This window comes from Solea senegalensis, linkage group LG2 (genome assembly GCF_019176455.1).
Source record: "Solea senegalensis isolate Sse05_10M linkage group LG2, IFAPA_SoseM_1, whole genome shotgun sequence".
NCBI classification, from domain to species: domain Eukaryota; kingdom Metazoa; phylum Chordata; class Actinopteri; order Pleuronectiformes; family Soleidae; genus Solea; species Solea senegalensis.
In genome coordinates, this window is record NC_058022.1 from 948,580 (window position 1) to 1,019,709 (window position 71,130).

At 41.9% G+C, this 71,130-nt stretch overlaps 5 protein-coding genes across 7 annotated transcripts in view; 1 reads left to right on the forward strand and 4 right to left on the reverse strand.

The window, feature by feature from the left end:
• LOC122786910 (titin-like) overlaps positions 1-3,027 on the reverse strand; it is a 147,582-nt gene extending 144,555 nt beyond the window's left edge. The window contains exons 1-5 of the mRNA XM_044053443.1: positions 2,849-3,027; positions 1,193-1,296; positions 753-956; positions 368-655; positions 83-168 (exon numbers count right to left, since the gene is read on the reverse strand). Of these exons, the coding sequence (XP_043909378.1) occupies positions 83-168; positions 368-655; positions 753-956; positions 1,193-1,283 (669 nt within the window). The 5' untranslated portion in view covers positions 1,284-1,296; positions 2,849-3,027. The remainder of the gene's footprint in view (positions 1-82; positions 169-367; positions 656-752; positions 957-1,192; positions 1,297-2,848) is intronic.
• Positions 3,028-10,068: 7,041 nt separating this feature from the next.
• Positions 10,069-15,742, reverse strand: gtdc1 (glycosyltransferase-like domain containing 1). 3 transcript variants are annotated; one of them, XM_044019729.1, is made up of 12 exons: positions 15,691-15,742; positions 13,946-14,136; positions 13,697-13,864; positions 12,777-12,950; positions 12,478-12,525; positions 12,298-12,402; positions 11,498-11,607; positions 10,843-10,987; positions 10,682-10,752; positions 10,492-10,583; positions 10,338-10,404; positions 10,069-10,215 (listed from the first exon to the last, which is right to left on the reverse strand). In XM_044019729.1, the coding sequence occupies exons 1-12, from the start codon at positions 15,700-15,702 to the stop codon at positions 10,175-10,177; spliced, it is 1,224 nt and encodes a 407-aa protein (XP_043875664.1). In that variant the 5' UTR covers positions 15,703-15,742; the 3' UTR covers positions 10,069-10,174. The 3 variants fall into 3 exon arrangements, with proteins under 3 accessions (XP_043875664.1, XP_043875663.1, XP_043875662.1); XM_044019728.1 differs by lacking the exon at positions 15,691-15,742 and adding an exon at positions 14,498-15,684 and having other exon boundaries at positions 12,298-12,387; positions 13,946-14,131; XM_044019727.1 differs by lacking the exon at positions 15,691-15,742 and adding an exon at positions 14,498-15,684 and having other exon boundaries at positions 13,946-14,131.
• A 1,891-nt stretch (positions 15,743-17,633) lies between these two features.
• zeb2a (zinc finger E-box binding homeobox 2a) lies at positions 17,634-30,735 on the reverse strand. Its single transcript, XM_044019671.1, has 9 exons — positions 30,457-30,735; positions 30,179-30,295; positions 22,572-22,715; positions 22,225-22,419; positions 22,001-22,158; positions 21,710-21,818; positions 19,803-21,601; positions 19,364-19,541; positions 17,634-19,163 (listed from the first exon to the last, which is right to left on the reverse strand). The coding sequence occupies exons 2-9, from the start codon at positions 30,249-30,251 to the stop codon at positions 18,622-18,624; spliced, it is 3,198 nt and encodes a 1,065-aa protein (XP_043875606.1). The 5' UTR covers positions 30,252-30,295; positions 30,457-30,735; the 3' UTR covers positions 17,634-18,621.
• Positions 30,736-36,210: 5,475 nt separating this feature from the next.
• LOC122765163 (kinesin heavy chain-like) lies at positions 36,211-45,741 on the forward strand. Its single transcript, XM_044019288.1, has 26 exons — positions 36,211-36,376; positions 37,091-37,178; positions 37,393-37,466; positions 37,577-37,681; positions 38,055-38,103; positions 38,876-38,931; positions 39,800-39,887; positions 39,969-40,093; positions 40,176-40,280; positions 40,358-40,506; positions 41,120-41,268; positions 41,514-41,680; positions 41,762-41,830; positions 41,894-42,100; positions 42,172-42,318; positions 42,401-42,583; positions 42,738-42,855; positions 42,939-43,015; positions 43,075-43,184; positions 43,416-43,517; positions 43,674-43,734; positions 43,815-43,886; positions 44,434-44,538; positions 44,701-44,917; positions 45,021-45,173; positions 45,272-45,741. Exons 1-25 carry the CDS (start codon positions 36,251-36,253, stop codon positions 45,164-45,166), a joined length of 2,895 nt encoding a protein of 964 aa, XP_043875223.1. The 5' UTR covers positions 36,211-36,250; the 3' UTR covers positions 45,167-45,173; positions 45,272-45,741.
• Positions 45,742-47,451: 1,710 nt separating this feature from the next.
• Positions 47,452-58,311, reverse strand: arhgap15 (Rho GTPase activating protein 15). The gene is made up of 13 exons (XM_044019669.1): positions 58,228-58,311; positions 56,480-56,624; positions 54,926-54,997; positions 53,228-53,371; positions 53,045-53,134; positions 52,856-52,954; positions 52,633-52,762; positions 50,948-51,082; positions 50,759-50,857; positions 50,419-50,496; positions 50,004-50,138; positions 49,256-49,361; positions 47,452-47,658 (listed from the first exon to the last, which is right to left on the reverse strand). Exons 1-13 carry the CDS (start codon positions 58,239-58,241, stop codon positions 47,475-47,477), a joined length of 1,431 nt encoding a protein of 476 aa, XP_043875604.1. The 5' UTR covers positions 58,242-58,311; the 3' UTR covers positions 47,452-47,474.
• Between the last annotated feature and the right edge of the window lie 12,819 nt (positions 58,312-71,130).

Here is a 71,130-nt window from a genome sequence, read left to right on the forward strand (position 1 = left end):
GAGAAGCAGAGAGGGACAGAGGCAGTGAGACGGAGAGACACGTCCACATTTACATTTTCATTTTAAACGTCACCGTCGTTACCTTTTCCACTCGGGTCTGACGAGCCTGTGAAATCTGAGATGTTGAAATCACGGTCTTTGTTTTCTTTGCTGGAACGGCTTCTTCACCTGAACAGAGATAGACATAATCATGATGTCCAACCCTGTCCTCCAGTCAGCCAATCATCAAACCACATGTACCAAACATGTTTGTCTGCCAGTTATGAACTTTGCTGTTATCATGTTGTCTCAGTGCTAAATTGACAGATCCTGGACCTGAGCTAAAACCTTCAAACTTCTCAGATAACAATAGGATGAAGCTTCTCACCCTGAACCAGCAGTTCGGCGGTGGACGTGGCCCGTCCACTGCTGTTGGTAGCGGTCACAGAATACGTCCCAGAATCCTCTGGGAAGGCCTCAGCGATGAGCAGACTGTAGAGGTCGCCCTCCTGCAGGATCCTGAAGTCGGCTGAGCTCTGGATCTCAGCTCCTTCTCTGTAGAACTTCACCACAGGTGTGGGGATTCCTGTGACCCGCACGTCCAGCCTCACCTGGCTGCCCTGTCTCACTGTAGAACTCTGCAACCTCTGAAGGAAGCTAGGTGGCGCCGTCTCCGCTGCAGAGAAACATATTGATGAGTCTACCTGAGTCTCACCTGTGACCACGAGTCTGCCTGAGTCTCACCTGTGACAGAGAGTCTACCTGAGTCTCACCTGTAACGAGGAGTTCAGCTGTGCTTGTGGCTTGTCCAGCACCGTTGGTTGCTCTGATGGAAAATCTTCCGCTGTGTGCGGCGGTCACAGCAGGGATTTTCAGAACAGCGCAGCCATCGCTGAACGAGATGTGAACGCCGGGCAAAGCGGCGGCTGAAAGAACCTGACCATCACGGAACCAGCTCACCTCAGGAGCTGGAGAACCTGTGGACAGAGTAACCATAGAATGATAGAATGTTTCTAATGTAACATTTGTGTCGAACGTTTCTAATGTTTCTAATGTAACATTTGTGTCGAATGTTTCTAATGTTTCTAATGTAACATTTGTGTCAAATGTTTCTAATGTTTCTAATGTAACATTTGTGTCGTTTGTGTCGAAAGTTTCTAATGTAACTTTGTGTCTAATGTTTCGGTTTAAAAATGTTTTTTTAGATTCTTACCGCTGACTTGAGCCTGGAACGTGGCGGCACTGCCCTCTAGTGCCACGACGCTCTGTAGCGGCTGCGTGAATGTTGGCGCTTGTGTTGACATGATGGGCAGCCCCCTGCCAACCAAAACAAAAAAAAAGTTGTCAGAGAAATATCTCCTTTCCTTCCTGAGTTAAGGAAATACAGGAGGAACCTTCAGAAAAGGAGACATTGTTGCGTCTCTGTTCCACAAATAGATCATTGACTCATTTTACACTTTCCCAAAGCATCATGGGAACACACACACACACACAGTGACACACAGACAGTGACACACACACACACACACAGTGACACACACACACAGTGACTTTATAAATGTTTCATATCAATGACATAATTTCGTTGTCAGAATGTAACAGTTTTTAAATATTTTCACAATAAAAGTCCTGTTTCTATTATTTTAGATTAGAACAAATAAACTAAAACTTTTCAGTTTAAACTATGTTTAATTTTTGTATCTTTTTATTTTATATATATACCTTTTTAATGTCAAATCAATGTGATTTATAAAAATCACAGATGATTTTAAAGGGACATTTACAGACTTTTTAAAGAAGAAAACAAAACTTAGTGAAAACTAGTGAAAGTTAAAGGTCACACTAAGTGATGAGTCACAGCAGCTGCAGCACACACACACTGTGACACACACACACGCACTATTTAAACGTCACTGATGAAAACATGAATTACGATGTAGTTGAAACATAATTAATAATCTTTTAAACCATAATAGATACAGAGTTAATCACCATGTGTCACCATACTTTATAAATCCTTCATTACACATGATTATACAAAACTAATGACTATATTTATAAGTGAAACTCGTGAAACTTCATCAACACTGAGATGAAGTCATTTAACAGTTTTATTCACTTTCAAACAAACATTCATGTATTTACACTTTTTCACGGTTGTCATGACGATGTGTCCTGATTTTAAATCTGTTAAATGTGTCTCATCACAAATGTCTCCAACACAACACTGTTTGTGTGTGTGTAATGTTAATTCATGTTCACATACATCAGTAATCAATAAGACGTGAAGCAGCTTGTGTGACATTAAACCAGATCAGCTGACTGACCATCAATAAGTGATATTGATGTGATCAGAGTTTAACTCTGTTAGAATCAGCTGATATTTATTTACAGCAGGAATCTGAGCGACAGAAAAGGCAGTGGCCAAAAATAACCCACTGCCCCCCCCCGTGCTGCCCCGCTTCTTTGATTGACAGCCACCATGTGGCACATAACTGAGTGACCGACCCCGAGCTGATTCCCTTAAAAAGCCATCAACCCTCACCCAGCCACCCCCACCCACCCCCCCACACACACACACACATTATACAGCAGCACACGAATCTGATTCAGAACAAGGCAGTGGACCAACAAGATACTGCCCACTGCCCCCTCCCCTGTGACACAGCCAAGAAAGCACGACGCAGAGTAGTCCTGAACCCGAGGCGAGGCCTCCAAAGGAGGGCCCACACGCACAAGCACGGCTATTCTGTGACACTGCTGCTGCGTTTACTGCACTGTGTGACGGGGGGAAAACCACAACAACCAACACACACAGGTGCAGGGGACATGTAGGGACGTGTGGGGACATGACGTGGACATTACTCACTTGTCTCCACAAGAGTGCCGGGACTGTTGGGACGAAGCCCGGTGGACTCAGAACTCGCTGCGTCTCCTTATCCTGAAAAAATCCTGACACAGAAATCCAGGTGAGAACGGTCGAGCCTCGGAATATTTCCCCCCCGACGCAGAGTAGTCCTGATTCCCTCCACCCGAGGCGAGGCTGGGAATGCTCCAACTGCTCAGGAGGGCCCACACGCCACTGTGACCTTTTATACTGTGGGGGGGGGGGCTGCATCATCACCCACACTCACCTCCCTATTGGCCGATCAGCGGTCTCAGGGGGGCATGATGGGACATGGCAGCCATTTATTAAAACAGTCCAGCCTCAATGTGGACCTGGTTTTAATCAGGATCAGTCTCTGCTCATCTCACAGCTGATCACACAGACAGACAGAAAAACACACACAGAGACAAAGAATTTGACTAAAGTTAAAGACCCAGGAAGACATTTAATAACTGCTGAGCAACAGGAGGCAGAGGCTGTGCCTGTCAATCAAACACTTAACCCCACCCCCGGAACCCCCCCCCCACACACACACATTGTTTACACACCTCCTGTTACTTCACCTTCTCCTCCTCCTCCTCTTCTTCACTCATTTTATCACAGTTCAAACTCTGTGTAAGTTTGGTAACCATGACAACCACCACTGTTACCAAACCATGACTCAGCTGTTTCATTTTCATCTCACCGAAAGATGCTGACTCGTCTCTGTTAAAAACACATGTGTGGTTGCATGAGGTCGTGAAACAGAGGTCAGCAGCTGAAGTTCTCACCACGGGTCACAGCTGGTCTAGGATGAGTCTCTCCAGGGTCTTCAGTACAGAAACGAGACCAGACGTCTTCCACAGCAGATCCAGGCTCAGCCTGAGGAGGTGATGAAACCTGTTGATCTTCTCAGCGGTCTCTGAACCTGGTCTTCAGTGGAAGTATCGGGTGGGGGTGTGGTGTAGACCCAGTCCTCACTACCTTTTGCTCCTCTGCTGTTGGTTGATGTACGTACATGGACATACATGTACATACATGGACATACAGTACATGTACGTACTTTAAACGAAGATGATCCCTATGTCCAGGTGCAGGAAGACGTCATCATGATATTTGTTATGAAACAAACATCAGTGACATTAAGATATAAAATGTAATCACATGAATGATTGGTTTATAAAACAAACATGTTTCAAACTTTGCTCACAATCTTTGTCAAACACACGAACGATCAAACCATGATGAAGGTTTACTTACAGAAATCTGCTGGGTTTTCTCTGAGGAGAACAGGAAGTCCTGGCACTGTCATGTAGGAATATGCTTGTGCCATCAGGGAAGAATAATCTGGACAGAACACGACACAAAGACTCAATTTAATATTGAAATAGCTAAACCATTAGCTAGATTAGCATTAGCCACTGGTGCTGGCAAAAACACTTTTTTTCAAACGGTCAAAAACAATAATGATAATGAAGTTGATGAAGATGGTGATGATGATGAAGTTGATGAAGAAGATGATGATGGTGATGAAGATGATGACCTGCTGAAGGCCCCCCCCCTCTGGAAACCATATACATTATTCAAAAACATGCCTTTTGCGGGTTATGACGATCTGTGTTGTTATGTTGTTTGACATTAATGACTTGAGGGGACATTGCATTGACTTACATTAATTTCCTGGAGACTTACGCTAACCTTAACCACAATTATTACTGGCCTAATCCTAATCCTAACCCTAACCTCAACCTAACGTTAAAACATATCTGACATGGAAGACAAGTCCCCATAATGTGAGTGTGTGAACAGGTTTAGGTCCCCACAACATTATTAATACCTGGACACACACACACCACAAAATGTATTGGACTAATCTAAACATCTAAACAGGAAAAAATCAGGAAAATAACTTGAAATCCACATGTTTGAGTTGTATTTTCAGTTCTGCAAGAAAGAGACCTTTCAATTGGTATGATTATTTCATGCCATTTTTGAGGTTCATTAATGAGCTGGAACGATACAAATGAAAATGATGAATTACAAGATAAAGACGTGGCATAGTGGGGAAATGTTTAACATTTATTTTGTGTCATGGAAAACAGATATATGGCGAAATACTGTTTGTGAGTGACAGGATATGGTAAAAATGTGTGAACACACAGATTTTAAGTTTTATGATTTTGAAGATCACAAGCTTTATGAGTTGGAAAATGACACTGATCCAGAGATCCACTTTTACCAGAACATTGACATGAACTGTGATTATTATTCTGAAGATGAGTTTAATTCCAGTATGAAGATGGAGGGGTTTTCAGTGATTCATTTTAATAGTAGGAGTCTCTACAGTAACTTCTCCGAAATTAAGGATTACCTTCAACAGCTTCAACAAAAGTTTTGTATAATAGCTATTTCAGAGACTTGGTTGAACGATGGAAAAAAATCTAAAGGATGGATTAGAGGGTTATGAAATGTATTTGCAAAATAGGGGTAATAAAAGGGGAGGGGGTGTTGCCCTGTTCGTGATGACTGCCGTTAAATGCAAAGTTATTGGGTATATGACCATTGTTATTGACAATGTGATGGAATGTATAACTATTGAAATTGAGGTTGAAAGATCTAAAAATATATTAATTAGTTGCATTTATAGAACACCATCAATTTAATGAGAAGATTTCTGAATTATATGAAAAACATAATGATAAGACTATTCTGGTGTGTGGTGACTTCAACATTGACTTGCTGAATTCTAATGATCATATGAAAACCGAAGAGTTTGTAAATATTATGTTTAGTTTGAGTTTAACCCTAACCCTAACCCTAACCCATCCGTTAATTGTAAAACCTAGAGGAATAACCAAAGATGCTGCAACATTGATTGATAATATTTTTACAAACATAACCGATGTGAAAATAGTTAGTGGATTATTAGTGACTGATGTAAGTGATCATTTGCCTGTTTTTGTTGTGTTAGAAATGAACAAAAGGTTAAAAATGGGAACAAAACACGGACTAATAACTTAGAATAAAATCACGAGTGGCAATTATGGCACTCAAGGCAGACCTTATGAATCATGACTGGCAGGAAGTAGATGATAATAATCAATCATATGATGCATTTTTAGATACATTTTTGTTATATTATGATCACCATTGTCCATTGAAGGAGTATAGACAACATCCAAAAAAGAAGAGAAAACCATGGTTTACAGAGGGGATGGAAAAAGCTTGTAAAAAGAAAAATAGGCTTTATAGGGAATTTATCACATACAGAACAAAGGAAAAGGAGGACAAGTATAAAAAATATAAAAACAAATTGACATCTATTATGAGACTGCAGAAAAAATACTACTTTGATCATTTGCTGCAAAAACACAAAAATAACATAAAGGGTATTTGGAGAGTGCTCAATGTTTTGATAAAAAACCGTAGTAAAAATGATTTTCCAACATATTTTGTAAGTAATGACAATTCAATTATTGAAAATTGCTAATGAGTCTAATGATTTTTTTTTATTAATGTAGGCCCAAATTTAGCAAGGGAAATTAGTGATGTAGACCATAATTATGATTTTGCATACAAACAGTAACAACTCAATGTATCTTGGTGGAGTTTGTGAGAGTGACGTATTAGAAGTGGTACGGAAGTTTAAGAGTAAAAAATCCACAGATGATAATACAATTGATATGTCGCTTATAAAGGAAGTAATGGACTGTGTCCTCAAACCATTTACTATATATGTGATAAATCTTTTCAAACGGGTATTTATCCTGATATGATGAAAATGGCTAAGGTGGTCCCAATCTATAAAAATGGTGACGAACATATAATATAATAATTATAGACCATTGTCTTTGCTACCTCAGTTTTCAAAAATACTCAAAAGATTGTTTGTAAATAGAATGGATAATTTTAAGGAGTAATATGACTTACTGAGTGACCATCAATAAGGTTTTAGGAGCAAACGATCAACATTCTTAGCAGTGATAGAATTTGTAGAAAATATAGCTACGGATACAGATAAGAAAAAATATGCTGTAGGTGTTTTTGTTGATTTACGTAAAGTGTTTGATACAATTTATCATTCCTTACTACTGCAGAAATTGGAGTGTTATGGAATAAGAGGTTAGAAGAAGTTATTTAAATAATAGGTTTCAGTATGTACAGTACAAATGAATAATACAGTGTCACATTTAGTGACTTGTGGTGTACCACAGGATTCAGTATTGGGACCTAAGTTATTTATACTTTATTTGAATGATATTTTTACAGTATTTAATAAGTTGAAATTTATTTTGTTCAGGACTACACATTAAAAAAATGTTGACAACAGTAGAAAAGGAGTTGTTAAAAGAATGGTTTGATATTAATAAGTTATCCTTAAATGAAAATATAACAACATGTATGGTGTTTGGTGGTGTTAGGGTTAATTGTGAAATTAAATTATCCCTGAATGGAGTAAAAATTGAAAGAGTATATGAGACTAAATTCTTGGGAGTCATTTTAGATCATAAATTAAGTTGGAAGCCACATATAGAATACATTAAAAAGAAATGAGCTAAATCTATTGGCATTATTTTAAGTAGGGGATTAGTTGAACAATAAATGTCTGCATATAGTATACTTTTCACTTATAACGCCATATATGTCATATTGTGTTGAGGTTTGGGGAAATACATGCAGGACATATATAGACCCTATAATTAAACTCCAGAAAAGAGTTATCAGAATAATTATCAAAGCTTCCTACTGTGAAACCACTAATAAATTATTTATAAAGTCTGGTTTCGAGCAAAGAATAAAAGTCTTCCCACCTGTATTCAACATATCTTTTGAGAGAAAATAACTATAATTTAAGAGGGTTGTGTGTCTTTGAAATATGTTAAGTGAGAACTAATGTTAAATATAGATGTGTTTCCTTCTTGGGAGTTAAATTATGGAATGGACTTAGTGATGAACTGAAATTGTGTAAAACATTGTTGAGTTTCAAAAAAACATTGAAAGGTAAATTACTTAAGGATTACAATGTAAAATGACTGAAATGTGAAATGATTAAGAAGTAAGAATTTATTGTAAATTTTGTTATGTTTTTTTCTTCTGATTTGTATAACTGATATTTTGGGTTATTTTATGGATTGCACAGGACAGGCAAAAATAAGCCTTGGCTTCAGCCTATTCCTTTTTTGGTTACAGAGTTTGCTTGAAAATTTTGTTGTGAGAAAATGTTGAGTGGAAGTATGTATGGTAATATTTAACATATATAACATCATTTAAGTATTTATATTGTAACCAAAATAAAACTATATTCATTCATTTTAACTATCTATCTTTCTACCTACCTATCTAACTACCTAGCTATCTATCTATTTAACTAACTAAAAGTAAAATAATGATCATTTAAAAGTTTATTCTGTCATAAAAGTGAAAAGTTTATAATGATTTTTATGATCACAAATAATCTTTTATATAATAAATGTCACCTGCACTGTTACAGAGCGTCCAGCAGAGGGCAGAACTTCACCAAGGAAACACACAGAGAGAGACAGACAGACATATGTGGTCAGACCCTGTACTCAAACTGAATATGATTTCATAGAAACCAGTAATCTCTTTACTGAGTTCAGATTATGATGTTTCAGATGAGATTATTCAGAATAAAAGTGACTCGGGGGTAAAGTGTTATCTTCTGAGCTGAAGGTTGGAGATTTGATTCCGTTAATATACTAATAACTAATAAAAACCTGCTAATGACATGCCATTACATGGTGTGCACTTTGACCTTTGACCCTCTGAAGACATGAAGCCCTGAACTGATGATGTTCAACATGTCCTCTGTCCACTACGTTGAGTGACAGGCAGCCATTTTGTGTCACAGCAGGGACACAAGAAAAAACTGATTTTATCCACTGAACTAAAGACTTGTCAGTTTAAGGTCACATGATCACGTCTTTATCTCACTGTGAGACTGAAGTTTGTAAACCACTCACACACACTGCTGCCTCCATCACTAAGTTCAAATGTCTGATTTTGTCTCTTCAGTGTTCAGATCGATGTCAGTGACACAGAGTGACCACAAGAGGCAGCAGAGGAGCAGCAGCTAAAATCACTGACTTTCTCTATGGGGTTTGGTGTGAGAGAGTGTGTGTGTGGGAGAGTGAGCTCTGAAACACCTGAACTGTCCCTTTAATAAGATGTTGGAGACATTTTTACTTGAGAAATAAAACCTGACAAACACCTCACTGACATTCCAAAGGTCACAGCTAACATCACTTCCTGTCACATGTGTTTCCGGCCAAGGAAGTAGAACCTGAGCAGAGAGTGTTTGACCTGCTCTTCCTCTCTGTGTTTGTGTTGCTCTCAGGTGTCAGTGTGTGTGTGTGTGTGGAAGGTGAGAACTGCAGGGACTCAATCACTGATGTCACTGATATGTCAACAATATGACAACGGGACAATGTTTGTCCACATTTAAGAGAGGACATGATACTGAGGACGAGCAGCTGAGTCAACACGGTCATCCTGAGACACACACACACACATTTACAGGGAGTTTTGGTGCTAATTTGATTGACAGTTGTCAGAACTCGTCCGTGCTGTTTGGATTATTTAAGATTATGTTGTAATTCCCCTTTAATCTGCTCTACTTTAAGATTGTGAGATGAAGTGTCAACGTTTGTGATGAAGGAAAGTTTCTGTGATCATCAGATTATCTGTACACACACACACACTCACAGAGACAGACAGACACACTCGCAGAGAGACACACAGACACAGTGTGTGTTTCTGCAGTTAGCATGTAGCAGCTCTCTGATAATTACAACACCTTTCATGCTGCTTGTCTCCACAGGGGACACTTTGTCTCCAGAGAGACGTCGTCTTCTGAATCTTCAGTCTTCATTCAGAAAGAGCTGCTTCTTCAATCAGTCGACATTACTTTGATGCTGCTTCAGGTTAACTTTGATTTTTCTGAAAGTAGAAAAAAAACATTTTTATTTAAACACAGACGAGTTTGTTTCAGAGAAGTGACGGAAAAATGTATCAAAGGCTGAAGACAGGTGAGACAAAGTTACACTGCAGCAGAGACAAAGTTACAGTGTTGATGTTTTAAAAAAAGACACTCAAGGGTGAGTGAGTGAGCGAGCGAGCTTCATCGTCTGCATTTACTGTGAGAGGGACAGTGACAACAGAGAGAGTTGTGGATGACCAGAGCAACAACAATCACTCATGTGTTCAATTTTGTTTTCTTTATTTCACTGTTAATCTTTTTCTTCAATCCTGTGTCTGAAGTGTCTCTGAGGACAGGACATGTCCATCTGATGTCTCTGAGGACAGTAGTTACATTTCAGTGACAGTCGTTGGTAACATTGTCAAATAATCTGCAAACACAAAGACAGAGACAGTGAACGTCAGCGCAGGCAGAGTCTTGGAGAGAGAGAGAGAGACAGATTGACATGAGCAGTTCATGGTTCATGTTGAGTTCTGGTCTATGTTCAGGGACCTGCATCAGTCAGAAGAGTCTGAAAGTGATTCTTCAACCGAGTCCAGGAGAACGAGTCAGTGTCAACCTGAGGAACACAAGTGAACACTAGTGAACACAACAGGCCACAACATCACTGATGACTATATTAGTAAATGTAAAGCTAGGTTGTTACCATGACAACGTGACTGCGGACGATGTCCGGCCTCGTGCAGAACTCCTGCAGACGTTTACACAACTGTTCAGGTGTGGAGTACAGGTACTGAGCTGCAGGAGGAGGAGAGGAAGGAGGAGAGGAAGGAGGAGAGGAAGGAGGATCAGACATGTGCAGTGTTGTAATATTTAGAAACATTGTTGTTGTTTACCTGGGAATATTTCAGGATAAACCAGAGTGTTTGGACACACGGGTAAACATCCACAGTAAACGGCTTCTAACCTGAACAAAGTGGTTTTACTGCTGTGATTCATGTGCTTTTACTTTGAAATCCAAGTACACACTTCCTGTCTGAGAGAAAAACAAACTCACATGGCGACACCGAAGAACTCGTGTTTGGCGGTGGAGACGACAACGTCGGCCTCGCACAGAACTCTCAGGTAATCGTCTTTACTTGCCTGGAAACCCCACGTCAGCACGTGGTCGGCTAGCTCACGCCGCGCCTCCACGAAGACCTCTGCAGGAGGAGAGGGGGCGGAGTCAGCTCACAGCATCAGAACCTCCTTCATCCACCTGTAGAACTTGTTACATCTAGATTAGATGCTGACAGGAAGTAGAAAGAGAGACCAACCCTAACCCCTAACCCACAGATGACACTGGCTCCCTCTACAGGTCACAATCCTCACGTGCATCACAGAGACCACTTCAGTCCAAAACCCTGGTCTACATGTGGTTCAGAGTCATTTTCAACTACACAATTAAACCCATGAAATATTTGGTTTATTTAATGTTTGTTGTTGTGATGATTTTTAGTGTGTGTGTGTGCAGGTTGTGGTCATTTATAATAAAATCATCTAAGGACCATGAAGAACATGATATTATTATTTATACTCTATTTATGACAGAGGTGAAAATAATCAGCAATATTTGACCCTTTTACTAAAACCACTATCATTATGGGATTGAATTTACAACAATATCACAGAGTGTGTTTGATCATTAAAATTGTGTGTGTGTGTGTGTGTACCTGGAACATCAGTGAATGTCTCTCCGATCACAGACACGTGGAAGTTGAGTTGTTTCTCCTTCAGTTTGAGCAGCGCCGAGAAGAAGAGCTGAGGATTCTTATCATGTTCCCTACAGACACACACACACACACAGTTGATGATTTTTGCCACTGAATCCAAGTTCAGTGTGATGTACAATCAGCTGATGACCTTTATTTCTTCACACGTTCAAAAGTCGAAAGTTCCGTGTGAACTGATCTGAAATCTGAGGGTTAAATAATCCCAGGGATTAACAACGTTTTCTTTCTTCTGAGAGGTTTCATCACAACCTGCTGTTTCTCTGTCATCAACTTCAATCATCATAAAGCTCTTAACCACACACACACTCGCACACACACATGCTGTATTGCAGCATCATCTTCACCTGAAACAGCTGTTCCATCAGCAGCAGCAATAAGACTGTGTGATTGAGTATGTGTGTGTGTGTAATCTGAGGATCCAGGTCACACACAGATTAAAGTGAAAAACAGCTTCAATCAGAGATTAACAGAAAAAATCCATCTGTGTTTTGCTCAGATTACAAGAGAAGGTGAAAAACACCAGGCTGCACTTTGTGTCCAATAATCTGATTTAAAACACGTCTCACCACTTCATTTCACCACATCATCTGACCACTTTATTTCACCACATCATCTCACCACTTCATTTCAGCACATCATCTGACCACATTATCTCACCACTTCATCCCACCACATCTGACCACTTTATTTCACCACTTCATTTCAAACTCATGACTCCATGAATTCAAAAGGTTGTTTACCATCTGTGAGGCCAAACAATGTGAAGAGGTTTCATCTGCTCTCCACAGTCCTGCTTCAGTCCCGGTCCTGGTCCAGATTCACCCTCACAACTGTCACTCATCCACATGTAAACAAACAGTGACACATGTTACAAATGTCTCCTTGTTGACACGTAGCTGTTGTTGATAAATTGTCTTTACCTGCAAGTCTGACGCTGCTGCAGCGCCAACTTATGCTTGGGCAGCAGCCTGAAACAAACAAACAAACAAACAAACAAACAAACAAACACATACACACACAAACAATAAAACAAACAAAGAAAAAACACAAAAACAAACACACAAACACAATCAAACACACAAACAATAAAACAAACAAACAATAACACGCAAACAATAAAACAAACACACACACAAACACACACACAAACAATGTTACTTTTTAATGGAACACAAAGACACATGACTGACAGCTGAGCGATGGAACCACGATCACTGACCTGCTGACCTCAGGGAACTGGACCGGGAAGTTCAGGACCACACACTTGGGCCGGATCAGCTGGTCCAGGTGTTTGGGCCGGTGGTCTGGAATCTTCTTCATGTGGAGAGAGATGGAGGACAAGAAGGACTCCATGTTGAAGCGCGAGTTAAAGACGACCACGTCCGACACCAGGCTGGACGACAAAGAGACACACCTGAAGGTCACCTGATTGATCGATGAACTAATTATTGTTTTCTGTCATAAACTCATGAACTGTTGAAGTTTGACTTTTGTTTTTCTTGATAAACTGAACTGATATTATTGCATTGTCATTTAGCAGACACTTTTATCCAAAGCGACTTATAATGGAATTGAGTACAATCAGCCAGGGGTGGAGTCGAACTTGCGACCATTGTGACCATGATGTCTTTCGCACACAGGGTACCGGTCTTCACCACTGAACCACTCTACCCCCTTGATGTGAACGGATGAATATAAATGTGTTTGTCTTGATCAGGTGATCAATCGATCGTTTGATTCTCTGGGACTTTAGTAAAGTGCTTGTGGCTGTCAGCCAATCAGAGGAGGGTAATGATCTAACGACATTAGTGCAGACTGTTATTGATGAGCGGCTCGTTACTGTCACACAGCTGATGAATGACATCATCACAATCACCAGCCGCCTGACACTCATTAAGATCAATGTGAAACATCACCGTGGCAACGTTATTACTCACAACACACTTCCACAAAATGTGTTTGTAGTGAAGAACAGACGTGGACACGTGGACACGTGGACATGGACGGTCACACACAGAAACACACACAATTATTATGACTTATTTTCATATTGAAAATACGTCTTGGCCTGGCGAGGGCGCTCTTGAGTGCATACACAACCACACACAACCAACGTGAAAAGACATGAAAGGACGTTACCATGACAACACCTGGTTGTATCCATACTGGAAGTCTCTGTCCTGCTCTTTACGGATTGGATAAACCAGCTGGTTCTCGTGGAAGTACAGGACCTTCTTTAGACGACCCAGGTCTGGTCTGAGAGCCACCAGCTCACACAGGTTCAGGACTGAGCTGCTGAACAGAACTCTGAAGACAAACATGCAGAACCTGGTGTTGGTGTTGGTGTTGGGTGATGGTGTAGCTGCAGAGCAGAGACGGGACACTCACCTGTACGTGGGACAGGTGGGGATGTTCTGGCTGAAGTACAGCGCCGAGGTTCTCGCTCTCCAGTGCCATTTCTTGGCCGGCAGCGAGAAGACGACGCAGCCGTCGATGTTTTCCTGCAGCAGGTCAATCAGCTGTTTGTGTGATCCGCCATAGAACGGCTCCACCAGCAGGACACTGGGAGAAGGACTGCTCTGTCAGAGGGACGACAATGCTGTCCACTTAATTGTCCACGAACAATAATGTTTAAGACACGCACTTAACTAATGCAATTATTAAGTTGATCAAATTAAACATAAACACACAAATGTACGACAAATATGAAAGAATAAAAGTAATGACATCCCATTTTACACTCATTATTACATTACATTACATTACATTATTACTCATTATTACTCATTATTACTAAAGTGTGATATGTTGATTAATAATTAAATATCTTTGTTTTCCAGGTGTGACAACCACTGATCGATCAATTCACAGATAAACAGAGAAAATAAAGGATTGTTCACTGTGACACTGACAGACAAGGAAGAAACAACAGTGAGTTACTGCAGAGGTCGTGACCTCCAGCGTGTCAGACCATAATCTGCCTCCATTTAACTCCACAATAGAAGCTGAAGCAGGCAGCGGCGTGTCGTCTCATATCAGCAGCAGGAAGAGGAAGCGTGTCGTCTCGTATCAGCAGCAGGAAATGAGCGAAGCTTCAACGGCACAAATACAGATGTGATTAAAGAGTGAAGCATTGTGTCGTCTTTTGTGTGAAAAGAGTCCAATTTATTTCTGAATGCGTCCAAATAATGTGAATATGAAAATGTGAACGAGTCACAGATGTTGTGATGAACTCTCTGCTGCTCTGTGACCTTTACGGGGTCCAGGTCTACGTGATTCTGAGAGTCCTCCGCAGTTCTGAGTGAGACGGCTTCTCTGTCCTCAGAGAGACGGCCTCTGTGTTCTCAGTGAGACGGCTTCTGTGTCCTCAGTGAGACGGCTTCTCTGTCCTCAGTGAGACACCTTCTCTGTCCTCAGTGAGGCAGCTTCTGTGTCTTCAGTGAGACGCTTCTGTGTCTGTCTGCCTGTCTGCGTGTCGGTCTGTGACTGCAGTGATGTGTCAGTTCATGTTAAAACACTGACTTCATACTTCAAACCGAAACATGAGGCTGTTATTGATTATTACATTATTGATTTAATTAATTATGTGGTTTTATATCTGTGATCACGTCATTGTATATATTGTTTATGTAAGTTAACATTATTGATTTGATTGATTGTGTGGTTTTATATCTGTGATGACGTCATTTTATATATTGTTTGTATAAGTTAACATTATCAATTTGATCATGTGGTTTGATATCTGTGATCACGTCATTGTATATATTGTTTGTTCCTGGCTAAATTAAAGTTATGATCATAATAAAATGATAAGGTTTAAAAAAAACAGTCACAATTATTCACTTCAATGGAAACAAAAAATGACGAAATAAACCTGAGACAAAGAGTGGAATCACGTGACTCACTCGTTCACAGGAAGTTAGTAAATGTGAAAACTAGCGGAAGCTACATGCTATCCGCTAACAACATTTTCCTCAGTAAAATCTTCTTAATCCTCCGCAGAGTCAACTGTGACACACACGCGGGACAGAAACGTCTGTCCTCGGTCCTGACGACGTCACAGAGGACACGGCAGGACAGACAGAAGACAACGAGAGAGGAAATCATTCTCAAAGCGTCTCAACAACACTCACCTCTGACTGCATGTGTGGGCGGCGGCGTGTGCGTTCTCACGTCATCACGTCAACACGTCCGGCTCTTTAGACAGGAAGTGTTTGGATCACGATTTTATTATTATTATCCATCATTATCTACCGAGGGTTTATAATTATTATAAATGTTTGTTATTTTAAGGGTTTAATAATAAAAATAATAAATAATAATATGAATTAATTTTATATTTTATCTCATGTGTGTTCTTGTTTCTGCTGTTTATTATGAACTTTACTGTTTTTACTGTGAATAATATTTTCTGTTATTTCTGTGAAAGGTGGTTCATGAATCAACTTTAATTACTTATTATTATTTTTAAATTATAATAATATAATAATAATAATAGAATAGTGCTGGATGTGTGGAATGAATGAGTGAGTGACTGAGTGAGTGAGAGAAATCAATATTAAGGAGATCTGTGACATAATCAATAAGTGAACAATAACATCTGTAGAGAAACAATAACAACTTTATTCAAATTGTATTTGGCTACATTTATTTGACCATCATCATTTCAGAGAAAATGTAACAATATCGTTTCACAGATTCCTTCATCTTTATCTTCATCATCACCAACATCATCTTCATCACATAATCACTATCAAATTCATCGTCACCACTATCTTCATCATCATGATCACCATCATCTTCATCATCATCATCACGATCACCATCATCGTCATCAACACTACCATCTTCATCATATATTTGACAAACATGAATGTTTTTGTTCTAAATGTTAAAGACATGTGTGTTTGTGTAAATAATTACAGAATGAAATAAATACAATTAGGACATAAAATAAGTCTTATAAATAAAATAGAAACAAAAAACAAACGCAATAATAATAATCAAAATTAATACTGACAAAAAATACTGTGGTGAAATAATTTTAAGACAAAAGTCAACGTCTGTGGTCATAATACTGAAGTGCTGAGTCACATGTGCCGAGTCACATGTGCTGAGGTTTGCATAATAACACTTTCTCTGGAAGCTAACATGCTAATGGCTCCACCCCTTGACAAGCCCTTTCATGTTCCCGCCCTTTCTTTTTTTAAGAATCTATTAAATGACATTTATTTTAAAAATCACACAGGTTCAAATGTTGGTTCATATGTAGAAAACTACGGAGCCCCTAAAGGGACATTTAGAATTCAAAAATGTGGTTTGTGTATTAAGATATGACGTATTTATAGTTTGGCAGCGACAGTATCGGAGGTGATCAGCCCCGCCTCAGCGGACGCTCGCTGCGTACAGTGCGTGGGGCAGAGCAGCGTTACCTCGGCCTGTCCTGATGAAATGATCCGCTGGCTCAGACATCGCAGTCATTAGATTAAGCCTCATCACATTGTTGATAAATGAACATAAATGAATTAATTTAACTTAATTTATTTTTATAGAAATATACAGTACTGTTAGATTGTGTGTTCTCATGTATTATTATTCTGTGCTTTTATTTTTGAAGTTGTATGTTCAGTGAAGTATTGTTACGGACTGTGGCTAAGACATGGTGTTGACTTTTCCCTCCTAAAATGGCAGAAGAGATAGAAAACGTAACAAGTACCATGTGGAAAATAGATATATTACAGCAGTGCAGGGTATGTATATGTATGTCCACAGGAGGATTGTGTGTGTGTGTGTGTGTGTGTGTGGGGTTCTGTGCCGGTATCTCAGCTGACATTCAAAGTACATTAAAAAATACCGGGTCAACAACAAATCTATCGATCACACCAAGGATCTAATGACAGCGATGTCAGCGGATCATTTCATCAGTACAAGCCGAGGTAACGCTGCTCTGCCCTACACACTGTACGCACTGATCACCTCCGATACCGTCGCTGCCAAACTATAAATACGTCATATCTTAATACAATACTTTCTGGTGCGCACGAGATACTTTCTTAGACTTAGACTAAGACTTTTATTTGTCATTGCACAGAAAACACAGCAGCGAAAACTGGCAACGAAATTTCGTTGCCTGGCAAGCAGATAATCTAAAACTAAAAACTAGCGGAACCAGAAAGTATCTTGTGCGCACCAGATAGGTTTAGTTTTTTTTTTTTCGATGGGCTCCGTAGAAAACAGCAGGAAGCTCAAGATCAAAACAAACAAACACAGTAAACACAATAACAGGAAGTTTCTTTTCTGTCGTGTTTCGAAGAACTTAGTAGCACCTGTACATCTTTAACCCCCCGCCCCAATGGAACAGTCCAAACACTGAATGATCTATAATTACAATAACATACAGTGACTGTCACAGTAACAATACACACTGACACGCTGCTCGTCCTCTTTGAAGGGTTCAAAACCTGAATGTGGGTTTATTGCTTTGCTCATGTTGCTCGCGTTGCTCGTGTTGCTCGTTGGGGTTAACCTTAACCTTAAATGCATTGAAACTAAAACAGTTTAGCGACCGTTTATTTGTGTTTTTTGTCAACAGGTTTCACCAAACAACAACAACATCACCGTCAAACACCTACATGTATCACTGAGCTAACTGTTAGCATCATTTCTTTTACTCTAATTCCTATGGCCTGATCACATGACTAAGGCTAGCAGCAGGTAGCGGTTAGCATCCCATTAGATCAAAACCCAGAATTTAGCATGAACTCATGCTAATGTTAGCATGAGTTCAGCATGACGCAAACTAGCATCAATCTGAGCTAGCATTAGCACAAACCATGATTACCTTTAAAAAATACAAATAAAATCCTAACTATTTGTTTTAGTGGATGAAATTAGTTTGACTTATTACAAATGTAACTCCGCCCCCATCACACTGGCCTCGCCTCTTATGGATTGATATTTTCAGTCCATCAGCAGCAGCGTGTCTTCACTGTCTTTGTCTTTCATCATGTCCTTCTGGCCCCTACTGTTGCCTTCGTCCTCGTCCTCCTCCTCCTCCTCGTCTCTTACCTTAAACTTGGCTCCGATCTATCTGTCACCTCCTCAAACATCTCACTGTCTCCTTCAGTGTCCTCCTGTCCACCTCCTCCCTCTCTGCTGTCCCTCAGGGTCGCATCAGGGTCAGAGTATCTGAATGTGACCAGTTCTTGCAGGTACGAAGTCCTCATCAGCAGCTCAGTGGTCTCCATGTCTTCTACCATCACATCTCCTCCTCCTCCTTTGTCCCGCTCCTGACACTCCTGTCGCTCCTCCGGCTCCTCCGGCTCCTGTTGCTCCTGACGCTCCTGGTGCCCCTCCCGCTCCTGACACTCCTGATGCTCCTCCCGCTTCTGACGCTCCTCCTGCTCCTGTCGCTCCTCTGCCTCCCTCTTGCAGTAGGAGTAGCGATGGTTCATGTGCTGCGAGTACGAGCCTGAGTGTGAGAAGCGTTTGCCGCACTTGTCGCACTGATACGGTTTTTCTCCAGAGTGAAGACGTGAGTGTTCGATGAGATGATGTTTGTGTTTAAAAGCCTTTTTACAGATCTGACATTGGTGAGGACGTTTACCTGCAGAGACACAAAAGAGGGATGACTGAGGGTCAGGACGCCAGATAGTATAGAATCACAAACACAGAGTGTGAAAGCTGAGACTCAAAGTAAAGAAAAGAAAGACAGGACATGAGGACATGAGAGATGAGGACAGGGACACAAAAACATCATATATATATATATATATATATATATATATATATATACAGTTTATATACCTGTGTGTTCATATTTGTGTCTGAGGAGGGAACTGGTCTTCTGGAATGTTTTGTCGCACACGTCACACGCGTACATACCACTTTCAGTCTTCTTCATCTTCTTCCTGTCTGTCAGGTCGTCCAGGCTGGACAGGAAGTCCACCTCCGTCCCCCCGGACTGTCCATCCAGCAGCTCACTCTGACACACACACACACACACACTCGTCTGTTAATCCCACACCTGTTGATCCCCACACGTTTCCAAGATCTGGAGAGAGCTTAAAGGTAAAGGCCTTTCATCCAGGAGACACACACAAAGAGGGTGTGGTCTATTAATAAATCATAAACAAAAGTGTAAACAGGAAATTACAGTTTCTATTAAAAAGACTTGTCCAGATGTTTATTTACCATCAGGACAACGGGACAATCAGGAATCAGAGTCTGAATCTGAAGCTTTTACCTGGAAACCTGGTTTCTTTTGGTACTTCCTCCACTGCTGCAGGTCAGCGAAGGTGGCGGCACCTGTGGAGTAGGTGTAGGCCATCTGGGGCAGGAAGCTCATGGGTTCCAGGCTGGGGAAGGGTCTGAGGCCCGGGACAGTGGCCTGGGCTGGAGACATTAAGGTGGGTGGAGGAAAAGCACTGTGTGGCTGTCGTGAGGTGTAGATAGGACCACCAGCGAAGGGGTTTATCCCAAAGATTGAATTGGAGCTTTCCTCCAGCTGTTGGAGAGAGGATGCTCTGCCATCAGAGCCCAGGACTTCTGTCTTGATGCTAATCAGGTCTATGGGTGCAGTCCCATGTTCAGTGCTGTACTCAAAGATACAACCGTTGGCTCTGGGTTGCTTCTCTACCATGAGCCTCTGAGTCACTGTGGATTTGGGCAGTGACAGATCCAGTGGTATTTCCCTGTGAGCGTCCTCAGACATGAGGATATTTGGGGTGTAAAAGCTGCTCTGAGAGGTTTTGGAGGATGTGGAGGAAAGGTTGAGAGGTGAAGGCGTGTCTCTCCTCAGCTGGTCCACCTGTGGGTCGAGTGCTTGTTCGTCTGTCGTCTGCCTGTTGGCTGAAAAGTGGTGACCATTGTTGAGTCGGTGCAAAGTGTCAATGCCAGCAAAACGTCCGTGTGAATCTACATCAGGAAGTGACAGATGTGATTGGCTCATGCTCTGCTTGAGGTCAGGAAGCAGCAGTGTTTTCCTGCCACCATGGTGGTTCCACTGGGAGAACCACTCCTTCACAAACTCCTGAGGAAGACCGACAGTGCTGGAAACTTTCAGCAGCTCCTCAGAGTTCAGCTCAGCGTTCATAGTGAATTGTGCCTTTGGTACGGACATGTAGTCTTTGAAGCAGTTGATGGGGCTGAGTGCCTGCTCATTGCCAGGAGGCTCAGAGGACGTGGTGCTGCCATCACCTGGTGGCAGGACAGCTTTGATCTCCTCATTCATGTTGCACAGGTAGCGCTCGTGTTGGTGCAGTGGGATGGGTCCAGGAAATGCCTGGTTGCAGTACTGGCAGGAGAAAAGCAGTCGGTGGTTCTCCTCCCTGCTCAGGTTAGCTGAGTGATTTGGTTTCTCCTTTTTGACTTCCACTGGTTTCTTTGCATCGTCAATCAGACCCTTGACCTTGCTGTCCATCTCCAGAGTGTTGCCATGGAAACCACCCAGCGCCACCTTCTGGTCATCTATCTGTGTGCCTAGCTCCTTCATGTACGCTCGCAGCCTGGAGATCTCCTCTGAATTCCAGTCCATCTTTTGCTGACACACAGTGTTGTCCACAATCTGAAGCACCTTCTGAACCTCACTCAGATTATTCCCCAGAGTTCCTGCATAGCCCAGCAGAGGGAGCTCTAGTCCTATACCGCTCAGGTCTTGAAGGGGTCTGTGGGAGGAGATGTGGATGCTCCTGCTGCAGCCATTAAGGTAGACCGCAGGTCCTCCAAACCCGTGCTGAGAGGCCATGAGCAGCTGGTACTCGCTGACGTCCATCTGTTTGGATTTGACACTAGGATGACCCTGCTGATCTGGAGGTCCAAATAATCGCTTGTGCTTTAGTTTGTGGCGGAGCTGGGTGAGGGTGGGTCTTCCTGATGATGAGGTTGGGGAGCTGGGGGAGGAGCCAGGTTTGCTGTTGTTTCCATTGTGCATACGCCTGTTGACGGCAAAAAGGCCGATACATTTCTTACTGCTGATGTGTGAACTGTATGAACCCGAGTGCGAAAAACGCTTCTTACAGTTGGAGCATTCGTATGGTTTTTCACCTGTGAAACAACAGGAAGTCAAGATCAGACACCATGGTTTTCAAAGTAAGAGTTAACCTTACCTTAAAAAATATTTCCAAACCAAATATGTGTGTGTGTGTGTCTCACCACTGTGAATACGTAGATGCTCCTTCAAGTGATGTTTGTATTTAAAAGCTTTTCCACATTCACAACATTTGAACTTCCTGTTTCCATTGTCTTCACTGTGTGATGGTACCTGTGGTGGTTAACTGAGTGACAGTTTGTTGGGTTCAACCATTCACACCAAAGTCCATAAAAAAGAAACAAAGTGTGTCTAACTGTAAGTCAAAGAATCTTCTTAGTGTATATGTATAACAACACATTTAAGTGAAGTCTTATGAGTCTGAGTCACTTAACTAAGTGGGGGGTGGGTCTTACCTGCCCTCTGGTAGGTTTCTCCAGGGTCATGTGACGCTCCAGTTGCGAACAGTTGATCTGGTTTTTGTCGTGATGATATTTGACGTGTTCCTGTAGCGAAGTCAGCCGCTTGTAGCTGCGGTCGCAGTACGGACATGTGAGCAGCTGAGCGAAATCATCTGCAGAGGTCAAAGGTCAGAGTTCAATAAGTGTGTTTATTGTGATTCTGATGATGTTTTTCTCACCGTGTTCGCTCTCGTCCTGACTGATGACGTCGGGCGCGCTCAGTCTCGTCACTTCCTCCGGGGCTTCTGGGTAAATGACGGCAGTGCCGCTGCGCTGCAGGTATTCAGCCACGGTTTCCAGGCGACTGTCGCCAAGGTCCGGTTTATGCTTGCAGAAAAACTCGTCTAGTTTGGAGACGTCGTCCATTTGCCGCACTGAGCACAGGAAACGAAAACATGAACGTAACATGTTTGACACGATGGTAACACGTTACTATCATGTGTAGAAAACACTGTTACAGCCTTGTTTCCATGGAAATAAGGTTTGTTTTTGTGTGTGTGTGTGTGTGTGTGTGTACATATCTCACCAGTGTTGTCATTGTCTCTGAGTGTCCAGCTGTTATTGCAGGATGACGCCCCCACAGTGACCACGCCCACCTCCTCCGGCACAAACATCCCATCGTCCTCCTCCGTCTCAGAACTCGTCTCGATCAACTTCTCATAGTTCAACACTACAACACACAACAGCCTTGTGTTACCATGACAACACAACGGCAACGTGTCACATGTCAGTGAACTGGAGCTGTTCTGTAGGACAAAGACCAGTTCTGACTCTGCTTACCTTAGTCCAGGTGTGAAAGAGGTTTACTAGGGACAGGGTTACCAGTTAATAACTAACACTAAACTTAACCACACACAGTGTGTTCCTGGAACACGTTTAAGGATCTGAAATCGCTGACTGTCTCTTTAAGGTCAACAACAGGAACAGAAACGCTGAGGTCAGCAGTTTTCACTCACATGTTCACCCTTAACTTTTGTGTAGGGGTGGGGCGTGTGAGGATGATGATGAAGAACATCCCCAATATTTATCACTTCACTTTCTCTAAGACTTCTCCCTCTCTTCATGGTACTCGTCATCATGTGACCCCAGTCAACACTAAGGTCTCCTTGGAGATCAGTTCAAGCTTTTAACATCACTGGGTCTTCACCAAATATGGATGATGTGGACATCATCAATAATCTATCATCAATAATCCCATAATGCTATCTGTGTGTATGTGTGTGTGTGTGTGATGTTGTAACAGGACAACAGTCACAGAGTGAACACCCCTGGGTGGGGGTAGCTCAGTGGTTAAGACCTGTACCCCGTGTGCTAAAGACATCATGGTCGCAAGTTCAACTCCACCCCTGGCAGTTTGTACTCAATTCCCTTGTAATTCGCTTTGGATAAAAGTGTCTGCTAAATGACATGACATGACATGTAATGTAACAGGTCACACTGTGTCAAACTGAAGTCAAAACAATGTAACAGGAAACAGACAACATCATCATCATCAGATGTTATCAAGCTTTAGGCTGTTACATTGATTGACCTGATCTCTCTCTCTCTCTCACACACACACACAATGTATTGATTGATGATGTTAGCTTAACTATGCACATGAATCACTGACATAGCAGCTAATCCTGTTGTGACTTCACACACACAGTTTCCACGGTCTCTCTCTTCCCTTTACTCCTGATATCTTCACTGTCAATCACACCTTGGGACCAGGTTTCCTGAGGAAACACCAAACACCTCCTCACCACCTCCAAGAGCTTTTCCCAAGTTTTCAGCTTCCATCTTTTAACCCTTGGCTCCTCCTTCACTCGTTCTGGCATCACCTTGTTCCTGTCTCACTATATTTGCCACCGCATATATGCATATATTTACATATAAAAGGACCATGCATGAAAACCGAGCGTTCTGAAAGGGGCGGGTTTAGCAGGGTTATTGAACTGCTATGATGCTTCATCCTTATGGTATTTTGACCAAGGCATGTCACAGACATGTTCATTAGGACACCAGGGAACTATTTTAATGGGGGAAATAGGGTATAATATGTTCCCTTTAATAAAACAAGATGGTGGCGCCCTGTACGGCAGCGGCTGCTTCGGCTCCCGGTAAAATAGCCAATACATCGCTTAATTCTGCTCAGCGGAACAGAACACAAACGGTATATGACCGTCAGGTCATGCTTAGTTTTTGCAAATTCAGTCTTTCCGACTACGTACATTTAGAGACGCAGATCACACTACAAAGCCTAGGTCTGCTACACCAGTCGGACCCAGCGGCTTACAAAGCAGTGGAGTCTCCCACCAGCACAGACCGCCCACGGAGACACCGGAGGCGGTGCAGGAGGAAACAGAAGCGCGGTTGTCACGGCGGACTTACAGCTAAGCTAAAAGCTAATCCGTTCTGATCGCCGCTTCCCTCCATCCTGCTCGCCAACATACGCTTGATGGAAAGCCAACTGGACTATCTGAAGCTGGACTTAACCACCAAAAGGGAAACAAGAAACTGCTGCATCCTCATTTTCACGGAGACGTGGCTAAACTCATCTGTCCCTGAAGCAGCCATTAGCCTGGACGGGCTAACAACATTCAGAGCCGACAGGAGTCACGTTCTCACAGGTAAAACCCGAGGGGGTGGAATCTCAAGATTCAAGATTCAAAGTGTTTATTGTCATATGCACAGTAAAGAAACACGTTTCCCTGTACAATGAAATTCTTACTTTGCTGTCCACTCAAAAACACCAGCATAAAGTAAAAAGTAAAAAAGAGATGCTTTTGTAAAAAAAGTATAAATATACATAAGAAAAATATAAATATTACAAAGAGACTAAAATAACATATATGCATAAAATAAGTGTAAAAATAAGAACTGTACATAAAGTGAACACAGATTTAAAGTGACATGTTTCAGGTTTTAAAGTGACTGTAACAGATTAAAGTGACAGTGTAACCAGGTGACAGGATTATTGTAGTCCCGTTCAGCTGTTGAGGTTTCTGATGGCAGTGGGGTAAAAAGAGTTCTTTAGACGGGTTGTCCTGCATTTGGCACTCCTGTACCTCCGTCCTGAGGGCAGGAGTGTAAACAGTCCATGTTGTGGGTGGGTGCTGTCTTTGATGATGGTGGCAGCTCTCCTGTGGACTCTGCGGTGGTAGATGCTGTGCAGTGAGGGCAGTGGGGACCTGGTGATCCTCTCAGCTGTCTTTACCACTCTCTGCAGGCGTTTGCGGTCCATGGCTGTAGTGCTGCCGTACCACGCGCTGATGCAGTTGGTCAGACTGCTCTCCACGACACAGCTGTAGAAGTTGCTGAGGATCTTTGTCGACATGCCAAACTTCCTCAGCCTCCTCAGAAAATACAACCGTTGCTGTGCTTTCTTGAGCAGCTGTGTTGTGTTGGTGGTCCATGTGAAGTCCTCAGTGATGTGGACCCCGAGGTACTTAAAGCTGCTCACCCGTTCCACTTCAAGATCCCGGATTAACAGTGGTTGGTGAGGTCTCCTCTCCTTCCTCATGTCCACTATCATCTCCTTCGTCTTGTCTGTGTTTAGGGTGAGGTTGTTGTCCTCGCACCAAGAAACCAGACTGTCCACCTCCGTCCTGTAGGCCGCTTCGTCCGCCGCAGTGATGCATCCTATCAGTGCAGTGTCGTCAGCAAACTTCAGGATGATGTTGTCTTTATGGGAGGCGACACAGTCATGTGTGAACAGGGTGTAGAGGATGGGGCTGAGGACACATCCTTGTGGAGTGCCAATGTTTGTGATGATGCTGGCTGATGTTTTATTGCCAATCCTGACAGTCTGGGGTCTGCCAGTCAGGAAGTCAAGGAGCCAGTCGCAGAGGGTGGGGTGAATGCCAAGGGTGGATCTGCATCTACACTAATAACAGCTGGTGTAACAACGCTACCCTGGTCTCCAGCCATTGCTCTGTGGACATTGCGTTTGTGATTGTGAGATGCAGACCCTTCTACCTGCCCAGGGAATTCACCACCGTCACCATTGTTGCTGTGTATATTATACAAGCAAGCGAAGATGAAGACTGTCCTTCCAAAATTCCATCAGCATGTGGATTTTGCTACCAGAGGGGAAAACACACTGGACTTAGTCTACACCAACATCAAGAAGGCCTTCAGAGCAGCCCCCTGCCCCCACATCGGCTCCTCAGACCATCTCTCTGTGATGCTAATTCCAGCATATCGGCCCCTGCTCACCAGAGAAAAGTCTGCTGTGAAGAAGGTGAGAGTGTGGCCTGAGGGATCTATGTCTGCACTGCAGGACTGTTTTGAGTGCACTGACTGAGACATGTTCAGAGAGGCTGCAACAGTCAATCAACATGCAGATGTGGAGGAGTATCTGTGGAGCTGCATCTGTGACTGGCTACATCCAGTGGTGCATGGAAGAGGTCACAGTAGAAAAGAGAATAGTCACACGGGCCAACCAGAAACCTTGGATGACTAAGGAGGTGCGCACAAGCCTGAGGGAGCGTAATGCTGCCTTCAAATCCGGTGAAGCGGTGGCACTCAGAACAGTGAGGGCCAATCTGAACCGGACAATCGAGGCAGCAAAACGCGCCCACAGCCAGAAAGTCCAAGGTTTCTTCCATGACCCCAGCAACTCCAGACAACTGTGGCAGGGCATCAAGACCGTCACAAACTACAAAGCCACACCCTCACCCTGCCGAGACGACATCAGCTTCCTCAATGAGCTCAACAAATTCTTCGGGAGATTTGAAGCTCTGAACAACACCCCAGTGAGGAAAGCAACCCCCCACCTCGATGAACAGGCACTCAGGCTCGAAACCACTGCTGTACGGAGAGCCCTGAGAAAAGTTAACGCACGGAAAGCATCTGGCCCTGATAACATCCCAGGACGGCTGATCAAGAAGTGCGCAGACCAGCTGGCCCGCATGCTCACAGACATCTTCAACATGTCACTGATCCAGGCTATTGTCCCCCCATGCTTTAAGTCTGCCACGATCATCCCAGTGCCCAAGAAACCTACCATCACATGCCTTCACTTTAGAAAATTTTGTATGCTTGTTATGCACCAATGACACCAGAACAAATTCCTTGTATGTGCAAATCGTACTTGGCAATAAAGCTCTTCTGATTCTGATTCTGATTCTGATTCTTAATGACTTAATGCCCTGTTGCACTAACAACGACCATCATGAGGTGCTTCGAGCGGGTGGTTAAGGACCACATCATTTCCATACTGCCTCCATCATACGACCCGCTCCAGTTTGCGTACCAACCTAACCGCTCCACTGAGGACGCCATCTCCACCTGGAGGACAAGAACACCCACGTGCGGATGCTGTTTCTCGACTTCAGCTCAGCATTCAACACGATCATCCCCCAGGACCTGGTACACAAACTGGGCCCCCTGGGCCTCAACGCCCCCCTGTGCAACTGGCTGCTGGACTTCCTCACAGACAGAACCCAGTCTGACCGTGTGGGTAACAATACCTCAAGTGTCATCTCCCTGAGCACCGGTTCCCAACAGGGCTGCGTCCTGAGTCCAGTGCTGTTCACCCTGATGACCCACGACTATCGTCCCAGGTACAACACCAACCACATCCTAAAATATGCGGAAGACACAACAGTTGTGGGCCTCATTCAGGACAACAACGAACTGGCCTACAGAGAGGAAGTGCGACATCTGGTGGACTGGTGCAGCATCTGCTGCAGAACATACTCAAGAACAGTTACTTTCCGCTGGCCATCAGACTGCTAAATTCCAAATAGCAATTTAGCAGTCGCCCCCCCCGACACTATCTGTGCAATTTTTAACTGTTTTTTTTCATTTTATATTACTATATTTATTACATAAAAACACTTAATTATTTATTTTTCATTAATCATAGTTAGGATGAAGAGTTGGATACATGTATAGACATTTACAGTAAGATAAAAGACATTTCTCATCAAAACTCATAAGTGACTAAATTGCCCCTGGTCTTGTTCCTGGTCTTGCCCCTGGTCTTGTCCCTGGTCTTGTTCCTGGTCTTGTTACTGGTCTTTTCCTTGGTCTTGCCCCTGGTCTTGTTCCTGGTCTTGCCCCTGGTCTTGTTCCTGGTCCTTCTGTCATTTTTTGAACATTTTAAACAAAATCACTTATAAACTGTAATAAACTCGAGGCTCTTTACATGGTCGTGATTATATAATTATATTATTATATTATTATAATAAGTGAACAAACACTTTTTTTTTATTTCTCCTTTATTTAACCAGATAAAAGACCCATTGAGATCAAGATCTCTTTCACAAGGGTGACCTGGCCAAGAAAGGCAGCAGCACACATCATAGTTAAATAAAAACAGGAAGGCAGCAACTACAATACAAACAACAAATACAAGAATACAACTAGACAAAACATAAAGTGCAAGAGTTGTGGTCACAGTAACAATTTAAGAACACAGGCACTGTTCAAAGGATTTCTGTTCGGAAAGCTCCCAGTGAAATAAAAGCTTGCAATTTAAGTTCAGTTTGGAGGGTATTCCAAGCAAACTGAAAGCTTTTTTTCCCATTTTTTTCCCACGTGCGGCAGACAAGTGAAAAATGTCATTGGAACGTAAGGCATAATGGCTTCTGGTTCGCTGAAGGATTAAAAGGAGGAGTGTGGGTGTGGTCATAAGTGTGGGTGTGGTCAGAAGCGATGATGCTTTATTTCACAATTGTGATTCACAAACAAACAAACATGTTTAATGTTTATAATCAGATGGTCTATGAAGAGGTTTTTAAGTCACTCTCTCACCCACTGCATCACCACTTCACCTTTTCTCCAGAATGTCCACACGCACGTTTGTCAAAGTGTCCTTGAACTCATCACCTGGTCCTAATGTGGACTGCACGAGACGTTCAGGGACAGCTGGGTAAATACCGCAGTCATTGATCTGGAATTGATTTCATACAGAGGTGGGTGTGGCCTGTATCTGAATGTGGGTGGAGTCAGTGGGTCATACACCCACACAGAGGTCATGACCCCTTTATCCATTTATTGAATGTTCCATTTTGGTCGACCTTGCCGCAGGAGAGAGAGAGTGTGTGTGCGTGTGTTTGTGCGTGCGTGTGTGTGTGTCAGTCACCTTGAAACATCACAAATACCAGAGTTTCACACCAACATCATTCCACTGCACTGATGAATCATGGGAGATGAAGAAGGAGGAGTTTCTATTGTTGGTGGAACAGAGACGAGCTTTGTGAGGACAAGAAGACCAAGACATGAGAATGAAGAAGAAGAAGAAGAAGAATATGAAGAAGACATTTTCACTCCTCCCCGCCCACACACTCAGATTCTCCTCCTCTTCCTCACTGTCTCTCCTGCTCATCTCGTCACCATGCCAAGCAGAGCATTCAGCCACAGACTCCTCCCTCCTGACCTCATCACAGACTCCTCCTTCCTGACCTCATCACAGACTCCTCCCTCCTGACCTCAGCATCACAGACTCCTCCTTCCTGACCTGCATCCTCCTCCCTCCTGACCTCAGCATCACAGACTCCTCCTTCCTGACCTCAGCATCACAGACTCCTCCCTCCTGACCTCAGCATCACAGACTCCTCCTTGCTGACCTCAGCATCACAGACTCCTCCTTGCTGACCTCAGCTTCACAGACTTCTCCTTGCTGACCTCAGCATCACAGACTCCTCCCTCCTGACCTCAGCATCACAGACTCCTCCCACATTTCAAATCCAAACTAAAAACTCAACTGTTTTTTTTAAATTGTATTTCCTTTTATTCTGTTTTTATGTTGCATTTGTGTGTAAGGTGACCTTCTGTGTATCATTATTACTATTATTATTATTATTATTGTTATCTTTCTTCTTCTTATTATTATTATTATTATTAAGAAGAAGAAGAAGAAGAAGGAGGAAGATGATGGACAGGTGTGTGATGACTGTAGGGGGCACTCTTGAGTAACACAAACTAAATAAACAATATTTAATTAAACAAATTTCAAAATTGTTGTTAAAACATTTTTTTCATGATCCCTTTAAGACAAATTCACACTTTAGACAAAAATACTTTAGTTTGCTCCAGTATCTGAAGTTTCCTGTGATCACTCTCTCACTGTCTATTAATGTGTCTCGCCCATCTGTCCTGTGTGTGTGTGTGTGTGAAAGACAGTGTGTGTGTGTGTGTTACCATTCTTCCTGCGTGGGTTGGCCTGTTTACGTCTCTTGTAATGATGTTCCTCCGCCATGATCTCCGGCTTCATTGATCAGTCAGTCTGCACGGTCTGCACGGACCTGAGACCCACTCCTGACACACACACACACACACACACAAACACACGGTAAATTCCACTTTACTGTGAACACACACATATACTCAACCACACACACACTCTTTCACACTCTCTCTCTCTCTCTCTCTCTCTCACACACACACAGTCTCTCTCTCTCTCTCTCTTTGGTAAATACCTGTGTGAGCACGCGCCAGGAGCTCTGCTCTCACCTGAGTCAGGTGAGAGCAGGTGAACGTTGCGCTCTGATTGGCTCCTGAAAGAAAACCAACACACACGTGCGCGTGCGTAACTCCACCAGAGACAACTGCTACTGCACCCGCTGCCCAGAAAAAAAAGGGCACCTGCCAAGTCCCGGTCCGGTAAGTCCCGGTATGTTCCGGTAAGTCCTGGTGTGTCCCGGTGAGTCCGGGTGAGTCCGGGTGAGTCCCGGTAAGTCCCGCAGATGCAGCAGGTCGGGCTGTGTGTGTGTGTGTGTGTGTGTTAGGCTCCTCCCTCCGGAGCCTGTCACCGTTTCTTCTCAGCAACATAAACAGGGGCGAGATCTTGTGGCAACACGCGCCACCTATCTGCACGCAGAGGGATAGTTGAGGAGAGCCCCCCTCCTCATCCTCCTCCTCATCATCATCGTCACTCTTTGTTCCGGGTGAGAGGAGGAGATCGTGCCGGTTCACCATGTGCGCGCGCTGCATAGACACGAACAAACATAGCGCCAAAGCACGTGATTGGCTGTTACACTGTGTTCACCTGAGCAGGTGATTTCACCTGAGAGCATGCGCAGGTGACCTGTCACGTGCTCACTCCAAATGTAGACCGGTCAATAATGTTTAATATTAGATTTATATTTTTATGTATTTGACATCAAATATAAATCACCTCACATTCAGGTGAATGCAATCTGTGCTGAGATTATGGATTATTTCAATGTGTGTGTGTATGTGTGAGGGGGGATTATCGGGGGAGTTTATAAGGATATTACACTCATCACAGTATCAGTGTTCCCATTAGGATTACACTGTATATACTCGTGTATATATATATATATACATATATATATACATATATATATATATGTGTATATATATATATATACATATACATATATACACATATATATGTGTGTATATATACGGTAAATATACACATATATATGTGTATATTGGGTTAGGGTTACACGTGGCCTCAGTGAGCATCAGAGTAGATCTATTTGTTCAGACTAAAAAATACTTTCTCCTCTTTCTCGCGCTGGAGAAAGAGTTTTGTGTAAACGAGGTTTGGTCATAAATTCCATCATTTGTACAGTGGACACATTATCACCACTCCTACTGGAACCTTTGTCTACTGACTCTCAAAAATCCCCTCCTCCAAGTCAATATGCTAATGTGAGCACCCGCGGACACATGTGGACGGAGTGACACCGTTAACAGACAAGCCTTTTGTCTGATTCAGGACTTTGACTGTGGCCTCAGGGATCTGAACATGACAGACACACATAGTTCTGCTAATTGTGGACAATGAGGTGAAGCCATGAATAATGATGGAACTCATGAGGGTGAGGAAACATCTGTTCTAACCCCACACACACACTCATGGATTCTTTACCCAGGAATCTTTACCTGAGTCTTTACCTGAGTCTCAACCCAAGAGTCTTCAGAGTGAGAGACAGTCTGTCCCGCTCTCTCTCTCTCTCTCTCTCTCTCGCTCTCTCTGACACACACACACACACACACTCACCTGCTCTTTTTAATAACCTTCAGATTCCTGCACAAACACAAATAGTGAGATTTAAAGTGAGACAACAAACACATCATCTGTCACACAGTCTGCTTCATTTTACACACACACAGACAAACACTCATATACACTTACTCACACACACATGCAGTGCTGTGTCAGCTCTCAGACACCATGGCAACCGTCTTTGACAGGAAGTAGATTTTCTAAGTCTTTCAAAAATATTAATAAACATCGAGCTGCTGCCAAACTTCCTGTGGCCGGGGATCAAACCCCCACCACCGCTGAGGACACCGAGACACAGAGGACATGAGGACTATCATCACTCTTAAATCCTTCTGTCCGTTTATTGACATAAACATTAACTCAATATTTATTCATGTCTTAAATGTGCTTATGTGTCCCTCACTTTACAAACTGTCCAAAAAGAACCCCAAGTTCTTGTTCAACATTCACATGTCATCAAATGTCCTCACTATGTCCTCACTGTCCACAGACACTGTGTCCTCACTGTCCACTTTGTGAGACAGTCCTTGGATGGATTCCCTTCATCTTTTTGTGTTTTTAAAATGTCCTTGTTGGACAGGGATTTTCATTTCTGATTGTCTGATGTCCAAGGAGACAAAAAGAGACAGAAGGACAGACTTGGTTCACAGTTCTCTGGATTTTCACATGTGTGTTCAGATGGTTGTAATCTCACTCTGCTGATGAGGACAGACGTCTCTAAAGACCTGTCTTTAATTAAGTTCATTCATTTTATTTAAATAAAACAAACACAAGCTCCAAATTCAATCGAATCATAAACACAAATGCTCATTTAAATGAAAATTAAACAAAAAATGTTTTTATGTTGAACAAGTCCTATTGTCTGTCCTCTGTCTTCTGTCCTCCTGGAGGTAAAAGTGTGTAAATGTCATAATTAGATTAATTTTCATTAAAACTAAAAGACATCAAGTATCAAATCAATCTAAATTAAACATTTAAAAATAATAATTAACAAAGAAACTCCAAAAAATAATAAATAAGATTAAAAAAAGATGAAAATCTATTTGAACACAAATGTGATGAAATATGTGTGTGCATGTGTGTGTGCATGTGTGTGTGCGTGACAAAAGTGAGACAGTAAAATCACAGTTAATCTGTTAAAAGGGTCAGATTAGGTGGCATACAAATATTTAGTACTGATAAGTGTTCAGAGGATTACACACACACACACACACAGACTGGATCACATACCTGGGTATTTTGCTGTAAGGCAACATAAGTAACCACTGCTCTGACATGTGACCATTTGTTGATTTTATAAAAACAAAGATTATTTGTAACATTTTAGAGCTGCTGTTGTTTTCTCTGTGTGATGTCCAATAGCAGCCATTTTTAATACTAGATTATTAATCAACCTCAAACCCAAACCAGGATATTCATCTTTTGAAAGCCTCATTCTTAATCTGTCTCCTCATTAGAAAACACAGAAACCAGTTTACTGTCCACCTGCACTTTGTTCTGAGCTCCTACCAGAGTTCGTTCTGAAGACAGATACAATCAGAATTATAGAGGATGTTGTCAGTGATCATCTCAGCTGTACGAAGGAGTATTAGGGCCAGCCAAAAAAAAAAAAAAAAAAACAAAAAAAAAAAGAAAAAAAAAAAAAAAGCCAGGCGAAAATAAATGCAAATAAAAGCGACTGACGGCTGCGCGTCTGTCTGAGCTCCACACCGACAGGATCAAGCAACTTGATCAATTGCCTTATTGTAACTTGTGATACAACATACCCTCTCTGGATCGCAAACAGGTGCAACCATTGGTACCCCTGCATCTGCCCCGTTCCAGCTATTTCATTTTGTATCAATGCGGCCACCTCCTCCAAGTTTGTATAGTTTATCTTCCTGAAGAAACCAAGTTTCCTCTTCAGCGTCCTAATACTTATCACCACACCATGTTTATGAGCCAAAAGAGAGAGAATTTTTTTATTATTATAGCCGTTTCTGAAGTAATCGATGCTTAATCGATGCATCTGTAGAGGCAGGCATGGCTATTTGGTTTTTTTATATATTTTTTTTCTTGTGCCAGATTTTTTTTGCCTGCCTTTTCCCCTTGTAGCAGCTTTAAGTCAGTACATGTGAAGGTTCCTGTGGTCAAAGATGACCTGGTTCACTGCATACTACATGAAATTGTGTTGATATATGTATATATACATGTATATGTATATATACATACATACGTACATACAGTACATGCAATGTAAGAACTCTTCATGGACACATATTTAAGTCAGGTTTGAATTTGTGTTTAAATCAGGTTTAATTTGTGTCTCTCACAGTGGACATTGAGGACACGGTGGACACTGAGGACACAGTGGACGTGTTTGGACGGTGAAACGTTGATGCTCTGCAGGCATCTGGTCAACAGCAGTGACATCGTCTTTATGTAACAAACAAACATTAAACTAACAGAGGAAACGTACAACAGTGAGTTTGTCATGTAAACAAAGCGGCGGCAGATCGACTTGTAAACACATAGTTTGTGTCCACTCAGTGAGACAGAGACACTTTTTGTCTCAGACAAAAACGCGGTGTGATGTCCACATGCTGCCAACTCTCAGGTCACTTTTCTTCATCATGACTCAGAGACAAAGCTGAGACTCTGTCGGAGCAGGTCCGGATCCTGTGGCGTCTGGACACAGGAACAGGAAACATGTTTCGCTGCTGAACTCCTGTCGCTTAGCAACAGCAGCTTCAGCTGCTGACAGCTCAGGAAGCCTCCTAGTGGCAGGAAGAGAGAAGTGTGATGGTTTGACCCTCAAAGAATGATGATGTGTTTATGAATGTGTGAATGTATGTGTATGTGTACGTGACTGCTTTTTCCCTGTGTGTATGTGTCTGCATGTGAGTGTGAGACGGGTTGCAGGTGTGCAAGTTTTGAGTGATTGACGTGTGTGAGGGAGTCTAGGTGGATCCTGGGAGCTGATTGGTCCTGCCCGGAAGGAATCTGAATAAGAGGCCTGAACATCCCAGCTGCAGTGAGCTTCCTCAAACCGCTCACAGCCAGACTGCCAGCAGACATGATGTGCTTGATTTTAATAAACCTGTAAGATGGTTTGTTTGACTTGTTGCTGGTGGTTTCTTGGGAGTTGAGAAGAGGGAGTCTCGTTATTCATGTTGTGATCAGGTTTTCCCCTAGACCTGGTCGTAACAGTGTCTATGAACGTGTGAATGTATGTGTCTATGAGCGTGTGAATGTATGTGTTTTTCAACATGTGAATGTATGAGTTTATGAACATGTGAATGTATGTGTTTATGAATTTGTGAACGTATGTTTATGAGCATGTGAATGTATGACTTTATGAATGTGTGGATGTATGTGTTTATGAACGTGTGAATTTATGTATTTAGGAACGTGTGAATGTATGTTTCTGAACATGTGAATGTGTGTTTATGAACATGTGAATGCATGTTTATGAATGTGTGAATGTATATTTATGAACATGTGAATGTATGTGTTTATGAATGTGTGACTGTATGTGTTTATGAACATGTGAATGTATGAGATTATGAACGTGTGAATGTATGTGTTTATGAACATGAGAATGTATGAGTTTATGAATGTGTGAATGTATGTGTTTATGAACATGTGAACGTATGTTTATGAACATGAGAATGCATGAGTTTATGAGCGTGTGAGTATATTATGTTTCTTTTCTGAGTCAAACGTTGCAGGATGTGTGATGTCATATCAACCTCTAGTGGCGTCATGACGTCACTGCATCGGCTGTAACTGAGAATCCATACGTTTCTGTAACATTTAAACAGATCATTAAAGATAGAACAGTTACCATGTTTCAATCACTGGCGAAGGATTAATGGATTAAAGTGATAGTTCATATGATATGAATAAAAGCCTGGTTTCACGACATCATCAAACAGTGAAACAGCAGTTTCTTTGTGTGGATGTTTATGTGTTGGAGCAGAGACTCCATTTCCCATGATTCCCTGCGGCTCTGTGGTCCAGACTGAGGGTGGGCGTGTCCCCTCATTCGGCATCCTTTCTTCTGATGGAGAGAGGATAGATTCTGGTCCACTGACGTGATTGTTTCCGCTCAGTGTCGGTGTTTTCTCTCAGTGACTGTGTTTCCACTCCGTGTCGGTGTTTCGTCTCAGTGTCGGTGTTTCCGCTCAGTGGTCGGTGTTTCGTCTGTCGGTGTTTCGTCTCAGTGTCGGTGTTTCGCCTCAGTGTCGGTGATGGACGCGGCGGCGGAGTGTAGAGTGAAGGTGATGTGTCGCTTCAGGCCGCTGAACGACGCCGAGCGAAGCCGCGGAGACAAATTCATCCCCAAATTTAACGGAGAAGACACGGTGGTGGTGGCGGTGAGTGTTTACTGACGTCTGTTACCTACGGTTCAACCTGCGGTCACACCCTGTCTGTGTGAAGTAACAACACACACACACAGCTGTTTATGCAGCTATTCTTCTCGGGACTCTACATTGACGTCCATTCATTTAAACAGACCCTAACCTTTTAAACAAAGCCCTATCACTAACCATAACCAGTGAATGACTAACCCAAACCCAAGCACTATTCACATCTTAGTCCTAAACTTAACCAGTTCCTCAAAAATGAGGTTCTGCCTCATTTTGACCAGGTTTCTCCATGAGGTCGACTGGTCCTGACAAGGTGAGAGTAACAAACATAAATGTATGTACGTACACACGTGTGTTTGTATATATGTACATACACACGTGTGTTTGTATATATGTACATACACGTGTGTGTGTATATATGTACATACACACGTGTGTGTGTGTATATATGTACATACACACGTGTGTGTGTGGTTGTATATATGTACATACATGTGGATTAGTGTTCGCACGCATATATTTATAACGTTTTTTCAGTTCTTCTGATCTTATTTTGAAAGAGGAGTGTTTTTTCCAGGACAACACAGGTCATGTGATTGATGATGAGAATATGTTCTTCCTGAAAGTGAAGCCTTTTATTTTGAAGGGAACTGCCTTGTCAATCTTGTCAATGATCAGTTGAATCAGGCTTTTATTCTGACAGTGTACTTCCTGTTACAGGGGAAACCGTATGTGTTTGACAAAGTTCTCGCTCCAAACTCTGAACAACTTCAGGTTTACGACGTCTGTGCCAAACAAATAGTCCGAGGTCAGTTCAGCCAATCACACGTCTTCACCTGACACACGCACACTCTGACACACTGACACACACACACACAGTTGATGTTTGTTGTTAATGTTGTTGTTGGGTTAGCTGATGAGACGATAGGCAGCGAAAAACGGGAGCTCCCGGCCAAATAAATGTTGTTTGTTGTCGTTGTGGTGGTTAATGTTGTTGTTGTTGTCGTTGTTGTGTGGTTCAGATGTGTTGGGTGGATATAACGGGACAATCTTTGCTTACGGTCAGACGTCATCAGGAAAAACTCACACCATGGAGGTGAGTAAATTCCTTTAGAATAATTTGAATAATGAGTAAATGTAATAAGATAAGATTTAATTACACAACAATAAAAATAATAATTATAATAATAATGTTTTTGTTTTCAGGGAAATCTGCATGACGCTCATCAGATGGGAATCATTCCTCGTATCTCTAAAGACATTTTTGACCACATCTACTCCATGGATGAAAACCTGGAGTTTCACATCAAGGTGATGATGTCACTGATGAAACATGTCATGTGTTACGTTATGTGTCATGTGTTCACTGTCATGTTTTCACTGTCATATTTTCACTGTCAAGTCCTCACAGTCATGTTTCCACAGTCATGTTTTCACTGTCATGTGTTCACAGTCATGTTTTCACTGTCATGTGTTCACTGTCATGTTTTCACTGTCAAGTCCTCACAGTCATGTTTCCACAGCCATGTTTTCACTGTCATGTGTTCACAGTCATGTTTTCACTGTCATGTGTTCACCGTCATGTGTTCACTGTCATGTGTTCACTGTCATGTGTTCACCGTCATGTTTTCACTGTTATGTTTTCACTGTCATGTGTTCACTGTCTGCTCTTGTGTCTTTACAGGTCTCTTATTTTGAAATCTATCTGGATAAAATCAGAGATCTCCTTGATGGTAAAAACATGGAACAAGTTCTTTCAAAGCACTTATACTACAGACACAGTACTGACCCTACAGACACAGTATTGATACTACTACTAGTTGTACTAGTTAGAGTACTGATTCTACAGTCAGAGTACTGTTACTATAGTTAGAGTAGTTACTACAGTTAGAGTAGTTACTACAGTTAGAGTACTGATACTACAGTCAGAGTACTGTTTCTATAGTTAGAGTATTTACTACAGTTAGAATACTGATTCTACAGTTTGAGTACTTATACTACTGTTAAGAATACTTGTACTACAGTTAGAGTACTGTTTCTACAGTTAGAGTATTGTTACTACAGTTAGAATACTGATACTACAGTTAGAGTACTGATACTACAGTTATAGTACTGTTACTACAGTTAGTGTACTGATACTACAGTTAGCATATTGTTACTACAGTTAGAGTACTGATACTACAGTTATAGTACTGTTACTACAGTTAGCATACTGATACTACAGTTATAGTACTGATACTACACTTATAGTACTGTTACTACAGTTAGCATACTGATACTACAGTTATAGTACTGATACTACAGTTATAGTACTGTTACTACAGTTAGCGCACTGATACGACAGTTAGCGTATTGTTACTACAGTTAGCGTACTGATACTACAGTTAGAGTACTGTTACTACAGTTAAGAATACTTGTACTAAAGTTAAGAATACTTGTACTACAGTTAGTGTTAATAACATGAATATTAGTATGACTGTTAAATATTTTGATTTTATGTTTCAGTGTCAAAGACAAACTTGGCCGTTCACGAGGACAAGAACCGGGTTCCCTTCGTCAAGGTATGTGATCCATAGTACAGTTAAAGTACTGAGACTACAATTAAAGTACTGAGACTACAGTAAAGTACTGATACTACAGTGAATTAGTTTGGTGCTGGTACTGTTGCTGTTGCTGGTGCTGTTGCTGGTACTAATCAAAACATGTTAGAATGTTAGTTACATTCAGTCAGGTTGGTCCCTTTTGGCAGCGCGCTCAGTCGCAGCGGCTCTGATCAACCCTCCATCTGACCTCGACATTTCATTGTGCAGTACCAGTTGTTGTATAATGACAAAAAAGATGCTTTCCTTCCTTCCTACCTTCCTAATTCTGGTGCTGGTGTAACCGGTGTAGTTTTGCGGTGTGCTTTGTGAAGAATTCGCCGTGCGATGAATATCTTTCGGAGGTAGTCTCCATTTATTTCTGAAACACAGGGAAACGTGCCCTCTATAAAATAAATGTACAGCGTGTCAAATTTAGCATGATAATCTCCATATTAGCATGATGACAATGCTTAACAATACAGAAATCACACAAGCGCACATCACGTACCTCTCCCACAACATGCAGCAGCAGAAGGGGAGAGGTGAGGGCAGACACACAGAAAAATATAAAGGTTCCACATGACAACTTAACCTGCCGTGTCAGGGTAAAATATAAAAATAAAAACTCAAAACATACATTTTGTGTAATTATAAAATGAAAAGGCAAAAAAATAAATGTCACGTATTTAATAAATTGCAGTACCTTAAAAAAAATATACTGTAGTAACTGACCCTGTTACACTGGTACTGGTGCTGGTGCTGGTACTGGTACTGGTACTGGTACTGATTCTGGTCCTGGTCCTGGTACCTATGTTGATGCTGATGTATATGTGTGTTTTATTTTTAGGGTTGCACAGAACGTTTTGTTTCTAGTCCTGATGAAGTGATGGACGTCATAGATGAAGGGAAATCAAACAGACATGTGGCTGTGACCAGTGAGTACCCGTCTGTATGTCCTCACCTTTATGTCTTGCCTGTCCTCACCGTCTGTCTGTCTGTCTGTCTGTCTCCTGCAGACATGAATGAGCACAGCTCTCGGAGTCACAGCATATTTCTGATCAACATCAAGCAGGAAAACACGGAGACCGAGACAAAACTGTCAGGAAAACTTTACCTAGTCGACCTGGCTGGCAGTGAGAAGGTCTCACCTATTACATGACCTGTCTGTCCTCACCTGTCTGTTCCCTGTCTGTATTCACCTCTCTGTCTCTCCTGTTATCCAGGTGAGTAAGACGGGAGCAGAGGGTTCTGTGTTGGACGAAGCAAAGAACATCAACAAATCTCTGTCAGCGCTGGGGAACGTCATTGCTGCTCTGAGTGAAGGAACGGTGAGTCTGTCTCCTTGTGTCTTTTCCTGCTTTTAGTAATGTCCCTCTGACCTTTGTCTCATGTCTGACATCCACAGAAGACACATGTCCCCTACAGAGACAGTAAGATGACTCGAATCCTTCAGGATTCTCTAGGAGGAAACTGCCGCACAACGATAATCATTTGCTGTTCACCATCGGTTTACAACGAGACAGAAACCAAGTCCACGCTGATGTTTGGACAGAGGTACACCTGAGGCTGTGTTCATACCGCACGCAACATGAATTTGTTGACAATCAAAGTCAACGGACAGATGTGTCAGCCGGGCGATATTGCACACATCGCACCCTTGATTCTAGTTGAAATGTTTCAACTTTTGTGAAAACTTGCAATGACGCGATGGCCAATCAGTGTTAAGATTCTCTGGATGATGTCATGTAAGACTAATGCTAATCATGGAGAAGGAAACGTATCATGTTTGTGTGTTGACACACATCTCACTTGTGTGGTAAACAATCACTAATGAAGTTGTTACGGCAGTGTCTTCTCTGCAGATGTTTCCAACAAGGATTTGCTTGATGGTGAATTGAAATTCCCGTTACTTCTGTTTAAAATATGGTGACTTGCGTCCGTCGCTCCCATAGACACAATGTTCTGCGAGGCCACACGACAAAAACCCACACACACACATCAATGATAACCTCTCAATGATAACATGTCAATGATCGTTATTAACATGTCAATGATAACACATGGTTTGGGTTAGTACAGAGTACTGCACACTGTACTGTGTACAGATGGAACAACAAACTAAACTAAAAGATATGAATTATTTCATTTTCTCGTGTGTGTGTGTCAGAGCTAAGACTATTAAGAACACAGTGTGTGTGAACCTGGAGCTCACAGCTGAAGAGTGGAAGAAGAAATATGAAATGGAGAAAGAGAAAACCCGGAGTCTGAACCTAGTGATCCAGAAACTGGAGCAGGAGCTGAAACGTTGGAGGAAAGGTACCAACAGTGTTATTGATTATTGGTCAACATTGATCAATAATATATGAACCAGTTCTTCACTCATCAATATTTACATGTTTATTGGTTATTATGGATTATTTATTCTCACTGATTACAAAAATGTAACACGGATTTCATTGATTATTAATCCTTATTATTTAGAAAGATGCCAACATGATTATGGATTGATTTTGTTTGTATTATTGATTGATTATCTGGGAGTTGTTGATTGGTTGGTTTAGGTGAGTGTGTACCTGTGGAGCAGCAGCTGAACAGCAGAAATAAGAAGAGTAACAGTGACGCAGCAGGGATGGACAGCTTGGCCCCGCCCACTGAACCTATGTCCAATGAAGAAAAGACACAATATGAGACACTCATCAACAAACTGTACCAACAGCTGGACGACAAGGTGATTTATACATGAAGATGTGTGTGTGTGTGTGTGTGTGTGTGTGGAGACAAACTGAAAATCTGCTGATTGATGTTTCAGGACGATGAGATCAACCAGCACAGTCAGACATCTGAGAAACTGAAACAGCAACTCACTGATCAGGACGAGGTAAGTAAATGTCATTCATGTAACTTCACCTGTGTCGTCATAGTAACCCTGTCACTCCTGCAGCTGTTGACATTGAGTCGCCACGACTACGAGCATCTGCAGAACGAGTTGTCGCGGCTGCAAAGGGACAACGATTCAGCCAAAGAGGAAGTGAAGGAGGTGCTGCAGGCGCTGGAGGAGCTCGCCGTCAACTACGACCACAAGAGTCAGGAGGTAGACGACAAGAATCGCTACAACCAACAGCTCAATGAGGAGCTTGCACTCAAAACTGTGAGTTCACAGAAACAACAAGGTTTGCAACACCTGCAGCTGTTTTTTTACCTGCTGTCAATTATTACCAGGTGAGTCTGGAGACGCTGCAGAGGGATTTCTCTTCTCTGCAGGGCGTCAGCTGTCATCAACGCAAGAGATCGTCAGAGATTCTCAACCTGCTGCTCAGAGACATCAGTGAAGTCGGCAGCATCCTCGGAACCAGCGAAGTCAAAGCTGTAAGATGCTACAAACCTGATCATCAGCTGATCACCTGTCTCTGCAGGAGACTGATCATCAGCTGATCACCTGTCTCTGCAGGAGACAAGTACAGTGATGGAGGACGACTTCACCACCGCTCGTCTCCACATCAGTAAAATGAAGTCTGAGGTCAAATCTGTGGTGAGTCGCTGTAAACAGCTGGAGCTGAACCTGAAGGAGAACAACTGCAGGAGAGAGGACAGCGACAAGGAGATCAGCTGTCTGCAGCTGCTCGTCTCACAGGTGAGACACACAACAGACACACAACAGACACGCACACCTGTGTGTGACAGACTACAGACACACACCTGTGAGTGACAGACAACAGACACGCACCTGTGTGAGACACACCTGTTCTATTGTATATTTTATTGTTAGTTTGTGTTGTTTTTTTCAGCTACAAGCAAAGACAACATCTCTGACCTTTGACCTGCAGCAGCTGGAACAAAAAAAACGTCAGTTGGAAGAAGGTCATGACCTTCTGATGGAGGAATTTGCCAAACTTCAGGCTCAAGGTTAGAGGTCACCATGGTTACAGAATAATACTGCTTACAGAGTGATATCATAGCTGTGTGTGTGTGTGTGTGTGTGTGTTCAGGTCAAATGCACGAGCTGACAGTGATGGATAAAGAAAAAGAACACATGGACCGATTAAAGGATGCTGATGACATGAAGGTAAACTCACAGAGGTCAGGGATCAGAGGTCAGAGGTCTAAAATCTTCTCCTTCTGCAGAGAACGTTAGAGGAGCAGATGAAGAACCACAGAGAAGTTCATCAGAAACAGCTGAGTCGACTCCGAGACGAGATCGAGCAGAAACGCAGAGACTTTGATCAGCTCAAAGAGTAACTATTGATTATTGATACAGTAACTCTGGTACTGGTATTATCTCTGTCGATTCTTTTATGGAGAAAATTATTTACATACATGTTAATGTTCTTTAAATGATTTTTAACATATAACAACACTTCTGTAAACATTCCGTTGTGTTTTTATGTTGTGTGTTTCCGTTGTGTTACTGTTGTGTTTCCGTTGTGTCTATGTTGTGTTTCCTTTGTGTTTCTGTTGTGTTACAGTGTACATCAGGCTCTACAGCTGGAGAACAGAAAGCTTCACTCAGACTTTGACAAAGTCAAATGTGAGGACGAGAAAAAAGAGCAAAAACTTCAGAAACTACAGTAAGTTTATGTTTGTTTCAATCTTTGTTGACATTGAGTTTAATTGACGTTGCTTTTAGAGTTGTTGACAGAAAGTTGTGTGTTTAACAATAGTGTTGTCACAGCCAATCAGCCACAGTTTAAAAACATGACATCATGGACGTTTATGTGACTCAGGTTCCTGAACGAGAAGAGAGAACAAGCCAAAGAAGATCTGAAGGGTTTGGAGGAGACTGTGGTAAATGTCATGATGATGAACATCTTCATCTTCTGTTTCTGTGTTTGTTTCTCACTAACACAATATTGATTTCATTTCAGGCCAAAGAACTTCAGACGCTGAGTCAACTTCGTAAACTGTTCATCGAGGACTTTGGCATGAGAATGAAAAATGTGAGAACATTAGATTTATCATCATCAGGGCAGATTACAGCAGATCAATTCAGAACCGATTAGATTTAAGTCGATTAGATGGGGTGTTTAGCAACCAGCAACAAACTAAACAAAGTATTTTACTAAATGTATGCCGGAAGTCTGAGGGTTGGAGAGGAAGTCCACCCAGAACCTCCTGTGCAGGACCAATCAGCTTCAACACACCCACAGCATTTAATCAAGCATTCACACCTGCAACCCATCTCACACACTCTCACACACACACGCACACACAGTCATGACCACTGGGGTTGTAACAAGCAACCCCAGTGTTATTCCTGATACTGTCAGGAATAAAAGAAACGGATCATTCACTAGAAAAAGAGAAGTTTATCATTTGTTAACAAACTTTCTGAAACTTTGTGAGTTATGGTAGTTATTAAAGGTTTGCAGCAGAAGAAACACTAACGTCTGGTTGTACATCATCATCATCACATTTACAGGATTACACGCCTGTGCATGCAGTTAGTTAACTAACCCTAACCCACGTTTGTTTGTGTGTATTCAGAGTTTAGAGTGCGACAGTGATGAGGCCGGTGGCAGTTTGTCTCAGAGACAGAGAATCGTCTTCTTAGAAAATAACTTGGAGCAGCTGAGTCGTGTCCACAAACAGGTGAGTAATGACATCACTGATCGTCTGTGTGTCCACCATAGAAAGATTTTAATTTTTAAGTTTTACTTGAGCTTTAGCCACTGTTTCCATCGTCTGTCTCACACACATCATTCATCCTAGTTTTAAAATAAAACATCATGTTGATACATTTGTCTCCTGCAGTTGGTGCAGGACAACGCAGACCTTCGCTGTGAGCTGCCAAAGATCGAGAAGCGACTGCGAGCAACGGCAGAGCGAGTGAAATCTCTAGAAACGGCCTTGAGGAACGCCAAGGAGGCAGCGGCAAAGGACCGCAAGCGATACCAACAGGAAGTGGAGCGCATCAAAGAAGCTCTTCATTCAAAGAACGTCCCCAGGAGAGGGCACTCTGCTCAGATAGGTGAGGAAGGTTTGTCCTGAAGGGGGCAGTAGAGGAGTTTTCTCTATTGACGTATTGTGTACTGTTTATATTTATTCTTATAATGTCACCTGTGTCCATGAAGCTAAGCCAATCAGAGCCGGGCATCAGCAGCTCTCCTCGTCTCCACCCATCAGAATGCCCATTAGAGGGGGCGGAGCTTCATCCAGCCCACGCCATCACTCCATCACTCCTCTGCAACATCGACACCATCACAGCCACAACAAGTAGGCTGCAGGTGAGTTACCATAGCAACAACAAGACAACAACAACACCACCACCACTGATGACGACCAAAAACGTTTCAATAAGTTTCATCACTTCCTTTTTTCTCAGGTCGCACATGAAGAAATGGCCTCCCTGGAACTACTATTCCACCTTAACTACCACTCCACCTTAACTACCACTCCACTATAACCATGACACCACCTTAACGCCGACTCACCTTATCTACCACTCCACTATAAATACGACTCCACCTTAGTCAGATCATCAGTTTGTTTCCTTGTGTAGTTTTTTGTGATTCCTGTTTGTCCTCGAGACGTTTTGGGTTGTTACGTTGGGTTTAGTTTTATCGCCTTTAGTTCTACCTTTTTTTTGCAGTTGTCCAGACTTTTTCCTTTTTGTAACCCTGTTTTTGTTATTTGCTTGTCACCTCTGGTGTGGGAATAAATCCCTGTTTTTTGACCATTTTTGTTTCACCTTTAACCTTTAACCCATTTCCTGCGACGCCATGACATTCACTCACGAACCCTTTCACTCACTAATCCTTTCACTTACTAACCCTTTCACTCACCGCTCAGACACCAACAAGACCACGCCTGAATCTTCTAGATTCACCACTTCATAAATGAATGGGTGAAGAACATGAGAATCAAAACCAAAATAAATAAAAAAGGAAATAAAATTTGAATTTGTGAAAAAACTAAATAAACCAAAATAATGATTTCATTAATTTTATTCAACTATTTATGTTTTTTTATTTACTTTAAATGTTTGTTTTAATTCTCACTTTTCTTTATTTTTACTACACACACACACACAAACACGGTTTGAGATACAAATGTTTTTGTTACTTTTGTTGCGTTAACAATTTAAAGCTGGGATTTTTTATGACGACAATGACTTTGATTGTTTATATATACATACGTGTGTGTATATACATATATAGTATTTATGTCTACACACTTATTTATTATATACATTATATTTGTTTCATTGACTGTTGTGTAGTATTTGTGTATTGTGTTAGGGTGTCTGTGTAACGACTGATCATCACAAATGTATGAAGTATTAAAATGTTTACAATGACACGAGTAAATACACGTTTAACATCAGCTGATCATCATGTCATTGAGAATCATGTGTTAATGCCATCATCATGTAAATGAGAATGATGAGAATCATGTGATCATCATGTAAATGAGAACAATGAGAATCATGTGATCATGTGTTAATGTGATCATCATATAAAAGAATGATGACACTCATGTGATCATGTGTTAATGTGATCATGTAAATGAGAATGATGAGAATCATGTGATCATCATGTAAATGAAATCATGTGTTCATGTGATCATGTAAATGAGAATGATGAGAATCATGTAAATGTGAATGATGAAAATCATGTGATCATGTAATTGAGAATGATGAGAATCATGTGATCAGGTGATCATCATGTAAATGAGAATGATGAGAATCATGTGATCATTATGTAAATGAGTGATGAGAATCATGTGTGCATTATATAAATACGAATGATGAGAATCATGTGACCATGTAAATGTGAATGATGAGAATCATGTGATCATGTAAATGAGAATAATGAGAATCATGTGATCATCATTTGGTAATTATTATGATTGATATTAATTGTATTTATATAACTGTTACTTTCAAAGTGATCAGGGATTTTTGTGTATGAACGTGTTAATGTATGAACGTGTTAATTGTGATGTAATAAACTTAAACATTGTCATGTTTCATGTTTGTTGATATTCATTCATTAATTTTCTACCACTTTATCTTCCACATGAGGGTCACAGGGTTCGCTGGAGCCAAGGTGGAGTCACACACTGGACAAAGGTCACCAGTCCATCAAAGGTCAAACACGCAGACACAGACACTGTAATATTTCACCAGATGTCACCAGATTTCTTTGCGGCCAGTGTTGCATTAGGGTTAGGGTTAGGGTAACCCTTTGACATTAAGGTTTTGTGTTGATGATGGGAGAGGGTTAAGGTCTGGACTCTGTGGTGAAAATCCCGAACCAATCTTTCACAATCTGAGCCCGGTGAATCCTGGCATTGTAATGTTGGAATATGCTTGTGCAATCAGGGAAGAATAATCTGCTCATTCGGTATATTCAGATGTCAGCTGACCTCATTCTTTGGGCTCAGAATGTTGCTGAACTTAAACCTGACCAATTGCAACAAGACCACAGCGGCTGGTATAGTACTCATGATGGATGCAGGTGGACCAGGCAGTGCATAAAACAATAAGATACCAGGAGCATGTTTGTTTGTTTTTCATTTATTTGTCACTTTCTGTCTGGATTGAAGATTTCTGGACTTTCCCGGAGGACCAACTCTACGACCTGGTTCTGAAAGACCATGTTGACCGCCATGTTTCCTCCGTCCAGCTCCGGCCACATCAGTGTTGGTCCAAACACGATGGCCATGCCCTGAGTGGACATCAGGTTCTTCTTGGAGAATTCTAAAACTCTGGGAAAAGTGAAAGACAAACATACACATGGTTATATAGAATATATATGATCATATATTATAAACGAAATGAGAGGGAGGAGGAAGTGAATGATGTAATTTATATGAGAATGAATCATCTTCACTCAATAAAATTCATATACATATAATAATAATAACTTTGATTTATAAAAAGTAGAAAAAAGACAAAACAGAACAAACACAAACTCCAGAGGGAGGGAGTTCCAGAGGGTTGGAGCAGCCACACTGAAAGCATGTTGCCAAAGTTTTGCCTGCAGATGCGGGGGATGGAGAGGAGACCAAGGAAGGACAGTGCACAAGGAGGAGGTCAGAGAGATAATGTGGAGCGAGTGAATGGAGAGACTTGTAGCAAAGGAGGAGAAGCTTGAAGATGATCCGGAACTTAACGGGGGGCCAGGGCAGTTGGTTCAGCGAGGGGTTGATGTGTTGCCAAGGGTTGGTCTGAGTGAGAACTCTGGCAGATGTGTTAGAGCCTATCAAGGGTTTTCTTGGGGATACCAAACAGGACAGTGTTGCAGTAGTCCAGGCGTTGTCAAGATCACACTCTCCTCCACCTTTTATTATTGTTGTGGGTTTCCTCCTCTAACCCTAACCCTAACCCAAAGTAGAAAGTCAGAAAGGTAGGAGTGGAACCAGGACAGAGCAGTAACAGTAAGTCCAAGGTGAGTGGAAAGGTGCTTGAGCAGAATGGAGTGGGAAACAGTGTAGAAGGCTGCGGTGAGATCAAGCAACCTGAGTCAGCAGCCATCATAATATCATTTGTGATCTTGACCAGGGCAGTTTCAGTACTATGGTGGGTCCTGCAGGCAGATTGGAACGTTTCAAAGAGCTCATTGGTGGACATGTGATGATGGAGCTGCACTCTTTCTAGGATCTTGCTGAGAAAGGTTAGAAATTGGCCAATAGTTATTAAGGTCGGCAGTCCAAACCTGCCCTTTTCAGGATGGTGGTGACAGAGGCAGTTTTCAGTCTGATTTGTACAGTACCGAGTTGGAAAGATGTATAAACAATGCATGAATGAAAGCCAGCTGGTGGACAGTGAGGCCAGTTTTTTTATAAAGCCTCTCCAGTCGCTGGACATTGGTTTTCATGGAACAAAGCTCAGTGGTAAATCAAGGGGGAGGACAGGTGTATGAAACAGTCCGAACTTTCAGAGGGACTAGAGATTCCAGGCTGTAGGAGGCATTTGACAGGCGACCATGTCATCAGGCGAGGAATGGAGGAATCTGAGTCCAAGTGGTCAGCAATCAAGGCCAGTACATAGCCTTAATGTTCCTGAATGTAATGGTTCGCCTAGGAACATGAGCAGGAACACTAAAGGTGATAGCATGATGGTCAATGAAAAATGAGTGGGTTCAAACCAAAAGGTGCTATCTTCTATGTTGTGAATCAGGTCCAGATGTAAATACTGGCACGTCAAAGCTGAAATGTCCATCTATGTCAAACACAAATGATTTCAGTCTATGGCAAAATAAAGGAATCGGCCTCACTGTTCTAATACTGTAGGAGGGCACTGTACCATCATATGTCACCATATACATATACCATCATATTCAATCATTATGTGTGTGTGTACCTGTTCAGGTGTGTGAAGAGCAGCTTCATAGTTTCCTGGTTGACTCTTGGCAGCTCATGGATCAGTTTCTTCAAAGCCTGAACTTTTTGTTTGGAGTCTTTGATCTCTGTTCAGAGACACAAACAGTTGTTTACATATATGTTCACATATATACATATATATGATATTAGAAATGTGTATCTATATTTGATCTTTCTAACTCTTAAGTAAATTACCTTTCTAGTTTTTAATTTTTATGAAATTTATATTCATATTTCAATTTATTTTTATCTGAACCCTCTGGGACCTTCATAGAACCCTTGGGGTCCCTAGGCCTGTTATTGATAACCATTGTTCAAACTACTACAATAGTTTCTGTCCTGTGGGCTAACAGATATCAGCTAAACCAGTTTAAAGGAGTGCCTACATTCAAATGGCCACATGATCTTCAAATATTTTGAGATTTGCTAGACATTGTTGTAAAAGCTTTGAAATGCCCCTTGGGAGACGTGTTCCAGAAACAAGTCTCTGGAAAAAACAGAAACTTGCCATGGCTGGGCACATATATAAAATTTGTCCAGCATAAATGTCAAAAGTCTCTAAAGTCCAGAATTATATATATATATTTATCTGGCTCAGTAACTCAACCCTCTGGCTCAGTAGCCCCACCTTCCGGTTTAGTAACTCCACCCTCTGGCTCAGTAGCCCCACCCCCTGGCTCTGCAACTCCACTCCCAGCTACTGTACTAAGTTCATTTTGGAAACTCACTGATCACATCCACAAACAGCTGAAAGAAGCTAAAGGGAAACAGTGGTTCTGGAAGTTCACGGAAAAACATCTTCAGAGCTCCTGTGATGACATGGACATCGTCCCACTGATGCTGGTCAAGGTCCAGCTGCTCCTCTGTTCATCAGTGTCCACAAGAGGCAATGTAGAGTCACATGGTACCAGAGGATAAAGAAAAAACACATATTACCAATTTACTTTTTTATTTCAATAATGGTTGATATTTGTAAGAAAACAAAATTTGGTTAGTTCAGATTAGTACAGTTTAATGAGCTTAGGAAAGTATCAGTTAGTTCAGTTTGGCTCAGTTAGTTTGGGATTGTTTCCAGTGAGCTTGCATTAGTTCAAATTAGTTCATTTTAGTACAGTTTAGTTCAATATGTGTTTTATATCAAACCTTGATCGATGATAAAGCGAAGTTTCTGAATAGTGGCCAAATTTCCACTGACTCTGTAAATACCGTCGACTTCCAAACCTGAAAATATACATTCAGTCTGTATTTTCAAAACTGACACAATATTTACATGTCTGTACTGCCGTCACATGTCTGTAATGATGTTACACGTCTGTACTGAAGTCACACGTCTGTACTGATGTTACATGTCTGTACTGATGTCACACTTCTGTACTGCTGTTACACGTCTGTACTGATGTTACACGTCTGTACTGATGTCACACGTCTGTACTGATGTTACACTTCTGTACTGCTGTTACACGTCTGTACTGATGTCACACACCTCGTTTATCAACTGCGTCCAAACACATTCGGATGAATTTCGGCACAATGGTTCCTTCTCGTTCACAGAGAGTTGACAGTTTGCAGCCAAACACTCGATCTGAGAAGAACATGAATTGTTAGTGTCACTGTAACCACTTAAAAGCTGCATGAGTAAAGACAAGATGGCGACTGTGTCACCATGTGGAACCTTTGATGAGGCCTTTCTCCTGCAGCGTCTTTATGGACGGACGTCGACTTATGAACTTCCTCAGTCTGTTCTTCACCCCGTTCTTGTCGGTAATGTCTGATGAACTGTGTTTCAGCTTTGAGCTGCTGAACATGTCTATGAATATAAAGATTACATTACATTACATTACGTGTCATTTAACAGACACTTTTATCCAAAGCAATTTACAATAAGTGCATTTAAACATTTGGGTACAAACAAGTGCTAGAAATAAGTAAGTGATTTAAGTAAACCAAACTATAAAGTGCTAGTCATAAGTACGATGTATAAGTGCTTTTTTCTTTCTTTTTTTTTCTCTTTGTCGTCGTCTTAGTCGAGTTAGAGTCGAAAGAAATGTGTTTTTAGACGGTGGTGGAAGATGTGGAGGCTTTCTGCTGTCCGGATGTCGACGGGGGGCTTGTTCCATCATTTAGGAGCTAGGATGCGAACAGTCGTGAGTTCAGTGAATGCCTCTGCGATCCTCTCAGTGAGGGGGCACCAAGCCGGTTTGCCGATGCAGAGCGGAGTGGGCGGGCTGGGGTGTTGGTTTTGATCATGTCCTGGGTCTAGGCTGGACCGGATCTGTTTGTAGCATGGAACGCATGCACTAGAGTCTTGAAGTGGATGCGAGCAGCTACAGGAAGCCAGTGAAGGGAGCGGAGGAGTGGTTGGTAAGTCGAAGACCAGTTGAGCTGCTGCATTCTGGATGAGCTGCAGAGGTCGTATGGCACACGCCGGGAGACCAGCTAAGAGGGAGTTGCAGTAGTCCAAGCGTGAGATGAGAGGCCATATCCTTCTGATTAGGACAGTCTGTACATATACTGTATGTAGTAGGGCATTAATGACATTGTTTCAGATAAACATCTGTCAATAAAGTCAAAGTCGTATCGACCAGTGGTTTGATGACGTCATCACATTGACACAGCAATGAGCAACTTTTATTAAAGTTCTCTGTAACATTAACAGTCAACATGTACAGTAAAAAAAAGTCAAGAAAACAAAACAAAACAAAGGTTAATACCTTGAATTTTCAGGTCATTTTAAGTGCACAACAGCAAGTGATTAAGATGTCTCCCAGAGGTTCTAGTCTGGGCCACGTCCACACCCGGAGGTGTGCTTCCCCCGATCTGTTCGTCCCAAACCCCAACAACACTCAGCGCCCCCATCGTACCACTCGACAGCATTGCCTCCACACCCCCACTGGACCCCCCACTGCACCCCCCACTGGACTCGCCCGCTGCCACACTCAGAACCTCTAATACCAGCATGGTGCGGTGATTGTGGTACAAAGAGAGATAGTATTGTGTAGACAAGCACACACACACACACACACACACACAGGGGAAAAAACACCTGACTTGTCGATTTGTGCCACTGACATCAACGAGTCGACACATCAGCTCTAGTGTGTACTGTACATAGTCTTCATTGTCTATTATGAGTGTATTCTCTTAGCATATAAGAGAATAAAATTATTATAAAATGTTTAATTTTGTGTCTGTTTAGTTTGCTTTCAGGTCCAACATTTGTTTAAGGGTAAAAAACTAACATGTAGAAGAAAAATGTTTCCTGAATGTGCACAGCACTGTATAACATGTATGTTTCATAGTTAACTAATGTCAGTGGTTTTGATGTTTTATGATGATCACAGTGATGATGTCTCTTACTGATAGAACGTCTGTGACCCAGGTTGCATGGTTTGGTATTTGTGGAGGTGGAGCCATATCCAGGCAGAGAGCGGTGTCTGTGCAGGTTCTCTGTACTGTTTGATCTCCGCAGATGAAAATCTGCTTTAGTCTGAAAAGAAACGCATTTGTATCACAACAAAGACTGGATCTTTACACTGATAAGAAAAGTTACTTTTTGCATTAAAAGGCAGTAAGTTCTTACTGAGGAGTCGATGGCCCTTTTAATGGCATCATACCATTTGTTGGCAGTCGAGAAATTGTCAACCTGAATCAGATACTCACTTCCTGTGTTTGTTGTGATCTGTTATAAAAGCGGTGGTGGTATAAATGGTGAGGAGTTAAATGTGTTCATCGTCACTTTCTCTGCGTTAACTTTAAGTTCTATTGTTACCTGGAACACATTTTTCCTGCTTGACTTTTCTGTAATCCACTCAATAACAGCTCCCCACAGCTGAACCACATCAGTCCTCCCATCTGGTTTCTGAGTGTGAACGCACACATGCATGAGCACACACACACACACACGAAGGATAAAAGGATGAGGATGAAAACATGAGCATGAAAACATACGTACCAGAGCTGTGATTTGTTGTCTGTCTTTGTAAAACAGCAGTTGGTCTGATTTCAACACTGACCACATCAAAGTCCAGTTCTTTCTCTGTTTCTTACCCCTCTCTGAGATCTTTGTCACATTCAGCTGTTCACCTCCAAAGTCCCCCTGCACGTACGCACATGCATGTACACACACACAAACACACCTTTAATTTTTCTTTAAACAAAGAATAAATAAAGATAAAACTTGAAATAATAAAAAGATTTAATGTTAGTGCCAAATTTAAAATCATAATCATAGAAACATTTACAAAGTCAGTGTTGCATCCTTCACTCCTTTTAAATTGTCAAATCACACAATTGGTGTTAATTTTTTTTATTTCTGGTTTTATTTTGGCAGTTTGTTTTCATTGTCAACATCCTGTCACATTTCCACGTGACGGATTCTGGGCCATGTTTGCTTCCCTTGTTGCTGTTTTCCTTCTCTTTCAGGTGGGCGGAGCTGTGGCCGATTGAATGATGCAGTACACCTGCACACAGCTCAGGAAGCTATTTAAGCAGACCTGCCATAAATGCTCGCTCTCTTCCTCTGGCCTGCTGACTGACATTATTTGTTCCTGTTTTGTTTACACATTATGTTTAAGTATTTGATTACTTTAATTTAATATATAATTAACATATGTTTAAATGATGTGCAGACTATGTGTGGTCTCCCTTTTTGTCACATACTTTGAGCCAGGTTGTGACACCTGTGCCTCCCTGTGCATATAAAACATTCACATGGTCTTTACCTCAGTGTCTGTGTTCTTTATGTGTTTCACTGGTATGTTTTTCATCATTTGTCATTTTTGACCTGTGAGCACAGAACCCAGTGTTTTTTTAAAGCTCCTGTGTCTCTGAACTGTGTCCTTGTTTATTATGATAAACAGTTTTCAGATCTCCAGTTATCAGATCCAAACATTGGACTTTTTCAAGCACTTAAAGACATTTGTGATCTGCTGTTATGTTGTGAACCACTTAAGCGTTACCTAAGTTCTGATCTGGAACAAACCTCTGGTAACTCAGAGGTTCTTTGAAACCAAATTTTAAGATTTTCCTTTTTGAACCCACCATTGGTGAACAATTTTATTAGTAACAGTAACAGCTCGTTACCAGGTTTCTGCAGAGTTTGATGAATAAAAAGATCTAAAACATGGCAGTGGATCTTAAGGTCCAGGACTGGAAAAACCTGATCTATTCTGTAGATCAAAGACATTACTGCATGTATTTAATTTCCTGATAAAAGCATTGTAAATGCAAGTTTGTTTTGAGGTTGATTATATTAGTCTGGAAACATTGTAATTTAAATATGTTTTGGAAACGTTCTTGTACGATGTAAAGAAATTGCTACTAAAATGTTTCTGAATGAAGAATAATGTTCAGAATACATGAAATATATGTTATTCAGAGAGGAAACGGTCGGTGCTGCTGCTTGGATTATTCAAAGTTTTGATTACTTCCATTTTACAGCCTTCTCTCTCCTTTCCCACATTTTTTCCTTTCACCTCTACCAGCTGAGCCAGATTATCCCACCCACTACAAGATAGTTAGCCACACCAATTTGAAGTATTAGACTGTAGGACTATTTTCTGTCTACCCATAGCTCTTCAAATTTATGTTTTGACAAATAAATTGATTTGAATGTGACTTGACACTTCCATATTGTGTAATGAGACATTACCTGTGTTTCAAATGCTGTAGCTCCTCCCACAATTACACTGTACTGAGACTGATTTCTGCGATGGCGAGAGATCTACAGATACAACATGGTGAATAAGAAATGTTAGAACATGTTTGTGAAGAACGGTATAACACATTTGTGGAGAATGTTAGAACACATTTGTGAAGAATGTTAGAACATGTTTGTGAAGAACATTAGAACACGTTTGTGAAGAACATTAAAACACGTTTGTGAAGAATGTTAGAACATCATTGTCCAGATTATTACTGGCTGATCCTTTCAGCTCAATACTCTCTTCTGGAAAGGGTAACCAGAACAAGTACGGCGGGTACAACTCTCTTTCTGAAGGTTTATTCCACATACACAGTTAAACAGCAGTTAGACAGCAGTCAGTTAGTAGTTAGACAGCAGTCCGTTAGAAAGACAGTTAGTAGTTAGCTACTAACTAGAGTTAGTTAGTTAGACAGTTAGTAGTTAGAAATTAGTCAGGTTGTAAAACCGACAAGTCGTACAGGTTCTGATGATAGATTGATATATGTAAAACCGACAAGTCGTACAGCTTCTGATGATAGATATTAGTGATGTGACGTTCCGTATCGAGACTTCGAAGCGTGTGCCGAGTAGGGTAGGGGGCGTTTCCGCGATGCGCGCATCGAGGCTTACTTCATTTAGGGGAGGAGCCAAAAATGATGACGTCTGAAGCCTCGCTGCCCGGCTGTACCACGTGATTGCTTCATGAAGTGGTTCAGATTTTGCGCAAGGTTTTACAGCTATATAGACCCCTCAGGCTCCATTCAAAATGTGGGTTTTTGAAGGAGAGTTGCGGTCAGTTGAGAGTTTGGATAGAGTTTGGATAGTTTGGAGAGTTTGGATAGCGTTTATATAGTTTGGAGAGTTTAGGGAGAGAGATTTAGGAGAGTGAGAAGAGTAGGATAGGTGATACAGGATGGAGCCAGTGAGGCTCATCATTGTCTTAGTTACACAAGCATAATCTGTGCCCTTTTCTTAGTTCCACAAGCACTTTCACTGTCCTCTGCCTGATTACGCCCATGCCATTTTCATGAAAAACATTGGACAACCTGCCATATTATGATATTACCATTTTGGGAAGGTTTACACACACAGAATACATTCAAAAATGTATTAAACACATATGTACAAAAACGATTTGGTCATACATTTGTTGTAATTCATACATTTCTAACAGACACAAAAATTCAATTCATCACACATTATGTGGTTCAGATACAGCTGCCTGTGATTATACACTTGGCCAGTAGGTGGTTTTGTGTGCACATGAAGCTTCAAGAAATAAACCCTTTCTCGAACCAATTGGCTCAAGTGGTTCAATGCCTCATGAGGCTTCATCTCACCATCACTAATAGATATACAAAGTCACCATCACTAATAGATAGATATACAAAAGTTAATATATGACTAAACATGGCTTTGACAATGCACCTTAAAGGCACTTTAAAGGCAACGGTGCTTTGATACCAATTACAACAATGTGTGTGTGTGTGTGTGTGTGTGGGGGATTGCTTTTTAACGTACCGGTTTTTCAGGAAGGTCAGAGTCCTGAAGGACCATGGACTTGGACTGACTCAGACGTTCTCCACAGTTCTGTGAACTCTTTGTTCTCAGCTGTACTGAGCTCAGCTGTTGTTGCTGATTCAGCTGATTCTGCAGTTTTGTGACTCTGAAGACAAATTAATTGATTTTAATTCAGTCGTTTTTCTTGATTCTGTGTGTAACTCACTCAGTCATATGACATTGTTGTCAAAACACTTACTGAGTGTGTTTGAGTGAAGAGCCTGTTTTGGGCACAAGTGTTAAGTAAACTATATATATTTTAAACATATTTAGTATATACATCAACATAGAGGTGTCCACACTTTTTTTAAACAAGGTGAAGATTCTCAGGGGCCAAACGTTCCTTCAGACCTTATTTAACATTAAACGTTACAAACAAATACTATTAAAATTTTGTTTTTTATCATCACATTTATTATTTTTGAATAACAATGTAACCAAATCTAAACCACATTGAAGTGAATAAATAAAAACACTCTGCCTTCCTTTCAAATCTGGGCCGGATTTTGTGCATGCCTGACCTGGATGGATCATGTGTTTGTTTGCTAGTGTGTTTGTTCTGTTTTTTTTCTCTGTTCTCAACTGTACAGCCAACTTGGGTTTCGTGAAAGGTGCTTTATAAATTGAAGTCATTAGTATTACTATTATTATAATAGTAAACATTAATATATAAACCATACATGATACATACATTCACCTGTTGACCATATATAGTGACATTAACAGTCATACAGTATGTACTATCCACAATGAATAGTAAATACAAACATGGACAGTTTATCTTGTGAAAAAAGTATGAAGGTGAGCTAATGAGTGTTAGCTAACACACAGAATTTTCATGCTCGAACATGTTGCATCCATGTCAAAGGACATGTTAAGTAATGTAAAGTAAACATGGCGTCTATATAAGTGAGTACAAGTCTCTCTAAATCAGTTTGAGGAGTGCCTACATTTAAATGGTCACATCTTCATGTGTTTAATGATGTTGCTTTTCAGAATCTGTAAATAACTCAAAATGCCCCTCGGCCCACTTGCACATGTGTTTTAAGCAATTATAAGCTAAAGTATGTATCTATTTGTATCCAAATATAATGAAGTTGTTTTACATAGATCAAAATTAAATATGTGCTCAGGACACAAAGACTATTACTGAACCTGTGAAACCACACACACACACACACACTTTCCTGTTTGGTTCCTGTTTGTAGCTCGAGTTGCTTCACTGTTACAAAACACTTGTTTTTCTGCTAAAGGAAGAAACATGTGAAAGTAAAAGAGTTGAGGCCTGAAAAATGAATTGTTTGTTGAGCCGAGGATTTGATATTGTTAGTCTTTTGTAACGTGACCTAACAATGTATATAGTGGGATATAAATGATGTTTTGTATTTATGTAAAAGTGAATGTATACATGATCACATGACTTAACAAACCCTAACCCAGAAACAGAAGTGAGTTTAAAATTTTTCATTAACACTTCCTCGTGAAGAAAGACTAAACTTCATCTATCTGTTCAACAAAAGAATGTTAAGTTCATTTTATGATGACATTTTCTTGTGTTCTTATCTATTACGCACCAGCGAGTGAAGGTTGACACACAAATAAGTGTAATAATGAGAAATTTTCAGATGAACATGACACTAACAAATGTCAAAATTGAAACATCAAATCTGAAATTATGATCATGGTGGAGTAATTTAATGCAATCTTACTTTGCACCCGCCATCTGTCTTCCGAGAGAATGAATGCAGAGTGGAGGCCTGACTGTTAGAGGAAGTATGATTCATCGCGTGGTTTTCTTTAGAGCAACGTCTGTCACATTGCTGCTGTTGCAACTTCATTTCCTGCTCAAGAAAGCTGTTGTTAAATGTTACTGTTACTATAGAGTTGTCTGTGTAGAGGCTTATCTGTCGAGTGTACATATCAAAGTAATATGTGTTTAAATTCATAAAAATATGTCACAGAGTCTTTCCTGCAGTGTCTTTTAATTTAGAGTAAGGGATGAAAACCATCACCCTTAACCGCAAGATAGAGAGATGGATGTGGTGGTACTGTTGGATTACACAGGGCTTAAGCTATCTGTAGGTATGTGCATTGTCACTTTGCAACAAAAGGGGCTGCAGTTATTTCACTCCAATAAGGTACTTTAAGTTGATGCATCTTAGTGTGTGTGGGGGGGATGGTTGTATTCCGGTGTTGCTGAATCTGTAGGAGGTGGTGGTGGACTGACTGCAGTGTTCGCTGCTTCAGTCTGGGGCCTTAATGTTTCCTGGTTCAGGTTCAGGAGTGAGGGAGGTTATTGTAGAGACATAATGTGCCTTGTGTTGTGTTTATATGTATTTTATTGCATGTGGCTGTTTTATAAAATATGTTCATGCCTGGTGGGAATGTTCCTGTTGTTATTGCTTTGTCCATGATGTGTGGCTGGAATTAGCTCAAACAGTTGGTTGCTGGTATGTCCGTTTTTTTAAATGAGTTTTAATTATTTTTAAGAGCAGTTTTGCTAGTCATTTCGTTACACAAATCACTGTAATAACCACATGTCGACTTTGACGTGTCACTTCTCAGCTTTCACAAACTGTGGCGTAACTACAGTAACACAAAGTGTGCTTGTGCCAGCGTGTGGTCAGCGATACGCTCAGTGTTTAAGGGTTAAAAGATGTGATTAATTCTGTTATGTGTACTTTTGTAATATTGATATCAGACACAAAACAGACACTCAGTTAAACACAAATGAAATCAACCTTACAATTGTAGAACTTTCTAGCAGGCAAAGCTATTTATCTTTCATTCTATTTATCTGTTCATTGTTGTAATTGGTATCAAAGCACCGTTGCCTTTAAAGTGCCTTTAAGGTGCATTGTCAAAGCCATGTTTTGTTATATATTGACCTTCGTATGTGCCTTTGTAAATCTATCTATCATCAAAACCTGTACGACTTGTCGGTTTTACAACCTAACTAACTTTGGTTAGTAGCTAACTACTAACTGTCTAACTGCTATTTAACTGTGTATGTGGAATAAACCTTCAGAAAGAGAGTTGTGCCCACCGTACTTGTTCTGGTTACCCTTTCCAGAAGGGAGTATTGAGCTGAAAGGATCAGCCAGCAGAAATCTGGACAACAATCTTTGACTTTGTCTCCATTGGGTGGACTATATTGTACCGTCTGAGAGACAGAAGAGTACATAAACAGCAAGTATCTAACAATATATGTTTTTTGTGCTCAATAAATATATCAACATTAAATCTTCTGTCTTTTTGTAAAATGTTACTCTGTCCTCGTCAACCTGTAAAAACAGCTCACATTTGCTATTACACATCCATACAACACCATCACAGGTAAACACTGCCACCTACTGGCTTGTAGTTTTGTCTGAAAAATTTAACTGTTGATGGTTTGGGTTAGGTTTAGGCAAAATTAAAGGCACAGTCCATCATCCCTCTCCCCAGGACCGAGAACTCCAAATCCCCACAAAAACAGGGGTTGGCTCTAGTGATAGTGCCTTGAAAATTAAAATTGGGGTCAAGAAAATATAAGACATTTTTAAAAAAAAAATGTTTTCCTTGTGTCAGGGTCAGGGTTAGGGTAAGGTCTAGAAAAATTTGAATCTTGCCATCGAGGGGTAAGGGTTGGGGTTGGGGTTGGGGTTAGAGGTTATGGAGGGTCCATTTTAGGTGCACAGGCCTACTGATCTGGTGTGTGGTGATGGTGATCCAGTCCAGCTCTGCCAGCTGGGAGACCAGGGTTCGATCCCCAGGCAGAGCCCCGGGCAGGAGGAGGGCGTCCACTAGATTAATTTTATTTTATAATTTTTGGAATAAACCTAATGATTAATTTGAGGAGTACTGGAGCCGAATCCAGGTCTCCGTCAGGTGGGTGGGAAGGTAAGTGCTGTGGGGAAGGTAAGTATAAGCAGTATAAAATTATTTTAAAAGAGGGGAAAGGGATCTGTGGAGTGGGCCAGAGGATGGCGACGTGGCAGAAATGCTGCCCTTAATGTGGGCGACCCGGGTTCAACTCCAGTCTTGGCCGCATGGGACCCCGGGGAGGACGGCATCCTAAGTACAGGGGTGAGAAAATGTTGAATAATAAAAGACATGAGCAAAATAAAAAGCTTAAAATCAATCTTAGTTGAATAAAAGATGATTAAGACTGTTTAATGTAAAATAATTGCGTGGATAAAATGATTAAGAATTTAAATACATTGTAAAATAATTCTTTAATCTAAAATACGTATAAAATAATTTTAATTTACCAGCGGCGGTTTTTTTTTTTCAAGGTAAAGGAACGTGCTGGTTTTTAAAAAAAGCATGAGTGTTAAAATAAGGTTAGGGTTAGGGTAAGGGTTAGGGTAAGGGTTAGGGTAAGGGGTAAGGGTATAGGGTAAGGGTAAGGGTTAGGGTAAGGGTTAGGGTTGGGGTTCGGGTTGGGGTTAGAGGTTATGGAGGGTCCATTTTATGTGCACAGGCCTACTGATCCGGTGTGTGGCGATGGTGATCCAGTCCAGGTCTGCCAGCCGGGAGACCAGGGTTCGATCCCCAGGCAGAGCCCCGGGCAGGAAGAGGGCGCCCACTGTGTTCATTTTATTTTGTTTTATAATTTTTGGAATAAACCTAATCATTAATTTGAGGAGTACTGGAGTCGAATCCAGGTCGCCGTCAGGTGGGTGGGAAGGTAAGTGCTGTGGGGAAGGTAAGTATAAGCAGTATAAAATTATATTAAAAGAGGGGAAAAGGATCCGTGGAGTGGTGGTGACGTGGCAATAACGTTGGCCTTCATGTGGGCGACCCGGGTTCAACTCCAGTCTCGGCCGCATGGGGCCCCGGGGAGGACGGCATCTCAAGTAGAGGGTAAACATTGAATAATAAAAAGTATGAATAAAATAAACAAGCTTAAGATCAATCTTAGTTGAATAAAAGATGATTAAGAATGTTTAATATAAAGTAAATGAGTGGATAAAATGACTAAGAATTTAAATACGCTGTAAAATAATTGTTTTAATCTAAAAAATGTATAAAATAATTTGAACTTACTTAACTTTTGTTTTGGGTTTGATGCCGTCCTGCCTGAGGGAGTGAAAGTTCTGTTAAAACAAGTATATGTTTAAAACTAGGGGGATTCCAGAGCCCCAAACGGCTGTAAAAAGTGGGTCAAGAGGGGACGACCACGTCAGGGGGAAGCAGTAAGATGTGGTCTAATCTGCATTAAGACCCCCTGGTGTGGTGGTCCCCAGCCTGTGGATCCAAATCCTTTCCGCCCTCTTTCTCTGCCCGATGGTCCAGTGGTTGTTGTTCTCCAGGCCGGAGATGATGAGATGAGTGGGGGAGTGGTGTTGGAAATGGCTGACCAGTGGAGTCTGAAGTCTGCCTTCCCCAATGTTGTACAGGTGTTGTTTTAAACGGGTGAGTATGGAATGTTGTGTTTCGCCTATGTAGTGTCTATTGCAGGTTTTGCAGGTGATGATGTAGATGACGTTTGTGGTGTTGAGAGAGAAGGTGCCCAGTGTTGGATATGCTGTACTGCTGTGTGGATTATGAATGAATTTTCTATGTTTGTAGTGGGTGGAGTGTTCTGAATGAAGTTGGGGTATGTGATCGGAGAATTTGGATTGCGTGAGTATGTTGTGTAAATTCCGGTTTCTCCTGTAAGCTGAGATGGGTCTGTGGTTATGAAAGGCTGGTTGCTGCTGTAAAATAGAAAAGTTATTTTTGATGGTCCGGTGGAGTCCTGTGGTTCTATGGGAGAAGGTGGAAATAAAAGGTATCAGTCGTGTCGGGTCAGTCAGGGTGTGGTCGGATTGTGGTGTGTGGTCAGGGGGGTTCTGTCTGGGGTCCGGGCTGCCTCCAATTCCAACCGGGTTAGGGTTAGGGTTAGGGAGGGGCTTGGGAGCCCCTGGGTTAGGGTTGGGGCTGGGGTAGGGGGAGCCCGCACTGGCCCCGAATCGAACAGAATTCGGTTGGGGGTCAGTGACAGGAGGAGGGGTAGAGAGGTTAGGATTAGGGGCTGGGTGGGGGAGGGGGTCGGGATACAAACCCCCCTCCCCCACTTCAGCCCAAGGGTCAGGGTTAGGGTTAGGGTTAGGGTGGGGGAGGGGGTTGGGATAAAGACCCCCCTCCCCCATCCCCGTCCCTGGGTTAAGGTTAGGATTAGGGTGAGGGATGGGGGGGGGATAAGGAGGGGGAAGGGGGTTAGGTTTAGGCGGAGGAGGTGGAGGCAGTCCAGAGGGTTAGGTTAGGTTAGGTAAGGTAAGGGTTAGGTTAGGTAAGGGTAAGGTAAGGGTTAGGGTTAGGGTAGGGTAGGGTTAGGGTTAGGGTAAGGGTTAGGTATAGGGATGAAAACCACCATTTTGCGGTCATTCCGCGAATAACTTTTGAACGAAGGGTGGGATCGACTCCAAACCAACGTCCGCCCCCCCATTTAGGCAGGGTGGGTTAGGTAAGGTATAGGATGAAAACTAATCATTTTATGTCATTCCGCCGAATAACTTTTGAACGAAGTGTCGGATCGCCTCCAAACCAACGCCCTACTCTTACTTAGGCACCCTCCGGAGCCCCTGGTGAAACCCCCGTGATTGTAGGACAAAAGGAAGCCGAGATATGGAAAAATGACCGAAAATTCTTCGGTCATTCTGGACTTATCTCGAGTTAGGAAGGTGCTAGAAAGTCGAGGTAGGTGTCCAAGGATGCGTCTTGAGGAGCCGCACTTGGCCAGCCTAAAACACCCCATGACCAAACGTGTAGTTTTTGAGTTATTTCCCAAAAACCGTAAAAATCTGACTTTTTCGGATTGACTTGAATTTTTGCCGTAGGGTTAGGGTTAGAAAAAAAGCATTTGGACCCCACTGTCCACAAGGGGCAGAGGAGTCAGTGCGCACACCATCCGGGACATCCCCGGCAGGGTCCACCCAGTCCCCCAGAGCCCGTCCTGTAAGAGAGAGGAGAAAGAGAGAGAGAGAGAGAGAGAGAGAGACACAAAGATCTTCTGAAGGGTCAGAGCCAGGTCAGGATTAGGGTTAGGTGTTGGGTTAGGGTTAGGTTAGGTAAGGGTTAGGTAGGTTAGGTTAGGCAAGTAAGGGTTAGGGTTAGGGGTTAGGGTAAGGGTTAGGGTAAGGGTAAGGGTTAGGGTAAGGTATAGGGATGAAAACCACCATTTTGCGGTCATTCCGCGAATAACTTTTGAACGAAGTGTCGGATCGACTCCAAACCAACGTCCGCCCCCCCATTTAGCCCTCCGGAGCCCCTGGTGAAACCCCCGTGATTGTAGGACAAAAGGAAGCCGAGATATGGAAAAATGACCGAAAATTCTTCGGTCATTCTGGACTTATCTCGAGTTAGGAAGGTGCTAGAAAGCCGAGCTAGGTGTCCAAGGATGCGTCTCGAGGAGCCGCACTTAGCCAGCCTAAAACACCCCATGACCAAACGTGTAGTTTTTGAGTTATTTCCCAAAACCCGTCAAAATCTGACTTTTTCGGATTGACTTGAATTTTTGCCGTACCCCCTAATGTGGCCACGGGCTTTCCAATGCACTAGGAGTGGAGTCTCCCAAACGTTCCCGGGCGGAGTTATGGCCGATTGAAAATCGCCATTCAATGCGAAAATTTCACCAAGTGCCAGGTCCAACATGTACCTGACAAAAACCACTCAGGAGCATGTTTCAGGCCATTTGGAGCCTATCTGAAGCCAAACCGACATTGCTAGATTTAGTGACCCAGGAATGTGCTAGACAGGGTTAGGGTTAGGGTAAGGGTTAGGGGTAAGGGTTAGTATACCCTCACTATAACCTAAACCCAATTCTAACCCTAACCCCAAAACTATGTATTAGCACCAAAAAAGAACTTCAAAGTTGTGTCCTCAAAACATTTTTTGGACCTTACAAACATATGTATACAAGTGCAGGTTTGTGCAGCTTTTCTTCTTAGGATACAAATACAGCATTAATGTCATTAATACAATCAAATCAGTGCTGGAGAGAGTTGTTTGTGCTCTATCTTAGTGGCAGATAAACAGTAAATAGGTCATGATATAGGATCGGGCCTAAACCAGAACCCTGGGGTGCACTACAAGTAAAGGGGAAAAAAAAAATAATGTACTGAATATGATATGGAAATTATTATTATTTTATTTTTCAATTATTTTACAACAGAGACAACACAACATGTGTCTAATGGTACAAATAATATAATTATCAGGTTTTTGGTCTCCACGAGAACTACTGGTCCTGACGAGGTCAGTGTATATGACAGAAAAGATGTCCTGAAGAGGAAACAAATACAAGCACACACGCACACACAGGTCTGATGTGTTTGTGTTCATCTTGCTAATATGCAAAGTGAATGTCTTGACTCTTGACACAATAAGATAAGTGTCGTTTGACAGTTTCATGTCGTCATGGGCTCAGCGATGCATTCACTAACACAGTTATTTAAAATCACTTTGAGGATCAGTGATCACGAGTGAAATAAACAAGATCAAAACAACACAAAGCTTTTTTTTTTCTCTTACGTAAGGATACAAGATAGAATGCACATATGTACGTATGTTTGTTACCAGCAGCCCCACGACCCTCAGGTGTAGGATAAAGTGGTAGACGATGAATGAATGAAGGAATGAAAGAATGAATGAATGAATGCACTCCTAAATGAAGGTACAAAATTGTCACCAGGGTTAGAACAATGGTCTCATGATGGTACAAACCACAAGGGTACAAATAAGTACCTTGTACTTTAGAGGGTACCACCCCAGTGACGAGCTGATCACATCTTATTTTCTGCAGCTTCACATACAAGATATGGACGAAAGTATTTGGCCACACCTGTTAATTACTGAATTGGGGGCCCCTTATCTCCAATGAAGGACAATCTAGATGCTTCAGAATACCAAGAAACTTTGGATAATGCTATGTTTCCAAGTTTTTAAGGAACAACAGTTTGAGGAAGGTCCTTCAGACTGTGTCCCAGTGCACAAAGCAAGGACCATGAAGACATGGTTTGACTTTGAGTTTGGTGTGGTAGAACTTGACTGGCTCATGCACAGAACCCTGACCTCAACCCCCATCGAGCACCTTTGGGATGGACTGGAGCAGGGATTGTGAGCCAGACCTTCTCGTCCAACATCGGAGCCTGACCTCATCAATGCTCAGAATACAGAATAATTGGATACAAATTCACACAGAGGTACCTCGAAATTTGGGGATAAAGTCTTCCAAGAAGTGTGGAAGCTGTTGTAGCTGCAAAAGAGGGACCAACTCCATATTAACAGTCCATGTTGGTGTAATACTTTTGTCCATATTATGTATGTCCACATGTGGCTTTTACCTCATGTGACCGCTGCAGTGAGCTCGAGACACGACTGGGAACTGCCAGGCGGGACAAGCGTGTATGTGTGTGTGTGTGTGTGTGTGTGTGAATGTGCATGTGTCAGCAGTAAGCAGGACAGTGGCACGCTCCCATTGAAAAGGAAGGGGGATGGAAGAAGGCGGGGGTTTGCTAGATGATGTTTGGCCCGGCAGCTGGGAGCTGCTCCGTGCTTTTATTCCCCGCTGACCCCTGTGACCTGGCACTCGCCCTGATGTCACACACACACACACACACATGCTGCCATGCACCTGCACACGGGCAGACGCACACAGCAATGCACCAAAATATATGGAAATTTGGAAATTTTGCTAAAACACACCAGGGACACACACACACACACACACACACACGTAGGCCAGGCCCTGTGAGGACGATCTATCATGACTTAATCAGGGAGCTGTGTGTGTGTGTGTGTGTGTGTGTGTGTGTGCGCATGAAAGACACTGTGACAGTAGAGCTATGAATTTGAAATTCCGTGACATTTCCAGGATTTGCAGTAGAGGCTCTCTGTGACTTCATGCTTATTTTCTACAGAATTAGATTTGTGTCAATATTTGTAAACACCACAAACCAAAAATTAACCACAAATTCAAAAATACACAAATTGCAAATAAAATATTGGTTTGCGAGAAATCCTCACCAAAGAACAAGAGCTTGGAGTCTCCTCTCTGAAGAGGCTAATCTGTGCATGCTTGTTTATCGCGTTTCTATAACGTCTTAGTTATAATTTTAAAACCCTGTTGCACCACTCACACAAACCCTCAAATTTAGTCATTACATTACATTACATTACATGTCATTTAGCAGACGCTTTTATCCAAAGCGACTTACAATTGAATTGAGTACAATCAGCCAGGGGTGGAATCGAACTTGCGACCATTGCGACTATGATGTCTTTTCGCACACAGGGTACCGGTCTTAACCACTGAGCCACTCCACCCCAGTTTAGTCTAGTTTGTGGCCTGTTTTTATCTGGAAGTGGCTGGATTTCAGAGCTGGTTTTAAGAACTTTCACCAAGCTACATTTGCTGAACCCACTAGCAGATTTTTCACTGTGGTTTATGCTAACCACTGTTGTCTGCTTAAGTTAGCAGTTTCTAGCTAAAAACGGTAATTTATGCGTTTTTTTGTTGTTGATAAAATACATTAACAGGCATGACTAATTCACGATGGACAAGGAAAAATCATGTGTGTTACTACTAAATTTGCGGCGCTAAAGTGTTCATTCTCTTGACTAAATTCCGACAATTCTTCACCTTTGAGAAGAAGAAGTTCTCCTGCCTAATCAGATCAATAGCTAATGTCTGAGGAGACACATGTGAGGACAGGAAGGAGGAGGAGGAGAAACTGGATAATCCACGTGTGAAAGAAAAAACATGTACGGACTAAACTCTCCAGACGTCGGTTCAGGTCTGACAGACAGAGTTCATCTGAAAATTGACTCCCTGTCTCAGATTGAGGAACTCGACTTGGACACTTCTTTGTTGACTCAAACTTGAACACTTGACAAATGGAAATAATCTCACGTAAATCTTGACTCAGGGGTTTGGTGACTGGAATACAACATCGGTCGTGTCCGGTTAAGCTCTGCTAAGTTTCCAAACGATAAATGATGGGTTTCGGTGAGTGTCTAAACTCTGTGTAACACCACAGCATCCTTGTTAACTACGCGATAAAACAACACTTATTTGCAGTGGAACATTCCTCTTTGAAACCACAGCTCCGACTGGGTTGAGGTTTGATTAGCCTGATGCAGTAAATCCAGGCAATGAGTCGCTGCTTTGTGCTGCTGCTGAATCACTCCATCTTCATTACACCCAACACGAGCCTGGGTGAACAGCAGGTGGTGTGTGTGTGTGAGAGTGTGTGTGTGTGTGTGTGCGCGTGCACACATGTTTTTATGATGCCTTCTTGCCTCCTTAGGTGACCCAAAGGGCATTGGGCCTAAGGCCAATCTTTTCAATCTGATGACCCTGTTCCATCCCCCTTTACACACACACACACACACACCATGTGGTCTGGTTTGTTTGGCCTTCCTCTTCACATGTGGGGGCTGAGAGTGAAGCATTATGTCTGTAAAGTGTGTGAGGATGATACCAGCTGGACAACTGCTTCTCCGTGCATCCAGCTCTCAGGCCCTGCAGTAATCCCTGCCTGCCTGCCTGCCACGGTGTTTACTCTCCGGGGGGGGGGGCACCGGCACACACCGATCCCACTGGATTATATTTACAGCATCACAGCACCGACAAACTCCCTTTTAACAGGAAGAAATCTCTGACAGAACCAGACTCAAAGATGTGTGGCCATCTGCCTAGACAGGTTGGGGTGAAAGGAAAAATGGGGGACAGAGGAGAAGTGAGGGGACAGAAAAAAAAGATGAGCTGAATCAAAGTAATAGTATGTGGTAAATTGAAGTAACTTTTTTAAACCAAAGGTTAGTTGATGAGGATATGACGTATTCAGTTGCTTAGACCACATTTACTTGCCGACCCCTGTTTTATTTATTTCAAAGTGGGTTACTTTTGAATTTGTTGATTCTCCGCAAACAATGGAAGGACTCACACAGGCCTCTATAGTTGTGTGTTTTATGTCAAATTAGGCCTGCAGTGTTTTTGTCACCACTTCATAACACTTTGGTGTTTAATAAATTAAAATTTGATGAAATAAATCAGGCCTAGGCTAACTTTATTTTAAACCTGATCTGGCCAAGTGAAGTCCCACAGAGACAAAGCAAGACTCTAAAGACTCTGGGAAATGGAACAGGCTAGAAAAATCTGTGTCATTGATTGATTGATGACCACACGGTCGCTTAAAGTCAATGTGGTGAAGAGATAAGTTGACAATTGCAGCCGTAAATAACGCAATTCCTGGCATATTAGATGTAGTTTATGCTAACTATTGACATCAGCTAACGAACGCAACTGTTGTGGCTTTAGTTAGCATTTTCTATCCGTGTAGCATATTATCATTTAAATGTGTTTGCTTTTCTTTACAGTTATGGCAAATTTACGGTTTGACAAAAAAACAAAACAAATAGATTCACCAAATGTGTCCCCGGGACGACGCAAAGAGGAATGGAGGGGAACTGCTAAAAGCAGCAACAGCTAACAGGAAGTTAGCAAACACTTAGCCAGATGACACATGGCACGGCTCACAGCAATCTGAGGAGATTATTTAGCAGCGCAGAGAGTAAGATGCACATATGCCACATTCCAGCTGAACCTGAACTTGGAAATGTGATATATATGTGAACTGAAAGGTGACGTCGTTACAATGTCTCGGCTGTAGTATGCAAATAAGTAATGGCCTCATTAGAAAATGGTAAATCTCTGTAGCATGGTGTGTAGGTGTTTCACATTAAAACATTTAATTACTGGTTTTTGACACATTTAGGCATTTTTCAAGACTCAAGACTCGTGACATCATTATCCATAAGAATATAGTTTATTGTTTTAACTACTGATGTAAGACAGCTGGGTGTAAGGATTCGCTCTGACATCGAGTGGAATTTCATCACATTTTTCCCACTGGGGGGTCTGAAAAGTCTAATGGCATTTCTACTCCTTTTCTTTCTCCTTTCTTCAAAAAAAAGAATCAATAGTATTGATTGTTTTTGAAGACTTGCAAGTCTATAATCTTAAATAAACTCAAATTAAATGGGAATATGGAGGCAGAAACACAGCAACAGATTAAGGTAAGAAGGTTTTCCCTGTAGAACGCTGTACGAAGCAAAGATAGAGGCCAGGTTATTTTGTAATAACATCATTTTAAATGCATTCGTGCACCGATCAAACAACAGTTAAAAAATGTTGTTTTCCTTCCGTGTTTCTGAGGCAGAAATGCCACACAAGTCAGATTAGATTACCCAGATTTACCTCATGTAAACAGCAGTTGCACAAAACAACAAAACAGCAGCGCGATGCTTGGCTGTGGCGCAGGACGGTGGCGGCGGGGACCGGGACACCTGTTCATCCTGCGATTAGAAGCAGATGGTCTACATGGCTCCTGCTCCCCGAGAGAAAAAACCTGTCAGCTGAGCCCCAATTAAAGAGTCAGTGCAAGTCAGAGGAGAGCGGGGGGAGGGCAGGGGAGGGCAGGGTGACAGAGAAGAAAATCCCTAATCAAGTGACTGCAATGTTGTCAAGGAATTGTCTGACAGCATTGTTTTTGTAATAGTTGTACATAATCAGTTAGCCAACAACAAAACAAAAGTCATGATCAAACCTTCAAGAAATTACTACTTCTTTTAAAGGGCAAAACTGTCAAAAATATAATCTGAGTTCTAAAATCATCCATATGTGACTCAGATTAGGGATTTGATGGTATTCTGAAAAAGTTCAGTATCTCTGTATCTCATTTTTTGGATGTTTATGTAAGATGGTAATAACCATAAGCAGGTAAAGTTCTGTACAGATCCTGAAAGGTCTTGTGGATCCAGTGGATCAAAATGTAAATATTTAATTGTAAAACACAGATGACAAAGTGGAAACCCAAGAATTGAATTGTCTAACTTCAGAAGTTAAGAAGCCTCTCAGACACTGACTGAACTCATACAGCCACAGTTTCAAACTATCACCTGCAGGTGTTACGTCATCTGCTCTGTATTGTGTCACAGCACTAAATCAAGATCCTGCTCCGAAGGTGAATTGTGTCATTATTTGTTCAGACTGGTGTTTCTGCCTAAAGGGAGCAAGTTCTCAGAAGGTTTGATGAGACAGGAACACAAGGAAAGACAAACCTCAGGGGAAGAAGTGAACGTGTGTGCGTTTGATTGTGGGGCGAGGAGACGGCAGGTGATGGAGTTCAGACAGGAAACGCTCTTCTAAGGCTACGGTCACACAAATGTTTGTTTTCGAGCTCAACTTCAAAAGGCCCTTTTTCCTTTGTTAATTATCTGATCAAACCTTTGATTCTCAAGCCCCAACAAATTCCCAACAAATGGTGATTTAACATTTGCAAAGTTTATTTTGGTAGATGCTGAAAGTTTAGGCATTTGAGATGGAAGCATTCTCAACCTCTGTTTCCATATTAAAGGGTTTTTAATAGTTTTTTGAAGAAAAAAAACAAGTTTAGCCATGTTACAAAAGTCTCACATACTGAATTCTACATCTGCTGAATTTTTACGATATCTTAGAAACATGGTCACTGCACTTTTTGTCCTAATTAATTGAACTTTTCTAATTGGAAACTGAAAACTGGGAAATGTTTTGGGGGGGCACGGAGAATCACACGTGTTGTAAAACAATGATTAGCAAAGAA

Bases quoted from the DNA above. Each gene is read 5' to 3' on its own strand.
- arhgap15 (XM_044019669.1), bottom strand. The intron at 54,998-56,479 runs GTACGTTAAAAA...TTGTATCTGTAG, and splicing joins CTGACCTTCCTGAAAAACCG to ATCTCTCGCCATCGCAGAAA. The intron at 50,497-50,758 runs GTGTGTGACATC...GTATATTTTCAG, and splicing joins GGACGCAGTTGATAAACGAG to GTTTGGAAGTCGACGGTATT.
- LOC122765163 (XM_044019288.1), top strand. From the start codon at position 36,251: ATGGACGCGGCGGCGGAGTGTAGAGTGAAGGTGATGTGTCGCTTCAGG. The intron at 38,104-38,875 runs GTAAAAACATGG...TTTATGTTTCAG, and splicing joins AATCAGAGATCTCCTTGATG to TGTCAAAGACAAACTTGGCC. The intron at 40,507-41,119 runs GTACACCTGAGG...TGTGTGTGTCAG, and splicing joins ACGCTGATGTTTGGACAGAG to AGCTAAGACTATTAAGAACA.
- zeb2a (XM_044019671.1), bottom strand. From the start codon at position 30,251: ATGAAGCCGGAGATCATGGCGGAGGAACATCATTACAAGAGACGTAAA. The intron at 22,420-22,571 runs GTGAGATATGTA...TCCTGTGCTCAG, and splicing joins CAGAGACAATGACAACACTG to TGCGGCAAATGGACGACGTC. The intron at 21,819-22,000 runs GTAAGACCCACC...TAACCACCACAG, and splicing joins AGAAACCTACCAGAGGGCAG to GTACCATCACACAGTGAAGA.
- gtdc1 (XM_044019727.1), bottom strand. From the start codon at position 14,544: ATGGAGGCAGATTATGGTCTGACACGCTGGAGGTCACGACCTCTGCA. The intron at 10,753-10,842 runs GTGAGTTTGTTT...CACTTTGTTCAG, and splicing joins GAGTTCTTCGGTGTCGCCAT to GTTAGAAGCCGTTTACTGTG. The intron at 10,216-10,337 runs GTCCCTGAACAT...TTGTGTTTGCAG, and splicing joins GACTCTTCTGACTGATGCAG to ATTATTTGACAATGTTACCA.